Source organism: Populus alba, chromosome 14 (assembly GCF_005239225.2).
Source record: "Populus alba chromosome 14, ASM523922v2, whole genome shotgun sequence".
In the NCBI taxonomy this organism is placed as follows: Eukaryota; Viridiplantae; Streptophyta; class Magnoliopsida; order Malpighiales; family Salicaceae; genus Populus; species Populus alba.
The window spans coordinates 1133828-1204258 of NC_133297.1; the positions used below are offsets into that span (position 1 = coordinate 1133828).

Genomic DNA, 70431 nt, shown 5'->3' on the forward strand with positions numbered 1-70431 from the left:
CCTATAAAAATACAACATAAACTATATTCATAAACATTCTTATAAGTTGTGTTTAGAAGTGTGTTTTTTAACAAAATTTGATTTTTATTATTAATTTTATAATTTTAGATTATTTTGATGTGCTAAAGTAAAAAATAAATTTAAAAACAATTAAAATATATTATTTCAAAATGTTTCTGAATAAAAATACTTTAGAAATAAAATTATCCATTCTGACAAATAAATCATTATTAGGTTTCACCAACGAGTTCAATATGTTAATTCATAAATTATTAGATTTAATTTCACTTTAAAATTAACCTGATTACGTAAAACTTGAACTCTTCATCAAGTGGTTTGGTATAACACAATTTTGTTACTCGATATATATATATATTAAAGCATTTTATTTTAAAGTATTTTGTAAAAATATTTTTTAACTAAATATATATTAAAATAATACCTTTTTATCTTTAATATCAAAACATTAAAATTATAAAAAATACACGAAAATATTAACTTAATAACTGTTTAAGTAAAAAACAATTTAAAACGTATTATAAAAAGTGAACCGCGTTACCGGATGTAGCAAAAGAAAAATTTGGAAGATAGGTTTTAGCAGGAGACAAAAGTGACCATTATAGACTCTAAAAGACAATAACACCCTTGGTTTTTTTCGTTATGCCATGTCAATTACACCCCTCCTCCAGGGGTTTCTCTGTAATATTATTGAACAGAGGTTCTTGTGAGTTTGTCTGAAATATATAAGAGTAGTTAATACCAGCTTTGTCTGGTCAGTTTCCACACCACCGCTGTCTCTCTCCAATTATTTTTCATCTTTCCAAAAAACAAAATCAGGACTTGAACAAAAACCAGTCTGGTTTTTTCAGTTTCAGCTTTTGTAGCTTTAACTAATATCTATCATCTATTCTCTCATATGAAGCTCTTAAGATGAACCTGTCCCTAACACCTAAAAGTCCTGTCTTTTTACCGAACGCGCTAATGCTTCTTCAGTATTGTTTCTTTAGCGTAGAGGTTTTGTAGTTTTTGTTGGGATTTTCTATATGGATTTTGGGGTTCAGGTGGGTTTGGATGGGTTGGTGGGTTCAGACACAAGTAATAGTGGTTTTGCTTCTCTTGCTAGCTCAGATCCTGAAGCAAAGCAGAAGTTGTACGGATCTGGGTTCTTGAAGCAAGAGAGACCTGGCAACATCGATGGTGATTGGAGGAGCTCTAAATTGTCCAAAACTGAGTCAATGCTGCTTGAGCAGAGTAACACTTCACTTCTGAAATCTAACTCCAACTTTCTCTTCGCTGATGGACAGCAGCAGCAGCAGCAGATGCTCAGCTTCTCCTATCCCAGATCAGCTCCTTCAGCGGAAAGAAGCTCCCAAAATGGCACATTGCCGTACTTTCACCTCACCTCTTCTGCTCATAATAGAAATACAGGTACCATATTGAACACCATTAAGGATTCGCCTATAAGTGGGATATGCTTCATTATTTGAGGATATGATAGTGTTATCCTTGGTTTCCTTTGAGGAAGCAAGTGGCTTCTACAGCCATTATGGCTTTATGGGGGCGCATTGCATGAACCTATGGTTTTTTTTATTGAACTCATAGGTGACGGGGTTGTGGTTTTTTTTTTTTCTTAACGTCTATTTGATCAATAGCTTGTTATTTGGGGTACGATTCGCGGTGCTAGTGGTGTCGAGAGGTCCTTTCGGTGAAATCTAGGAGTGGTCTTGTTTAAAAAGTCTTGTCAAGATAAAGTAGAAATTGTTATCATCTGTGTCTTCCTTCCTGTTTTGGGGTGATGGGTTCTGGTAATTAATCAAGCACAGGGAACCAGTGTGCTCAAAAGGAGAAAATTTTGTTTTGGATTTCGTCTGTTTCTCCCTTCCGCTTTACTTTCTACCTTTATGGTTTGTTTTCATGGTCTCTCACAGACAGAAACTCATTAATGTTTCAGCCTCTTCAAGTTTTGTAGGCAAAACAAAACTCGATTTTTAGTGACCTTCTAGACACTTTCATGCCTTCCTTCTCCTTTCTACGTCAGGAGATCATGACCTTTTCTATTTTATATTCTCTGCGGACGAAGGGATTTTGGATTTATGTGTCTAAAGTTTCTACAAAGTTTGACATGATTTTTTTTGGTGTTTGTTTTTTCAGGCTACAGCTCTGGTATCTACAACGCTGCCAGCATGCATGGGGTTTTGACCGAGACCAGATGGCCATTCACTCAATCACAATGGATGGAGCTTGAACATCAGGCCTTGATCTACAAGTATATAGCAGCAAATGTGCCTATACCATCTAATCTGCTCATTCCCATTAGAAAAGCTCTTGATTCTGCTGGGTTTCCTAGCTTTTCTGCTGGATTTTTCAGACCCAATACAAGTAAGTTTTGTCTCCCCCATAAAGAACTGAGTTCTAAGTTCTTTTTGCTTTTTGTCCACCAGATTTGCTTCTCTCCCTCGAATTGATTCTGTCTATTTTGATGTACAAAGTAGCCATACATGCCTTTGTGCCTGTCTAGGTGTGCGTCAGTGTTTGTATTTTGTATGTGAAGAAGGGGTCGTTTGTGCAAGATGGGTTTTCTTTCCTTTTCCGTGGAGTATTAATCCTGTGGTTAAATGGTTAATGTTTGAACGCATGGCCACAGATCGTTTCCGTTGGAATCTCTAGCATCTTAGTGCAAAGAAATTCAATCGAGCTCTAGTTATTAGTCCTTGCGAATAAGTAATCACCAAAGCAGTAGTCCTTTGAAAAGAACTAAAATTTCAGCTATAATTCCTGTACTCCATTTAGTTTCACTCAATCTAAGTTTACACCGAAGTTCTATTCTTAGCTGCTTCGAATTTTTATCCAGCAGATTAGTCAGGATTCGAAATATCATTTCTTTATCTGACATTTGTATCTGTGTTCCATTTGTCTTGTGAAATGTGCAAATACAGTGCCATGGGGTGCTTTCCATATGGGTTTCTCCAGCAACACTGATCCGGAGCCAGGACGGTGTCGAAGGACAGATGGGAAGAAATGGCGGTGCTCAAGAGATGCAGTTGCCGATCAGAAGTATTGTGAGCGGCATATGAACAGGGGCCGCCATCGTTCAAGAAAGCCTGTGGAAGGCCAATCAGGCCATTCCGCTGCAGCCGCCACCACTGTAAAGCCAGCCAATGGCACTTCGTCTTCTACATCATCATCAGTGGTGGGGCTTCGCAGCACTGTGTCCGACAGCCTCACTATTGCTCATAATCAGCAGCAAGCAACGAGTCCATCTAATCTTTCTGCCTCTAATACGCTCAGCAGGTAAAAGCAAGATGAATTTAAACCTTGACTTTCGTGGAATCCAATCTATCCTTTTAAATTAAGGTTTTATTTATATTTATTTATTGTGACATAAGATTTTTATGTAATAGGGAATCGAATTCTACTAGAAAGGAATTCGTTGATGTCTCAAATCAAGTAGCTTATTCTTTTTTATACCCATAATTGGCTTGTTTGAAGTTAATTAATGGTTTGTATTCATGGATAACTTGCAGGATGTTCCTTACTAAAGAGAATGTAGGTGAGAGAACGCAGGATGCGACAGCCTTGTCCATGCTTCGATCCACCATGGACCTTAAATCGAAAGAAACTCCATTCGTCATATCAAAACAGCAGAACTCATATGGGGAATCCTTACGAAAAGAGTTTGGACTTGTCACCTCCGATTCCCTCCTCAATCACTCACAGAAAAGCTCATCCTTAATGAGTTGCAGAAATTTTGGATCGTCTCAGGACCTCACTAACCAGGAATCTGTTTCACAGCACTCCCTCCGCCAATTCATGGATGATTGGCCTAAAAGTCAGTCTGATCGTTCTGCTGTTTCTTGGCCTGAACTTGATCAGCAATCTGAGAGAACCCAGCTATCGATTTCAATCCCCATGGCTCCTGCAGACTTCATGTCATCTACTTCCTCCCCAAACAATGAAAAAGTCACTCTCTCCCCATTGAGATTATCACGAGAATTTGATCCAATACAGATGGGACTGGGAGTGGGAGGTGGAGGTGGTAGTATTGCCAACGAACCAAACCAGAGGCAAGCCAACTGGATTCCCATTTCTTGGGGAACTTCAATGGGTGGTCCGCTCGGGGAGGTCTTGCACAACACCAATAACAATGCAGCAGCAGAGTGCAAGACCACGTCATCGCTGAACCTGATGACCTATAGATGGGACAACAGTCCTCGTATAGGTTCATCTCCAACTGGGGTTTTACAAAAGTCAGCGTTTGCTTCCCTTTCAAATAGCAGTGCGGGAAGCAGCCCAAGAGCAGAGAACAGGACCAATGAAGGTGGCAGTCTCTGCAATGACCTCCTTGGATCAACTATTGTGCATTCTTCTTCATTGCCTGCCATGTAACTCTGTTGATCTGCCATCTAAGAAGTCTCCTGTCATCGTAGCTGACAAAACATGGAGCACTTTGTTTTTGAAGTTGTTAATCTGTCTGGTATATTGTTATTTTTCGAATTTTATTATATGTATTTCTTTGGTTATTGGTGTGTTCAGAAGAAATGGAGAACAGTTAAGGTCTTTTAAAGGCTTGTAATTTGTATCATGGAATTATGCTTGTCTGGTATAATTTTGACTCTCAGTCCCTATGCGGTGTTATATAGCCTGTGATTGTTCTATTATTGTTTTTCAGATATTGTTGAGCCAGAGGCTTTGTTGCTGTAAATGTGCTTGACGCAGTTGTTACAAATTGAGAATGCATGGCGCGGATTATATTTTTTATATGATCCATCGGATTTGGATTTTATTTATTTTATTCTTTTTAGGACCGACAAGACTTGGATGGAAGAATTCAGATACACTTGCTAAATCACTCGATGAATATTTCGATATGCTAAAATGTCAAATGTGAGGTATTTTTTGTGTGGACACTTTAGAACATAGCTGTGATGTGAAATCCGACTTCATCAGGCAATATCTAATTTGATTGAATAAACCAAACTCTATTTAAATTAATTTAGTAAGGTCAGTTTTAAATTAAGAAAATAATTTGATTGAGTTAACCAAACTCTATTTTAATTAATTTTGTCAGCTTTGAATAAAAAAAAAAAAGGGAAAAGGATGAATCTACGTTGTTTTTATAAACATTATATATTTTTTAATAATTGTTTTTATAAAACAATTAATCCAGATGACATAATGAGCAACCATTTTAATGAAAGTAATTAATTGATGATGAGGGAAGCAATGAGTTGACATAATAATGTTTAGAAATAAGTTGTATAGTGTTTTTGTAAAATAAAATATCATTTGAGATAATATAATTAAAAACTTTTTATTTGATTTTTATATGATTGTATTAAAATAATTGAGAAAACACTTCAATTTAATATATATTTTATGCGAAAAAAAATCTAATCTTTTTGTTAGAAAAAAGCAAGTTAAACTACGAAGAAACACTTTTCTAGGGCAATCTTCAAATCGAACCAGGCAAATGTAAAATTATATATATGCAAGTATCCAGCTGATTTTGGTGCTGCGAGGGTGACAAACGTGAGCTGGCTGCATAAACAGCATAACTAGTGGTTACGATTGGGCTTCTTTTGACTATTTCATATTGGGCTTATTTTGTTCATGGGCTTTAAACTCCAGAGTATTTATGGCGTCCAACCCTGGGACTTGACATTAGGCTTTCGGCTTTTACAGGGGAAAACTAAGCGGCTCTAGCATCTCTGTACAAAAAGAATTCCGTGATACTTTTTGTTGCCAATTTGAAGTGAATTGATTAGAGCCAATCATGGTGAGGCTCTTTGTGGACTTAAGTTGGGCTTCCGTATTGAGAATCACAATGCCTAAATAATCCACTCATTCCCATCCCTCCGGAATTTCTCAAGAAAATTTCAAGCCTTGATAGTTTGGAAGGGTAAAAACTATATATTTCTTAAGATGGAAACAAATTATGATTGAAAAATCATACTTGCTGTAATAATAATAATAGAAGCGGTAATATATATATATATATATATATATATATATATATATATATGTTTTTGAAAAGAAACACACAGTAGATATACTATGAATTATAATAATATATTATTTATTTAAAGCAATATTCTCATCACATTTTTTTTCAACTCCCACCTTATCTATTAAAAACAATAAAATTTAATCATCATCTTCTACTATATCTAATCAAACACCCATTTCCATTCTCACAGTTTGAGAAATATTACATACGTTTCTAACTCTCATTCTGTTCTGCTCATTGTTTTCAACTCCTCTATGTATTGAATGGGAGTCCAATTAGGTTGCCCTGGACCAGATTGAACTTTGTAGAACGTCCGGTGTGCCTTGAAATAGGCCTAAAGAATCCATTGGTATGGCAACTCGTGGCACAAAATCCTTGCACAGCACGTTTATTTTAACTTGGAAAGGATTGGGATATTGTACAACATACAAAGGAAATCGCCCAAGACAATCGTTTGAACTTTAAACAAGAACGGCAATGCGGAGACTGCATGCTTGACTAGAGTAGAGACACAATAAGATGAAGCAAAGAACAGAGCTCATCATTTCTCTTCTAGTGAACTGACAAATTCGATAAATTTACGTTTTTGGTCCGTCAGCAAGAAACCAAGGCCATCAAATTACTAGCTAATCAGTGCCACACGAAAATCAAGCCATTAAGTATTTTGTTTTAGAGTGGAAATTTTGAACCGTTTGACCACCACCCCAAGGTTCCAACTTCAACAAACCAATGTAATTTGTTTCCTCTACTCTTATCAATTCCTCTGCTTTTTTATTCTTTTTCTACCATAATTACATCAGAGTTCTTGAAACCAGCTCTCAAGCCTTCACTTTTGCTTTCATCTGGTTTCATGGCGCACGGTTTCTGTCCGTTACTGCTCTTGCTCTTCCCTTCTTAATTCCAAGTCACAGACCACAAAACATGTAGCTGAAGAATGTTTGAAGATAGCAATCAAATTCCACGGATGAACTCCCAGTAAGAGAAGTAAAAAGGTTGAGCGAAATTCCACATGACAACTATAAATTGAAGGTAAGTTCTGCGTCAAGATATCATAAAATGCTAGTAAAATCGCATCTTTAACAAGTTTAAGGACCCAACCACCCTTCCCACAATTATCTAGTGACCACCCAGCAGACATAGACAACTGCAACAGAGATATTTTCGGTACTGTCAACAACAAACCCGCAGGACACCCATTCCACTCCAATTTCAAACTCGTTTAGTTTCTCTTGACTCGTCTATGTTCAATAGATGGATGCTCATGCAGCAGGTTCTGACCAATACACCTAACAAGGCACCCCAACCATGCCTGGGCACTCAACAAGCATCAACACCAATCCTCTGCATACAGGTTCCAGTTGTAAGGCTGGTAAAACCCATAACCATGCAAGTATAATAGAAAACAAAGCACCAAATATTGAATCAGAAACAGTATATAAACTCCAGTTCCCCTGTTTTACAGCACATTCAAATAAAGTTTCCCTAAATTCATTCAATGCGAGAACAATTAACTATAAAAATCCTATAACGCTTATGATGCAACAATCAAGAAATATGAATCTGTAATAACAATTTAGAGCACATGCAAACAAAATCTCCCTAAACTCCCACGATGCGAAACCAATTTACTAGAAAGATTCTACGATGCTTAAGCTGTAACTATCAATAAATCCGGATCGGTTAGAAATAACAGTTTATTGAAGAAACATCTTATGCTAAAAAAAATAAGAAATAAAATTTAACAAAAAACGAGTTAAGATAGAGTCAAGTGATATGGAGGCGTGCGTAACCCTAATCCACAGAATTTCAAATTCCATCAAATTAGGGCTTTAAACACCACCAGATTTAATTTAAGGAGCTGACAAAACACAAAGCATTTAAAGCAAATGCATTGCAAATCATGGTCCAGCTCCTTCAAACCCTTTAATTAATTCACCATAAAAAAACTAAATTTAACATGGAAATGATTTAAGCTGGACAACTCAAATCAAATCAGATAAATAATTTTTAATCCAATTAAAAATAAAATAAAGCATAGAAATTCAATAAAATAGAATCTGAAATTAAAGACAAAAGAGAGGGTCGGTGCTCATATTCTATGGGTGTAAATGAGTCTGTCAAGCCATGGATATAGCATTCAGAACGATGAATTTTTTATAATCATCACAGCCAACCCTCTTTTTAATCTCCTTTTCTATCCGTAGATGGAGCAATTGATCAATAAAATTGTACAAACATAAAGAAAATAGAGGAAAACATGTTAAGAAGATGAGCAGCGGGCTGTGCAGGCGTCATGTTCATGGAGTGTTTAGTCCTCCTTTAAGCGGCATCGGTTATATAGAGAGGAAAGCCAGATGCGAAAAAAACCCTAGCCCTGAGTGCACAGTTATTAGTACCGATTGTTTCGTATGGAAGTGACGCCGTATTACTTACTTGATATTGAGATTTTTATTGGGCTGTGCCGCCTGGGTTCTATCCGGGCTTGGAGTAGCTATAAACTGCATTTTCGAACAGAAATTGCGGGCTGTGTCCAAAGTTAGAAACCCACATAGTAATTTTAAAAATACTATGTGGGTTTTCCAATCCTAATCGGCAATGTGATTTAAAAATAAAACATTGTTAATATCTATTATTAAAAAAATTCCCAGTCAAGAAAACTATGGTCATTTATGACCAGACGTGATTGAGCGGCCGCCTACGGCATTCCTAGGTATGCAGTTTTCAATGAACAAGTTGTATATATCCTGAAAATTTTCCTCGACATTTTTCAGTCTCCAGGATGCAAGACAGTAAATTTCCCTACTGATTCCTTTCATTTTATACGTTTTCCTATGGTTTGCCGAATTCCAAGTCTTGTAATTAAAAAAAGGAACCTGTCGTTCATGCAATATAATTAAAATCCAGCAATAAAACTAAAAAGGTTATTGTTTAGTGTATTATTGCTGTCTCGAAATAAAAATAAATAAAAACAATAGAAATAGATAATATATCCATGTCCTCCTACCTTCTACTTTATAAAGATGAAAATTCATTTCATTTCATAAAAATAAAAATATATTTTCTTTGTTTTCATTTTCTTTCACTGAGCATATTTTTATTTTTTGAACCAATAACTAATCACAATTAATATTGCTTCCGATTTGCGTTTGGTCGAGAACTTTGAAGAGGGGTGTTGTTGGTGATGACCCTCCACCGATGTTTCGCATGTGGAATAGCAAATATTTGACATGGGAATCTCAAAGAGATCCCACCCCATTTCCGAGCATTTATAGCATTTTTGTTATTGTTATAATGATTATTTTTAAAAATTTATTTTTGATATTAATACATTAAAATAATTTAAAATTATAAAAAATTTATTATAAAATACTTTTAAAATACAAAAATAAAAAATAAAAAAATTCTTATATTTAAGTTTAATAGGTGATCCTAATTTAGAAAATTTTATTTATTGATATGATTGTCAAGAGCTCTATAAGTTTATAACCCTTAACCCTGGCTCGTATTAAATTGTGCAGTATATTTATGGGTGGGTCGGTCCGGCCTGTCGAAGCTCGGGTTGGTAGGTATGTTCTTGTCCTGGTTTATTGGGACTCGAGTGGTAGGTACTTGTTTTAGATTTTTTAAGTTCGCAGGGTTGGTAGTGAGATAGTCTCAGCTACCTTGTTTCTTTATCGACTTCTACTCACAATATCAGATCATGATTTTTTAAAGCTTGAACCAATAGGTATTTGCTTTCGATTTCTTGGATTAGTGGATCTTAGCCTATCAACATTCATATCGGTAAGTTTCAGTTTTTTAAGAGTTGGATCGATAGGTATTTGAATTTAATTTTCATGGGTCAGTAGTTGACACTAAGATCGGTAGATATTTATTTACCTTGAATTTCTAGGTTATTACCTCCCAATAGTCAATACACCAGTGCCATAGATTAAGAAAACAAAATCTCTACATTTAATAAAATATTGTAAAAAAAGTCATGTCTAGTTCTTGATATTTTTCAGGCCACCACCCCTTAACCTTAATAGTAATAAAATTTTAAAACTAAACATATTTTGGATTTTAAAAAAAATGAGTTTTGTAATATTATGAAGCTTACCTCGCAGAGGTTATTTGGACATTTGAAGTATAAAATTCAAGACACTTATTCTATATAAAATAAATAAATAAACAACAACTGTGTCATTTTTAAAAAATAAAATACAAGCGTTTGACAATCCTAACTACCTTAAATCATATATTGATTCGTATATATAAACACATTTCCGAATAAAGCCAAGCCAAGCCAAGGAAAACCAGGAGCCCAAAAAATAAAAAAATTAAAGGAAGAAAAACTACTACCAGCGTGGTGTCTTCACAAGAAACGACAAATATCCAGCAAGAGATTTCAAGATCCAGCGTTTAATTAAGTATTGATGAAAAATCATTTTCTGTAAACAGTAAGGTTTGGCATGAAAAATATTACTCGTTAAATCCAAGATGTAACAGACAATTAGAAAAGTAAATGCAACCGCAAGTACCTGACTAGAATTTTCTCATCGTTTTTAATAAAGATTATAATCGTATTCTAGGGTTTGTCTATTTCTACAATTTTCAAATGCTGACTAGGGAGTGGTTGTAACGTGATCTATAGATGTTCAAAGGAGATGAATAAATCACTAAGCACTGCCATCATTGCCATAAAAAAATGGAATCTTGCTGACTTCGAAAGCAAAACTCAGATTTGAGAGGGCATTGTTTTGCCCACAAATCTATTATCAAAGCAGGGACATATCAAAGCAGGGACATAGTATTAGACAATCCTTAAATCTTTATCGGAATCCTTTTGTTACATAATAGATATATCTATTGCATGATTGTTTATTGACGTGGTAGGTGTTTTGCTGTGGTTGTTTTTTAAAATATTTTTTATTTAAAAATTTATTAAAATAATATTTTTAAAAATTTTAAATTTTTTATCATCATTTTAAAATAAAAAAAACATAAAAAATAATTTTAAATAAACAAAACTTGAAATTTAGCCAACTTCTGTCTGGGGCGCAATCCCAAACAAGAATGTAGTGCATAGCCATAAATACAAGATTAAGACCTAGGTTACAATCCTGAATTGTAAATGAAATTTGTTTAGTATGTTTTGAAATTAAATCATTTATAAAATTGACTTGAAAAACAATATGGCTATATATATAAATTGAAACTAATTAGAAAAAATAAATAAAATTCAAAACAACACTAAAATAATTAAAAATTAAAAAAATCTTTTGGGTCTATTCAAAAGTCTTTTAATCCGACTTGTTATAAAAAGCTGACTCTTTATAAAACTTGATGTATAAAATTTTCTGATAAAATTTAAGTTTAATTTAACAATTATATTTATATTTATAATTATTTTTATTAGACTGGTTATTTAACGCTTACAAGTTTCTTCACAAATATTACCTCTTGTCCATGTGGTAAAACACATCCACAGGAGTAACTAATCCATCAATATAAAAAATTCACATGATATAAGCCGGTCAATGGTTAGCAAATGCAATTGTTCAACTATATACGCAGAAGCCAAGCGATCAAGTAAACAAAGCTGAAAATTAGAATTTACTACCCTTTACAATTAAGATTGCTGGCCCCTTGCAACTGGCACAAGCTAACCACTGGGTATTTTCTCCCTGATCTACATGACACTGACTCCCTTGACCATTCAATTTCCAAGTTGTTGAAGTGTAGTGCTTCAACTTTCTTGACAACTTTGCTACGTTTCTTACGAATCATGTTATGACATAAAATCCTTAACAAACTGGACAGCAGTTTTTCCTGCTGTATGTTTTAATTGTGTACTCCTTTTCGTTACCTAAATAACTGTTTGCCTTCTTTTCTAAGGAAAATAAGTGAGCCGTAAAAGGCATCAAGCACACGAGCATCTTCCTTTATAAAAGCCTAACCAGCCATATCTCTATCCGGTACCACCCCAGAAGAACAGGAAAAATGAGCCACAATGATGCAGTCCAGTCAAAAGTAAACGTGCCCTTTTCGTGGGAGCAGAAGCCTGGAGTGTCCAAGGTTACACGCCAAGAAGTACGCCCCGAGGACAGACGGCATTTCAGACTGAAATTGCCTCCTCCTCCTCCTCCTCCATGCGCGACGTCAAAGAGCGCTAAGTTTCCTCCTGACTCTTCCAAGAAGGGTATCGGGATTCAAGAAGACCCCTTTTTGAGAGCTTACAAGAAGTGTACCGGGTCCCCTATAAATGGCAAGTTGACCAGTGATGGAAAGACTAATCGTGGAAGGCCTAAGATCGTGAGGAAGAACGCTGGTAGTCGCAGTAGCTCTCTCTCGTGTAAGTACTCCTGTTCTGTTGCCGGTTATCATTTGGCAAGAATGTCTCAGTTCTCTACACCGATTTCCAAAAGCGAAGGAGCTGGAAACGGACACTTACCGGGCAGTCGGTTTGCTAGCCGATGATCATATATATCAGTTTTGAGCTGTACTCGAGATCAGCTTTGTTCATGATTTTCAATAATAAAAAAAAATGATTCATTGTGTGGAGTTGAGTTCAAATTGTGATCAATACCAAGGCACCAATAGTTAAAGGCTTAATGCCAGGAGAGTTTCCATTTTAGGTTGCATACGGCTCTACAGGATAATTCAATTTTACCGTTTAAAATTTGTCATTTTACCTCTAAAAATTCCTGACATCAAGAGATCAACCGAATGATTTAAAAATATATTAAAATAATTTTTATTTTATTTTTTTTTACACACATTAAAATTAATCATTAAAAAATAATAAAAATAATAATTTAATATTTTTTCAAGACAAGTATATTTTGAAAATACATTTAAAAATACAATACCAAACAATCATCAATAACATTCAATAAAGACACTTCATTTCAGTGAACGCGTAAACCAGTTGTTGTAAAAAAAAAACATTTTTTCAATTACTTCGCCATTAAGTTAAACACTAAGAACTCTCAATGCTTCCGTCATAACTAATTAGAGTATGCTTGTCTAAATTTTTGTTTTTATGTTTATTGTGGAATACAGTCCTTCACAACACAAACCGTGTAAGAATAAAAACATACTATATTTAATTCTTTATTTTTAATAATAAACACCACCACTAAAAACAAAAACAAAAAAACTTAGATAAACACACTGTATCTCGGTCACCCCCATGGTAAACGCATTGAATGAGTATCTCTAGATAAAGGTAGAACATTCAACGAATTTAGTAGAACGGTAACGGGGGGAGTTTGACAAGCAGCGTCGCTATATGTTCAAGGGATTGACCACGGATTTTTGAAATTTAGACGGCTGTCCAAGAATACAACTCATGAATATTTATATTCAATTAATGACTATAGGTAAATTCCTCATATAAATTTTTAAATAATCTTTTGTCATTATTTAATTATATAAATTTGGCTAAAACAATAGAAATCCCCGTGTTAAAAAATTATCTCATTCCAATAATTTAAGCTGTATTAAATGAGATTTTAAGATATGATTTATATTATTTTCTAACACATTTTCTCAAGTAAAAGTTCTTTAGGCTTAAAACTTTCACATGTTTACATTACCTTATACTTAATTTTTATCAAATAAATGAGGATGGTGAGATTCAAACTTGTGACCGCTTAGTCATTAAGGCTCTGATACTATATTAAAGAATCATCTCAACTCAATAGTTTAAACTATTAGGTGAGATTATAGCATATGATTTATTTTATTCTCTAACACACCTCCTCAAGTAAAAGCTCTTTGAGCTTGAAACTTACATATGTTAACATTACCTTATACTTAATTTTAATGGAGATTATGAGATTTAAACTCGTAACCACTTGGTCATCAAGATTTTGATACCATATCAAAAAACTATGCATCTTAACCCAATAACTTAAGTTATTTTAAATGAGATTTCAAGATATAGTTTATATTATTCTCGAACACCCTGAATTGTTTTCTATTGACACGTCAATTTCTCTCTCTCTTTTATTTTAATAAATTATGGTGAGTAGCCAATTAATTTTATTGAGTAGCTAATGAATTGTAATTCAACCCTGATATTAGTGTTTTTAATTGCTTAAAAGATTTAAGTTTGAATCTATATAAAAAAAAGTTTTTAATCTCTCTTATATGATAATATATAAAAAAAGTATTCATAATTCAGGGAGTTTTTATGAGGTTTCCGTTAAAAATTTATGTGTAAGGTTTATATTTATATCACCAGGGGTCCAAAAAGGAATGAAGTGCATGGATGCCATTAGATTGTGTTGCAAAGTTTGGGAAATTTCAATTTATAAATACGTGTTTATTTCTAATGGTACGTGGACGTGGACGAGTTTTAGCTTGTAGATTTGTCATGTTATTCGTGTTTTGTCAGGGGCTAGGTTGTTTTATTTTTTTTATAAATAATTATATATAATTTTTTTCAATATATTTTTATAATTTAAATAATTTTTTATACATACATACAAATAATAAATAAATAAATAATCATTACTGACATCTAAAAATAAAACTTGAAAAATTATGAGACAAATATAGATCGATATATTTAATTTGAAAATATGAGACATTCACCCGGTTGTATTTGTTAAATTTATTTATTTAAATAAGTTTTTTTTATTTAAGCAAATGATAATATAAATAGAGATATAAATTAAATTAATTGAATAAAATAAAAGGGGAATAAACACATCTTGCAATGCTACACATATTAAAAATATTTTTTGAAAATATTTTTTTATTTAAAAAAATAAAGTCCATCCATACAAAAGATAAAAAAAATATATATATAGATGAATAAAAAAAACTCTTCAAATTTAAATGCATAACTAAAAAAATAATTATCATTTAAAAGAAGCTTTCTAAATAAAATGAAAAAAAGAATGTGTACTAATTTAAACATAAATTTTTAGAAGATAAATAAATGACCATAAAAAAAGAATTAGAAAAAAGAAGAAGCAAAAGTTAGGCACTGCAAGGCCTAGTAAACTAGCTCAACCTGTCTAACCCATTTTCTCAGGGTCCAAGCATGGGTTTGCCTTAGCAGAGCCGCATGATTGGGCCCTTAATTTTATTTTTTTTTGTAACTGGAAAGGACAACATGCTGTCCACCTTTTAAAAAAAATAATCAAATAACGCTTTGTCTGATTTGCTCAGATTCAATAGCCGGAAAACTAGGGCTTAAGTTATTTTCACCCAAAAATTCATTTCTCAACCCATTTTTTTTTTACCTAAAACACCGTATGAATTATGATAATTCTATTTATGGCATCAAAAAACCTAAAAAATTGCCCAAAAATCAAAATCGATCCTAATTAAAAAATAAACTAGAGATCATATATGTTTTTTCATGAACTTTAAAAATAAAAAAATACTTACTATGAACTTTCCTCATTAAATAAAACTATTTGACATAAATTAGTTTTGGTAGCCTAAATCAATGTTAATGACACTTTTCTCTCTTTACCATCGAAATCCAATAACCTTTTTCTTTCCCCTCTCAGCCAAAGACTAAAAAGTAACCAAAAAAAAACTTTTATATCAAGATTGAATTGAAAAAATATTGAAGTACTGAAATTATATAATTTGCATGATTTTTTTAAAGTTCAAAAATCAAAGTATATTTTACAAAACTAATGACATGCCATCTATTTTTTACATCATTTTTTATTTTGGCCTTTTTTCTTTTAATTTTATCTTTTCATAAAAAATCAAAATCAATTGGAACTAAATCATCGAAAAAAAATTTGAGGATTGAATTGAAAAAAATATAAGATTTTGAACAACCTATCCACAATATTGTGTGAGAAGATGGACAATATTGAAATCTTGTACAATAAAAAATCCACACATTTTAAATTAATACTTAATTAATGGTTTCATACAAATGGAGTCAGCCAACCACTTATTTCTCAATAGAAAATTAGAAAAAATTTAAGCATCGAGTAAGGTTAATGTATCAGAAATAAAAAGCATAAATATAAAAATAATAATAAAAATGTTAATTTAGTTGAAGAAACGAAACACTGACATAAATTTATTTAAAATAAATTTTTATATTTTCAAAACTTGAAATACATAAAGATATATCTTTATTGTTTCCGTTATTTATATTCCAAGACTTTAACCAATTGCTACCGGTTTGTTTTTAAGAATTTAAAATAAAAAATAAAAATAATATCAGATAACTGATAAGATTACGTATTTAATTAAACTAGAGATGTTTGAGAATTGGACGGCAAGGAAAATTTATAAATCTCGAGTATCTGTGCTTGTAGTTTCTTAGTAATTCTGATTTGTCTCTTTGCCTTGAACCATTTTTCCAAGCTCTCAACAAACTCTTATGATGCAGACCCCTAACGACTAATTAGTCATTTTTAGCCTACTTCATTTGTCTCTACTCTTACAATTTGTTTAAAAGGTACTAACCATGGCCTTATACCTCCACGTATATATATAGACGCCTCCTTTGGCTCCTCGTATCTCTTCCTTCTTCACGTTTTATTCGCGTGGCATCAACCTTGATCGGCCTCTGTAAGCGTACAAGGACTAGATCAACTCCAAAATCTCGAGATTAGGTGCCATAGCATTAGGTATGAGCGTGAAGCAAAGCAAGATTCACTCAAAAGGAAACGTGCCCTTCTCATGGGAGAAAAAGCCCGGAGAGTCCAAGGTAACTAACCATCACGACTATCTTAGCAGAGAAACATCCGTGGTAAAGCTACAACCCCCTCCATGTCCGGTTGAAAGCTCCAGGATTTCAACTCACGATATCATAATCCCTCTTCCTCCGTGCACGTTCCAGGCTCCGGGTGCTCCTTTGAGAAGTTCTTCAAGAAGAGGCCTCAAGAAGGATTTTGATGACGACCCATTCTTGGCAGCTTATAAAGAGTGCACCAAGAAAGATAAGCCTGTTGGAAAAGATTTTGGGTCTGGACGGAGAAAAAGAGCAATATTTGACTTCTCATCATGCAAGCAATCGTGTAGTGTCCGTGACGATAACTTGGTTAGGGTTTCTCAGGTTCCCTACGAGAGAGAGAAATGGCACCATTCGTGAATCTTGACGGGTTCCATGTGCTTGGTCAGCTATTTTGACGAGTTACTCTGTTTTTTGGGAGAAGAACTAGTCGATCGGCGGCTTGGTTTTTGCTATTTGTCCGTGTTTTCCATGTAATAATATGGTGACAATGGTGAAGATGGCCATTTCAAGAAGATTATGATTTGCAATTTTCATTTTAATGTTATAACTTATAACTCTTGGTTTGTCTGTGCTAATTGGGATCGATGTGTATTTAATAGTAAATTTGATATACCGAAGGTTAGGTGAGTATTTGTTTTTACGTTATAAAAGTTTTTATAAGATGTTTTAATTTAAATTGATTTTATTTTTAGGTTTTTTAATAATTTTAATATGTTGGTATTAAAAAAAAAAAAAATTATTTTAATTTATTTTCAATTAAAAATTAGTATGTATAATAATGTCAAACACTCGTATAATCAGAGAATATCCTTCAGCAGGATTGTTTATTCGGTCTAAATTGATCATATGTCCAGTCATCATATTTCTCCAGCAATGTTTCATCTGCAGATTTAATTATAATGATTAATTAGTAATTAACTGCATGAGACATTATTATGAATCAAAATTTGTACATTATTTCTATTGTCAATTATTTTTGTTAGGATAAAAAAAAAGATTGTGTTGTAGACTTTCATTTAAGATGTGTATTTGTATCGACCCATTTCAAGATCTCTCAAGGGTTATTTAAAAGTTTATTTTAATATATAGAGATTGGATTATATTTCATTTATATTTTTATTATTTTTTAATTAAGTCATTTCTAAATAAAAATATAAAATCATGTGATACATTTTTGTAGTGTTTTTAAATAAAAATTCAAGTGTAATTAAGAATTTCAAAATGAATATGCATTTGGTTGGTATATATATAGAATAATCCACATGTATAATAAATTGTTTTATGATCTTTCTGTACATTTTGAACATAAATAATGTTATATATTAAAATTGATTAAAGATTTATGAAGTGGATTAAGAAGAATATGTCAAACTTGATTGGAGACCAAATTTAATAAAGTCCATACTTGTACATGCATGGTGAATGAATGGTATAAAAAGTCTACATTGTACAATATTCTTAAAACCATAAATAAAGGGGTAATTACCTTGAATATGATGGTGAGTGAGTAGTTACCATAAGTTATATTGAATAAAATGGATAGGTAATTAATGGAAGTTATTTTAAATAAGATGATTGAGTAGTTACTAAAAATTATTTTATATAAGATGAGCGCGTAATTACTAAAAATTACCTTGAACTTGCCTAAATAAATAATGAAGCAAGTCAACCAAGAATAACACAACTCAACAAAATAATAATAATTGTATTGCAATTTAATCAAGTTCATAAGATTTTCAAAACTTATTTATCAAATAAGCATGTAATTGTAGACTGAAAATCAATAGATGATAATTTATAGACAACAATGAAATAGCAAATGATAATCAATTAGACTTGTAAATTCCTTTATTATCAACATGTTGTATTTTCAATTCCATAAAATAAAAGTATCAAAAAGATATTTCATAGTTTTAATTTATATATGTAATTAAAGTATGAACCACTCTATGAATCTAAATATTGATTTCTTATGCTATTAAGTATACTTTACATTTAAATTATTTGATTATTTATTAAAATGATGACACTTGTGTAATTACATAATATAATTTTAAAAGTACAAGAGTAAATCTATAACTAAATCTAGAATTCAAATTAATTAACTTAAAACTCTAATATTAAGTTGTAAATTCTTCTTAAACTGAGACAAATACAAAGAAACCGAGTCATTCATGAAACATGTTACAAGAAACTCTTACATGAAAGCATTTGGCATGAATAAAATAATTTACAAAAATTGTCTAATAATAGTATTGATCACGTTTGATTTCTAATAACAGTTTCTTCAAGTGCTGTGTATGTTTCCGATGCGTGTTCATTAACTCGAAATTATTGATTTTTAAAGATTATACTAGTTTTCGTCAATGATCTACTTGGGGGCACAGGCAGGAGCTGACATGGGCCCTTGAAAAAAATTAAATTAAACCACCATAAATTTTTTTTTTAAATTTTATAGCCAAAACTAAGTATAATTTAAGTTTTGACTCCCTTTTTAAAAAAATCTGCTCTTCTGTCTGAATTTACTCCACAATCTTTTTAGTTTCTGCTTAGAAACATGGCTGAAATGGAGATCCATTAGAATTTAATTAAAAATATATTAAAATAATTTTATTTATATTTTTTATTTTATTTTTTTTATATCAATACATTAAAACCAATAATTATAAACATAAATTTAGTATTTCTTAAAAAAAAAAATAATTTTAAAAACATTTTAAAAATTATGCTCTAAAAATTTGTTAAACCCCCGTGGCGGTTGATGATTGCAAAATCAGCCAAATGCAGGGGTAGATCAGGGAAACAAGAACTACCACCGGAAAAAAAACACATGCCTACTTGATTTTAACCATCTCAACCAAATCAAAATCCTCTGCGCTCCTATTTTCCTCTTAAACCCTAGCACTGAGACTCGCGCGTTGAGAGATCTGCCATTTTTGACTCTCTTGAATTCTTCCCTGCCAACTACAAGTAATGCTTCTTTCTCTTCTTTCTTCTCCACTTCGTGCGATTTCCTTCTTGTACTTGCTTACTCTGTTTGCTTACTTGGAAAACTGACAACGAAAATTGAAAAACTCGAAATAATGTACGTAATCACCTCTTGTTTGGTTACTCGAATAATAATTTTTCCTTCGCATTTCCAAGTGGTTCATGATTAACATTCTCTTACGTAACAAAAATTATGCTCTCGAAATTATCAAGGTTTTGATTTCTTAGGGTGAAGACAGTTAATTGGTATTATTAATTTTTTTTTTGGAACGTTAGCTTAATTATTATTCGGCGCTGTCTGTCTGTCTGTTTAATTATTTTGCTTTGTTTGTGGCTGCAAGTTTTTAGCTAATGATTCCTGTCTCTAATGAGTGGTTATTGATTATATCATTATAATTTACGCAGCCGTTGATAAGGTTCGTGTATGTGCTGGAATGGCCAGTAATCCTCAATCTTCTGGTGGACAGGTAGCTGTAAAAAATCTCATTCAACTTTTTTTCTTTTTTAATAGATGGCTCAGCTTTAATAGGCTGCTTGTTTTTGTGTGATTGTGTCTGCCATATTGCAATAATACATATTGTGCAAGATTTTGAAAAATTTAAGCTGGGTTTGGTTTTGGCCGACTCTAAAGGTCATTTGTTTAGCGGTGGACTATCACTAGAGTTTGCTTATATAATTGGAAACGGTTAATGTTTGGATATTTTTCGCAAGTGGCCCTTGGCTGCTAAGTTGTATGGGAAACAAGATATTCAAGTTTTTTCCCTCTCTCCACCTGTGGATGCGTGTCTTGGTGGATTCGCTGCTCCAGCCTCCTATAGCTGGATCTTTTAGTTCACCCTTTTCTGTGCAATTAATTTTTTTTTCTCCTTGTGTTTGGTGAGTTTTATTGTTGGTAGTATTATCTGATTTTTATGGATGTTATGGATAAATCCTTGTAGTTTCGACCAATGGTTCCGACACAGCAAGGACAGCCATTCATTCAGGTGGCTTCCCAACAGTTTCGGCCAGTTGGACAAGGTATGCCTTCTCCACATGTTGGGATGCCAGCTGCTCAAAGTCAGCACCTGCAGTTTTCTCAACCAATCCAGCAGTTACCGCCATGGCCAAATCAGCCTGGGGCACCTTCGGCACAGGCTTTATCAATGCCTTATGGTCAACTAAACAGGCCTCTGACATCATCGCAGCCCCAGCAAACTGCCCCTCCATTAAATAATCATATGCATGTGGTTGGCACCTCTGGAGTTCCTAATTCCTCACCATATGCCGTAAGAACTCATCAACAGATTTCTTCTCTTTGTTTATTGGCTTATTTCATGGGATGTCTTTTGGACTTACTTCTGAAGTTTTGCATCGTTTCAGTTTGCACCATCTTCTTTTGGCCTGACACAAAACAGTGCCAGTGCATTGCCCCAGTTCCCACCAATGTCTCAAATGCATGGACATGTTGTACCTATGGGGGGACAACCTTGGTTGTCCTCTGGAAGTCATGGTGCTTCACTTGTTCCCCCAGTCCAGCCTGCTGTTGCCCAGCCTTCTATATCTTCTTCCTCAGATTCAGTAAGCTTCCTCTCTCCCTCTCTCCCTCTCATATTTATTTCATTATTCATGTTTCATCTTCTAAAAACTCTTTATGAAGTGGTGCTGTTGATGATTCCTCAAAGATTCTTATTCATGTAACTGGATGCATATTTAAGAACCTTGTTTTTAATAAATTGCATGGTCAAATAAATTTGGATAAGATGACAGTTTGTTGTTAATCATGGTAGAAATGTTTGAGAATGACATTACTTTGAATTTGTTCAAAATTTTATGAGCTTCCCTGGATGTTAATCTTTTCAACATAATGACATGCATGCTCCTCAGGTATAGTATCATAGGTATGATCAAAATGCTATGTGCTCTGATTTTGAATGCGGAAATTTTATAGAAGTAGAGTAAGCTGATTTTAATTGTATCTCAGCAAGTAAACTTTTGTAAGAACTTATTCCGCCAGTGGATGTTGTGTTGGTTTTTCCTTATATTGAGAAATATATATATTTTTTTCAATGGAAAAATGCATCTATATAGTCTACAGATCCATGCTAAGTTATTTGCTCCATAAATTATCTTTTACCCACGCAGCTACTGTTTGTCAGGATTTGGTTAGCCATGCTTAACTGTTTATATGGAATTTCAGACAGTAGCTGTTCCTAGCAATAGTCAACAGTCTTTGAGTGATTGGCAGGAACATACAGCGTCTGATGGGAGGAGGTATGTTTGTGTTTTTACCACATCATCACTTCTTATCTCCTGCTCTGGTATTCAAAATGCTGGCCTCTAAAAATGCTTTCTTCTTAATAGATTATGGTTTCTTACAATATTTCAGATGTTTGGTATATGCCACTTGCATACAAGTTAAAACAACCCAAATAATTATTATGGTCCAACAAATCCTTCCCTTGCAATAGGATGTTCCTGTTCCTTGTAGTACAATTCGATAACTAATAACTAATGAGTATATTTTGCCAGGTATTATTACAACAGGAGAACAAAACAATCTAGTTGGGATAAGCCCTTTGAATTGATGACGCCAATTGAGGTGAGCTGTATTCCTGAGCAGCTATAATCTGAATAACTTAAAAATGTTGTCTCTGTTATCTACTGTACAGGCCTTTGATATCGTTTGATATACATACAAACGGTGTTCCTTGGATAGATGTTGCAATTGTAGCTGTCCCTAAGTTGATCAAAATTATTTTATTCGAGATCTCCTTTTCTTTGCATGTTTCTTTACTTGTCTGTAGATTTCATGGCAAGTCTGGAGAAATTTAATGACTGCCCTATATGCTTACTTTCAAGACTGGATTTCACTTTCTCAATGCAGGAAACATTTTGTTATTTCCATTCTACTTGTCATTGGGCAAAATTTTATGCAGAAGCTATGGTTGGTGGTGTGCATAACCAACTTTGGGCTTTACCAGTTCATTTTACTCAAAAGTTTAGAATGAGAATGGTTGCTCATCTCAAATAGCATCTATCTATTTCTTTATTCATGAATCTCATTTGTTGTAGTTTCATGCTCCTACTGGTTAATGATCTGTGTAAGATAATTATAGTCTACTTAGCTGGCTGTTTTGCCATTATTCTCGCGCTACCTTTTGTTTCTCTTTAGTCATTATGCTGTTTACTTTAGGTCCTAGTGTTTTTTGTTGTTTTTGGTTTTCAAAACTTGTATGCATTGTTTTTTCTTGTACGACTTTCAATGGCTTTGATTTCTGAATAGTTCTCTCCTCTTTCAGAGGTATAAAATGCTTGGCTCAACAGTGTTTCCTCTTAATTCTGTATTTCACTTCTTTAGATAATTTAAAGGTTAATTTGTGTTTTAAGTAGGGTTTTTACAGGCACCAATATTTTATGCATTAAAAGGGATGCCTAGTTTAGTCTACCCCCGTCCTAAAGAAGGCCCTTGTGAATAGTGAAAAAGTGTTGATCTAATTACAAGGGAAATTGGAGTATGATTATTGCTTTTCCAAAGATGTAGCTTTATGATACCTAAGAAGTCTGATTGCGCCTATGAGAAATAAAAGTGTTCACACAAAGGTGTTGAAGGAACAGCCTGTTTGTGATTTTGTATGTTGGGCATGTTTGCATCTCTGGTTGTAGTTGCTGACCTGGTATATACTGCTTGGTGCCTTTCTTAACAGAGTTTAGAGTCCTGGTTGGCCTGGATACTGTGGAAAAAATATTGTTCTTGGTTGGACCCTTTTTGTTGTGATTCTACAACAACCTCAGTTTCCTTTGTTGTAATGATAATGGATACTAGTTTCTGAACATTGGATTGTATCTCGTACCCAAAAAATGATGTTGCATCTAGAAGCTTGTGAAATTGATAACTAAGAAGTATTAAGGGAGGGTTTAATTTGACTTAATCTGGATGCGCTGAAGTTCTACTTTATGGCTTCATGAGACTTTTCCTCTTTTTATCTAATATCAGAATACTCACTGTTTTTACATGTAGATGCAATCACTTAACTTTATCACATTTTCCTCTTCACAAAGGCGAGGTCTTTCAATCAAGACATGTTACTATGAATGAATGAAGTAATAACTTTTTTTAATTGATTTTCGTTTTTTCCTTTTGCCAAACCTATGTAATTCTTCTTAGAGAGGGTCAAGTCTTTCAATCAAGACATGTTACTATGAATGACTTAATAACTTTTTTAATTGATTTTCGTTTTCTTCCTTTTGCCAAACCTATATAATTCTTCCAAGTGAGGGTTTGAATCAAAGATCCTCACTTAAGAGGAAGTTTTACATTTCCACACTTCTAGAAACTGTTGTTACTGGGTTAAACCATCTGGATTGTACTAGAAATGGGCCCCATTTGGTCATGTCATGTGAAATTTCTAAGATCTGGTTGGTTTTATAGCTAGTGAGTCCTTATGCAACTGTAGATATGTGCAAGCAAATGTTGCACATGGGGAGTTATAATTTCACATTGTGGTGATTATTTATTAAAAATCAGGAACTGAATATCGGCTGGATACAATTTTGAGTGAGTTTTGAATGAAAAAAATACACAAACTATCACTGAAGGTGGTGGCATGGTAAGCTTTCCTTGAGCAACATAATTCAGAAAATGTTACTTTTCATTGTTTACATTGAATCACAGGGTTTTTTTTTTCCATTGCACATTTCTTTGTCCATGGTATGCTTAATTTTATTCTTGATGTTTATGATTTTGTTGCTTTCACTTACTGCTGTATTATTGCTTTTCTTGTAGAGTTATAGTTTATCTTTAAGCCATAAGAACATGTTATTTTTCCCTTTTTTATCCTCAGTTTCATCATTCTTATGCATAGTTACCTTTCTTTGTAGCTGTTGAAGGTTTTTTATATTTGTGATATCAACTGTTCTTTCCTTTTATTTTCTGAAACTGATCTTGCTTCTTCATCTGATAATTGCTGTCATTTTAACAGAGGGCTGATGCATCGACTGTTTGGAAGGAATTCACAACTCAAGAGGGGAAGAAGTATGTTTCGATTCCATTATTATTTTATTTTTGTACACCTAAGAGTTTTTAGGAGTGCTTTCTAGTATTTCTTCTTTCTTTTTCAACAAGATCACTTTTTAATCTGGGGGTGGTGTTTACAGGTATTACTACAACAAGGTTACAAAGCAATCTAAGTGGTCAATTCCTGAGGAATTGAAGGTATGCTTGTGTAATTTTTATTATTTGTTTCCCTGCTGTGGCATTTCCGATTTTCTCCTCCTAAACGCTTGCTTCCAGATGGCTCGTGAACAGGCGCAACAAACAGTTGGCCAGGGGAATCAATCAGAAACCGACACAGCTTCAAATGTCCCAACTGCTGTTGCTGTTACCTCAAGTGAAACATCCACCACAGCTATTTCGGCTAGCTCTAGCTCTGTGATGCTACCAGGGGTCTCTTCAAGCCCAATTTCAGTCGCTGCTGTTGCTAATCCACCCCCAGTGGTAGTTTCTGGATCACCAGCTCTTCCTGTTGCACATTCTACCACAGCTAGTGCTGTAGGTGTCCAACCCTCTGTGACTCCTTTACCCACTGCTGTTTCAGTAGGTACTGGAGCTCCTGCTGCAGCAGTTGATGCAAAGACGACATCACTGTATGGACCTCTTTTTAGTTTTTGATGATGTGTTTTGTAATAAGAACCCCCCCCCCCCCCACACACACACAAAAAAAAAAAAATTAAAATCAAACCCTGTTAATACATACTTGAACAATTGCAGGAGTAGCATTGATAATCTATTATCTCAAAGTGCTGCAAATTCTGTAGATGGAGCAGCTATGATGGATACTGCGGTATGGCTAATTCTTTACAGGCTATTTATGAATTTTACAAGCTGGATTTGCATGTTTTAACCACACTGCCAATTGTATGTTGTGGAAAAAAGAGCATCACAAAACCTGTTGTATGTCTGTAATATATATTCATGCTTAAATCCTTTAAAAGTCATTGTTTTGAAAGAAAAAAAGGCATTGAAAATCCATGGACCTGTGTCCTGGTTTTCATATTAAAACAAGGCTGCTGAGTAAACATACTCCTGTGGCAAACACACTAATTTTCAAGAGTTGGCATGCACAATGAAATCTGAATGTTAGATTGTTGTTTTTTGACTTCTGTATTACATCACCACAGGAATTCAATAAAGTATCGGTGGATTTGGGAAAAACTAATGCCAGTCCTTTGGAGGAGAAGACCCCAGATGAGGAACCTTTAGTATTCGCCAACAAGCTGGTATCAACTTAAAATTTACTTGTTGCCCCCATCCCTACTTTTCTTGACAAGTAAATCTTGAATAATGTATCACACTTAACTATTTTCATATATGGGAAACTATGTTGATTCTGTGTGGGAATATGCTTCTGAAAGGAAAATAATGCAACAAAACTGCAATGCTCAATATGTAATGCTTCTTTTAGTCATCATTATAACCATCTTCTCTCCCTTGTGGGGTAGAGTATTTTATTATTTAATATTCATTATCATCATGTTAATTTATTTTCACTTACATGTTTGATATGTTCAGGAGGCAAAAAATGCATTCAAAGCTCTTCTAGAATCCGCAAATGTCCAGTCTGACTGGACTTGGGAGCAGGTATCGTTGTTATTTATTATTCTTACCATCTATTTTCTTCATTAAATGAATGTCATTAATGTGGGAATTTGATGTTAGACGATGAGAGAGATCATTAATGACAAAAGATATGCTGCTTTAAAAACTCTTGGTGAGCGAAAGCAAGCATTTAATGAGGTAAGCCTCATATCAATCTTATATGCAACTTTTGGCATAAATTAATGAGAATCTGTTGTGATTGAACTGGATTTGAGTGGTTCTGATTGCATATACTTTTCTATATGTGCATTGATGTTTCAATTCATGCCATTCTGATGTCAATTTGATTATTTATTTGCTTTAGTACTTAGGTCAAAGGAAAAAACTAGAAGCTGAGGAGAGGCGCATAAGACAGAAAAAGGCTCGGGAAGAGTTCGCCAAGATGTTGGAAGTATGTCGCATATAATTAAATTGTCTTCTTGTTTTCTCTCTCATATCTGATTTTATAATGCTTTTTGATGGTTTAATCTGTTTCAGGAGTCTAAGGAATTGACTTCATCCATGAAGTGGAGGTTGAAGTTTCAGTCTATTCAAAGAAAAGTTTGATATCTAGTTTATTTTGCTGTAGAGTGTAGTTTACTATTGTTTTAACTTACACCCTGTTATTTCAGCAAAGCTATAAGTCTGTTTGAAAATGATGAACGGTACAAAGCTCTTGAGAGAGCTAGAGACCGAGAGGATCTTTTTGACAGCTACATTGTGGAACTTGAGAGGAAGGTAAATATTTGCACACCTATATACATATAGGTGAAGTGTAAATGTGAATCTTTTTCTATATTATATAGACATGAAATTGCCTCAAGGTGACATGAGACATATAGGTGATATTATATACATATCTTTTTTCTTGGATAAAAAGTCTTTACTCTACATGGCTTACAAACAGTAAAAGTTTTGAAACTTGAAGTTTGGCAGTTCCAATCCTGACTTAATAGGTTTCTAGAACTTCCAATCAAAACTTGTACGCTTCTTTATTTTAATTGAAAGCTAGAATTCACAAGTTTTATTACTGGTTAAAAGATAGCTGGGTTTCTTGGAGCAAAACTTTGATTAATTTACATTGATTTTGGAAGAACATTGCGCATGCTCATTTCACGTGCAGTGAAAGAAAAAATGGAGAAAATGAATTTCATTAGGGTTTCTATGTGGAATTTTATTCTAGCACCCAAGCTCTGTTGTATCAAATTGCTATTGAATGTATGTTCATAACAGAAACTCCATTTGTTTCTCTTCATGTAGAAATCCAATAATGTCTTTACATTTAGATCTTGTATTTCTCAGTCAATGCTTATAAGATTCAATCAGTGCATCACTTATTCTGTTATAGCGGCACACCCTAAGAGGCATTTGTATTTCTGGATGGTGTTAATCTTTTTTCACTGGGAGAAACATCAGTCATGCTGCTATGTTCTTGGTGTTTAATCTGTCATTCTCATTTCAGATGCAAGCTTGGATGGCTAATTGTACTATGAATACCGTCCTTTTCTTACATGTTTATGTTTTGACTTGTGATGCAGGAAAAGGAGAAGGCTGCTGAGGACCGTAGGAGGAATGTAGCAGAATATAGAAAATTTCTAGAGTCCTGTGATTTCATCAAGGTATTTCTCAAGGGACATAAACAAAATATAGCAATGTTTTTTTACTTCTGGACCTTGGCATGATTAGTCTTCCATTTTCAGGCCAACAGCCAATGGCGGAAAATTCAAGATCGCTTAGAGGATGATGAGCGGTGCTTGTGTCTTGAAAAACTTGACCGTTTACTCATTTTCCAGGTATGTTCTCACTTGTAATTCAATTTATCGTTGTGAACTAGGTGCTGATATTGGTATTGGCAGGACTATATTCGTGACTTGGAGAAAGAGGAAGAGGAACAAAAGAAGATACAGAAGGTACCGTTTATTTATGTTGTAATTTTTTCTCTTCAGTTGTATTTTCTTACCTCATTGTTTTTTTTTCTAAATAAAAGGAACAATTGAGACGGGCTGAAAGGAAAAATCGTGATGAATTTCGCAAATTGTTGGAAGAACATGTTGCTTCTGGCTCCCTTACAGCTAAAACTCACTGGCTTGACTATTGTTTGAAGGTGCCATTTTCATTTGTTTTTGTGAAATACACGAAGAAGAATTAAATGAAAGATGGGAGGAAAATTGTACCTGATATCTGGATCTGAACTTGTTAGTTCATTATTTTCTCTTTTGGTTGTAGGTTAAGGATTTGCCTCAATATCAGGCCATTGCAACAAACACTTCTGGCTCAAAACCAAAAGATCTGTTTGAGGATGTTTCTGAGGAACTAGAGAAACAAGTAACTTGTCTCATTTCTGACTCCTGCTGTCTATGATGAATTGTTTTTTTCAATCTTTTAAGATTGGGACTTGCATATATTAGTTTTAGTAAGAGGATTTATGGTTTCATTACTCTTGCCAAATCAGACAACATCAATCTTTTGTGTCAACATGTGTGGTTTTGTTCTAATATAATCATGACACCAGACAGTCAGTTTACATCTTTTCTTCTTTTGGATTTAGAATTTTTTTTCTGGCATAGCTGGTCCACATGTCCCTCCAACTCATGGCTTCTTGTTTCTAGTTGATTATATGTTGGGATAGAAAGTAATATAGTATATGCTCCTTGTGCATTGCTTAGGTGGGAAGCATCGGCATGGGTTAAATTTGAATCTTGACCTGCAATATAACAAAAAGTACAGAAATGTAGATTGTATAACTTATGTTAGTATTTTTTTCATGTGATAGTTTTGATTGATGACCTTGATTTTGCAACCCTCTTGCATCAAATTTTCATGTTTTTTACCAGTTTCAGTTGCAAAATACCAGTCTTAGCACTGCTTTAAGCTTGTTATTTGTGCTATTATATAGTTCCAAGTTCATCAGTTCTCAGTGGTATATAATTTAACTAGTAAACACAATCTTTTGTTGCCCTCACTCCATCAATATATATATTTTATTGATGTGAAATTTTGTTTCTGTTATAACCCATATATTCAAATTATTCACTGTATATTTAATCTACTTTCTTTATATTCACATAACTGGTTTTGTCTATATTTTCTGCCTGAAACAGTTGAAACCTGCTACACACATGTCTAACCTTTCCTTTTTTGTATTGACAGTATCATGATGATAAAACTCGAATAAAGGATGCAATGAAGCTGGGCAAGGTAAGATAATAAATGCTTCTTCTTCTCACAGCCCCCTTCTAAATCTGGAACCCTTACATGTGCAGATTACCATGGTGTCAACATGGACATTTGAAGACTTCAAGGGTGCTGTTGCTGATGATATTGGTTCTCCACCAATATCAGATATCAACCTAAAGGTATTACATTTTATGTTTTCCTCCTGGTTTTCTCAAAAAGGTATTGCGAGCTGGAAATTGAAGGTTTATGGTCAATGAGAAAAATGTCTTGTTTTCCAAAGGAGCAATCACATTAAACCTGTAGAATTCATCCTCTTCTATATGAAACCAGAAGTCTGCCTGCACAGCCTTCAAACTGTTATTGAACTTTTTAATATTGGTGATAGTCCTGTGAGAATCTAAGATTGTTGAGATGGCAATGGTGGTTTGCCATGATGAAAAGTTATATAGTAAGCTTTTGATGCATGGATGCATGCAAGTTTTGAGGAAATTATTTCTAATGCACCTCATCTCTTATGCTATCTGATGAAGTTCTATTATAACTTGAGAGTGAATCACTGCTCCATTATTAGCACGATTCTGCTTAACGAGCATGAATGTGGCCTAACATTGCCCTGGACCTCATCTTGTTTTTCTTTTGGTTAACACTTTGTCCTGCCTTTTGGGGCCACAAAAACACACATGCAGGTCATGAATATGTTGTTCATATGCCTTACATGGGTATTTCACTAATGCTTCATTTACTATGAAGTGTCACTTTCTACTAGTCACTTGTAGTAAATGGCTAGATTTGAGCACCCCAATTACTGTTTCATTAATGAGGTGATCTCATATTGAAGCTTTACTGCAATGATCAAGTAAGACTGCACACAGTGGTTAATCTTACTTAAGATTTTGTTTGCACTCTACTTTGAAGCTTTTATACGAGGAGCTAGTTGAAAGAGCCAAGGAGAAGGAGGAGAAAGAAGCTAAAAAACAGCAACGTCTTGCTGATGATTTCACTAAATTACTGTATACTCTTAAGGTATATCAAAAATATTTTGAAAATGTTGTGATCTCAGTTCTGTTTTACAATCTTTGGATCATCTTCTATTGGCAAAAAAGAACAGTAAAGAAAGAAACATTGATATATTTTCTTCGTTATCCAATCTGACCTGTTAATATTATGCTCTCTTATAGGAAGTAACTCCTTCTTCTAACTGGGAGGATTGCAAACCGCTTTTTGAGGAGAGCCAGGAATACAGGTATTGCAGCTTACTCCCACCTCCCTCTTTGAAGATGACCTGCTAATCATTTATCTTTGAGAACCTGTTTACACCCACCTCCCTGTGCATTTCATCGTGTTGATTTTTCTTTTATAGGTCAATTGGGGAAGAGAGTTTGAGTAAGGAAATTTTTGAAGAATATGTCACACACTTACAGGAAAAGGCCAAAGAGAAGGAACGCAAGCGTGAGGAAGAAAAGGTACTTATATTTTGTTAGTATATCTAGCTAAGCTGGTGTGATTCTGTCATTTCATATGGCTGTTAACTGTTTCTTCTGGTTCTTTTTGTGGCGTTTTGTGCATGACTTGTCAAACAAATTTGAAGTGCTTAGCTCATGTAGGGCTAATAATTACCTCCATACTTCAAATTTATTCTTTTGATTGACCTTTCAGCATATTTGATAAGAGAAGGGTTTCCTGTACAAGGAACCACTTTCTATCTGAATGCACTGCCATTAGAAATAAAAATATCACATCCTTGTCATGGTATGGAAATTCAGCCCCCGTTTGGTATTGCATTCCAAATGGGGCCGGGCAAATTATGAATTTTTTTTTCCTTAAAATTTTTTTTTTTTTTTATGTTTTCAGATTGTTTTGATGTGCTGATATTAAAAATATTTTTTTAAAAAATAAAAAAAATATTATTTTGATGCATTTCCGAGAAAAAAATACTTTGAAAAGAAACTGCTTCCATACTTCCCAACACCCCCTCAGTTTGCCTTGTAGATAAGAGTGCACAGGAACCTGAGCTTAGATGAGAGTGCACAAGAACCTGAATGTGGAAGCTGCTACCCTAGATAATCTGTCTGAGCTTTCCCCCCTGTAAATAATGCCAGTTATGCTATTTAATTTCTTGATTTGTTTGTTTTTTCTCTCACTTTTGACAGGCCAGGAAGGAGAAAGAGAGAGAGGAAAAAGACAAGAGAAAAGAGAAGGAGAGGAAGGAGAAGGAGAAGGAGAAAGAGAAAGAGAAAGAACGTGAAAGGGAAAAAGGAAAGCAACGGACAAAAAAGAATGAAACAGATGGTGAAAATGTCGATGCAAGTGATGGTTATGGCCACAAGGATGACAAAAAGAGGGAAAAGGACAAAGATAGGAAACACCGGAAACGGCATCAAAGTGCCATTGATGATGTAAATTCTGATAAGGATGAGAAAGAGGAGTCTAAAAAATCACGCAAGCATAGCAGTGACCGTAAAAAATCTAGAAAGGTAAAATTCTAGTGGCCCATTTGTTGTTTAACTTCTGAGAAAAATGTTCTGATTTTCTTGGTGATATTTCTGTGCAGCACACATACACACCTGAATCAGATGGTGAAAGCCAGCATAAAAGGCACAAGAGAGATCACCGTGATGGATCCCGCAGAAATGGCAGCAATGACGAGCTTGAAGATGGGGAGCTTGGCGATGATGTGGAAATCCGGTAGTTCCTTATTTCCTTTTGTTTTACAGATTGTTACTCCAAATGCACCAACTACAAATGAGCATTTCATAGCTTGTCCTTGGTATATGCTGGATATATTTTTCTGTGTTTTCCTTGTGCGTTTGATTTGTTGCAACAAATTACTGTGCATAGTACTGTTTTGGAAATGATATGAACTTCATAGATTCTGAAATTTGGCTGGCCTTAAGAACTGCTGATTTGATAGGACGAGTAAAGTGTTGCTTTTGACTTTGGTATCAGGAACCATGATTATGACTTTGGCTTGAAAAGGTTAGGGGATAAATTTTACTTTGGCTGGAATAATTCAACAAGAAATTGGAATTAGAAGAACATAAATGGAAGCTAAAAGGTTTCCAAGGGAAATGGATAGTCCTAATTTTGTTCTTGTTTCAAGAATAATGATTAATTCAACTCGGCTATAATCAAAACTTCAGGACTGGATCATTCAAAAGCCCTCTATTAAAAAAAGAGAGAGATAAGATAAAACCTAACTCATAAGAAATGATGAAGAACAAATGGGAAGTGAAAGATGAGGAACCAAAAGTGAATATTGTCATATTTCTACAACAGATTGTTAGTGTGGTTGTGGAACAAGCTGCAACTTTCACACATAATCAGAGATACCCACAATATGTCTTAGCTTTCAATTATTTGTTTTACTTTTGGTGGGTGAAACATCAGTATCCACTAGTCAATCACTTTGTGAACACTCCTTTTGCTTCCTTTTCCTATGACTGGAACTAGAGTAATCTAGGGTCGGCTCATGGAAGTGTGGTACCCATACAGCCATATGATGGCTTGGCAGCCCTTCTGATTGACCTTATGTGCTGTGTGAGTGGGTTTTTGTGATTTACAGTGAAAGATACATGGTTAATGCTAGAAGTTCTAGACTCATGGATGGTGATTACTGCTTGAAAGTGTCCTTATTTTATTATATTGAATAAAATGGATGTGAAAGTAACCATTAAATGGAATGCCTACCATTTTTTTTTTGTTTTGTTTTTATCAGCAAACAACATATGGCAGCGGAGTTTGATATCTGAATTCAGGGAGATGGAAAGTGGTGCAGAAAGTCAAAAGTGTTGGGAATTAATTAATTTTTGAAGCTAGCTTAAGCTTAACATCTGGTAATTGGCGATGAGAAATCTATCATGTTTCTTACAATGTCATTCACAAGCTCTTCCAAAATAGTATCTCCAATCTCTGATCCAGTTTCCCTCCTCTGTAGCCCATACTCATTCCAGTCTTGTTCTGAATCCAGTAAATCCAAAACAGTATCTTCAATTGCTAACCCATTATCCCTTCTCTCTGGCTTATAATTACTCCAGCCTTGTGAACTCAGTAAATCCAAATTCAGCAATTTTGTCAGGTTTGACTCATTGCCAGATTGTTTATCCCATGGCTTCATTTTCTCACCAATTATCTTTCCAAGCTCTTCTGGCCCCAAGAATTGCTGGTGATGACATTGTGGCGTCCCCTCCCTTTCTTGGGTCTCAACAATCTCCTTTACATAATCAAACAGAAGTTGCTTTGTTTGCTGCAGAACCATTTTGGATTTCAAGTACTGTGGAGAAAAATAAGACAGGACAAATTCTTGTATCTCTGTGGCTTCTCCACAAACTGGTTTCTCATTTGGTGAGTAAAAAAGGACTTCCCAGAGAGATGCTGATAAAATGCAGCCTTCTGTAAATTTTTTGGGTAAAATAACTCTAGTTTTTGAAGCACTCTCTTCGTCTGTTGTACTGGAATCCTCTGTTTTATCTGTAAGAACAAGAATTTATTTTCAAGAAAAGTTTAAAAGGCTGACAGTAAAAGTACAAGTGTACGCCGTGTTCATGGCAGATAAAGAGACTAACTGCTGTGAATTGGGGAATTTCCATGAGAAGGAATCCGTTCTAGTACTGATGCCGGGCTGATTTGCCTGCTTTCTTCTATACACTGCTGTTGGAGCTTTCTATCTGCAGTAGCCTGTTAGCTTTGTGAGTAAGTGAATCAAGTCTGTGATTCCTTGGAAAGAAACGAATGAAAAATGTAACTTTTGTCTAATAATTAAAGGTTTTCTACCTCCTGTGGATTGTGGAGGTTGGGAAGTTGTGAAGTGTTTGTTGTGAACAAGATATCCTTTTGCGATGAAGTTGACGTTTCTTCAACTTCACTCTCAGAACATGAATTAAACACTGTTGCACTGCTAGCCGACGAAAATTTATCTAATTCTGGAACTTGCTGGTTATTCCTGCCCTTCTCACTGACATTTAGTTTGCCATCTTCATGATTAGAACCATTGATTCTTAGCCTCTTCTTTGTGGAAATGACCTGGTTTAAGACAGCTCTTAATACCTTTGAAAGTTGTGGCTTTTTGGTCGTGTTTAGACCACAACTGATCGATCTCGTCGGGGACTTGCTTGAATTTCCATAGCAGCAACTGAAGGTATGTTCTGAATTCGAGCTTTTTCTTGAATATCCTCTTTCTAGAAGGTGAATATTTAGGGTGAAAGATTCCTGTTGCTCTTGAAGGATCTCTCGAAGTTGCTTGGGTGGTTTTGTTTCTGTGATAGCCATTAGAGAAAGTTTCCAAGTGCCCGGGGCTGGAGAGGTGGTAAGATGGAGATGTGGGGTGCTTGTGTAATCTGTTTGGAAAGATGATGAGATTTATAGTGGTGTTGTATTGCATTAAATGGTATAGACAGCGCATATCAGTTGGTTTGGGACCTGACTAGAGTAGAAATAGTAGGGGGAACGGATATTTGAGTATTGGATACTGGATAGTGAGGGATAGAGACATCGTGTAATTCATCTCCAGGCTATATACGGCCTTAACTGTTGGCGGCACCCTCCTGTGTTCGAGATCACCTTTAATCGTAAGTTGAGGACGTGTGCGGTTTCTATCATAACTGTTGCACCTGGCCCGGGACTGGTTCACAAAAGAACTTGGACTGTTGAGTTATCAATTTGCGAGTCATCAGGTGAATTTAGAATAATGAGTTTTTTTAAATCAGTAGCATTTTGTTTTATATTTTTTGAAGGCACCCATCCAACCGGGTTTTTACGAGGTTTGGTTGGTCATTAAAAACCTGGCTAGGTCAAATAGCTCTGATTGGGTAAATAGTTTGTCTAATTCAACTGAAAACCTAAAAATTGGTTAGATTTGAAATTTTAAATTTTCCAAATCAACCTGTAAAACCGAGTGTTGTTTTGGCGGTGTCATTTTTTGTTCTTATTGGCAGGCTTCGGACCTTGTGCAATCCCACCCTTCCTCTGTGATAGACATGCATTTATGAGAGTAGGTATGCTTAGGGTCCCTACAAAATTGTGTCCATTTGGAGAGGGTGTTCAATGGATTGCCGACTTATGTGCTTGTGTTACTGTTATTATTTTTAATGTTCTTAGTTTAATACAGCAATGAAAGCATATTTTCTGATTAACACCATTTGACCAATCAGTCCAATTATCATGAGTGCCTATCTTTGGAGTATTTATGCACAATTAGACTAGGGGGGACAAATTTTCTCCCATGTCCCAAATCTAATCCATAGACTGGACATTTTCAATAACTTTGCTTTATTTTCAGAGGAAATGAAAAGTAAAGGCACCTTTTTTCCTTTTCTTTTTGTTTCATTTTAGGGCGGCTTCTTTTGAGATTCTTGTTCTTTTTTAAAAAATTTACTGAATTGTTTGGCATGTTTGGACATGTGGAACGACCTGCATTTCTAAAATTAAAAGCATCGTTTCCAAACGGGTTGTGTCATGTGCGACCGTGTTTCCAAACGGGTTTTTAAATCCAGGATTTAGAAGCTGAAAAGATATAAATGTGCTATGATTTTCACGGCATCATCATCAACTTTCAATCGTTGGCTCATTGGGGCCCAAACCGTGGAAATACTAATAAAGTTAATCCCGGATTTAGAAGCTGGTAAGATATAAATGTGTAATAATTTTCTCGGCATCATCATCAACTTTCAATCATGGGCTCATTGGGGCCCAAACTGTGGAAATACAATTAAAGTCGATGGGAATTGCGGGCCTTACACCCATCACAATCTATTCAATAATCCAAAAAGCAAACTGCTCATGGACTCTCTCTCATGCTTTGGAGCCTAGTATCTTTGCTTTTTTAACCAAGGCATTTAACGTGACTGGGACTTTTTAGTGGAGAATTTGCTCTCATTTTCTTTTGCCACCTAACGAGGTTAATTTTTGGCGTGTCTGCTTGACATTTACACGCGTGAGACGTGGATTCAATGAAGACATGAAGCTCGATAAAACGATTGAGCATCTTGGTAGAAATCTTCAACCTTCAATTTTTTTCCAAGAAAATAAATACAGAAGGGCTTCGGGATGAACATGAGCAATGAGGGCAACCTCATTGAAAGAGACTGAGGGTGACCAAAAAGCTGAAAGACTGAATGGCCATGCAATGCACTCATTTTCTGTGCCGACATATAATGATTTCGAATTGAGTTGCTCCTGTCGCATCATACAGGTAGTGAACAAGCATTTCGCAATGTATCGAATCCCCACTTCTTTAGTATGTATAAATAGTGTTCTTACAGAATAGAAGCAATTCAGGTGCATGTTTGGATCAAGAATTCGCTCACCACTTTGGAACCACCGGCTCATCTGCGCATGAGCTGCATGCTCAAAGGAGCAACATCTTCAAAGTATTTTCACGCATTCATTGTTTTCATAGAATATTTATGCACAAATAATTTGATTTCAAATTATCTATTGATACAAGGCATTCATTTTCAGAATATTACCGGGAATTCATCAGAAGGCAGTCTAGGCTAGTTCCTTTAAATTAGGTGAATGAAATTTCTGAATGCAGGGATGGACCTGTATCAATTAACCTACAATATATATATATATAAAATTTGAAAATTGCTTTTCTATCCTAGGCTAGTCTTGTTAACCATATAATTATATAACTCGATACAGAAGTTGACTTAGTCCAAAACCTAAGTCCTAGGTCAAATATTTTATTTATGACAAGAACTAAATAAGTTGATAAACAAGTTAATTCCCCAATCCAAGCTTAACTTCGTTTTAAAAAAAAAAAAAAAAAACCCAAACAATGATATCTCATGGTTTTCTCAGCTAGGACCCAGCCAAGTCTCGGGATGGTGAGTCACCGGGTTGACTCGCCATGCTAAGCTAGGCCTTGTAATAACAAGGGTTAACTGACTAAATGTCTCTCATAAGTGCATGATTTAGTTCCTAAGGACATCCAAACTCAAAGGATCATGTGTAGAATTACAGACAGAAATCTACGCAAGTAAATGGGAAGCAACATGAACAGAACCATGTGAAATACAGAATAAACTAACAAGCAGTCGAAACTGAATTTTCAACACCCAAGAGATTCGGATGCTGCAATTGGACTTTGGGCTCTCAATTTCTCAACTTTAGATAGAAATTCACCTTGGAAAGACATGAAGGATCTCTGCCGACTGGCAAAAGCAACACTGAATTGTTTGATCTCTTTCTCGAGATATTTCCTTCTCTCTGCTTCAATGTTCAAATCCTTCAAAATGTTTTCCTTTTGAAGGGCAACCGTGGCTAGGTTTTGAGATGACTCGGAGACTTTCTCAAGCAAAGAATCCCTTTCTTCTTTCAAAAGCCAATAATCTCTTTCCATGGTATCGTGTCTTTCTCTTGAATCCTTCAGAAGCTGGTTATTATGTTCTAACTCTTTCTCCAAGGCTTGGAGTTTTTCCTTGATAGCACCAAGTTCATTTCCCAGTTTCTCCTTCCAAGAAGCAGGTTCTTCTCCCAGAGTGCATTCCTTTATCACATTTCAAAACTAAACCTTCAAACAATGTAATGTGACCTGAATGATGTATGATTTGATACACAAGCAGTTCTTTCATTGTAAAGTAGCATACACTAAACATTGTTTAAGGATCGTTATTGCGCCACACTTTGGAACTTGACAACATGCATCATTTGGACTTCGCAGAAAAAACAGAACTGATTCACTGTACAAGTAAGAATTACATATAAGATCTATGGAACATAACTCTCTACATGTATAAACTCCCCACGAGTATATATATCTTAAAATGCAGGCAGCACCTAGGATATCGTCGGAAGAGTAAAAGACAGGCTTAGAGGCAAGATAAACGAATACACCAGATTTAGTTATGACTCTTCTTCTTTTGGTATGAGACTGGCAAGCTTACACTTAGCATTCAAATGCACATCGAAAGAATTTTCAGAACTAGAAAAGGACAAGTTTTGAGTTATTTAAATGGTTTATTAGAATGTTTCAAATATCATCCATACTGCCATGACATGAAGATCAACTCAGATACAATTCTATGTTTATTTTGGCTTGTATTGTCATATAATTAAATAGCTAAACAAGCAACAGTTTAAATGATAGAAATCCTGAAAGAGGGAACAATATATCCAAACATCAGGATGAAAAATAAAATCATGATTGATAAATGATATCTTGATGATTGTAACCAGGCAGCTACCTTATAAGTGGAGCCGCATATAGGATTCTTCTCTTCTTTATTCTGAACAGCTAGTTTTTCTGCGAATGCCAGGGATGTAATTGTGTTTTTCAATCTTTCAGAAAGCACTTCGCAGTTTTCTTGGACCAAAGAATCATTCTCATTAAAAGATTTGTGATCATCCATTGCCATAAAGAAACGCTTTTCCAAATTTGAGAAAAGGGTTAAGCCGATTTCACTTGTGGTAGATAGGAATTTTCCAATTGAAGAGTCTCCATCAGGTACAAAACTCTGTTTGGATGTCAAAGTAGAAATTACATTTTACTAATCTAATGCTATCAGTAAATATTAACCGACAGAGGCATATAAATGCAAAGCGTCACCTGCAACGTTAACAGAACATCTTTGTAAGTGTCTCTGCAACAAGCCATAGATTCACATAGTCTTTGAGGTATTTCTCGAATTACCACTGCTTCATGTTTGAGCTCTGATATCTCCCCCATTAAATGATCATTCAACTGTAATTGTTCTAAGTGCTTCTTCTGCAAACATATGCATGCAATACATTAAGATTAAATGCTTGCACCGGAAGAATAAAATAGACAGAACTGAATAGCATGATCAGCAAAAAACACTTTGTTACGTTACATCAATTCACAGAGATATCAAGAGTTCTCCTATTTGGAGTAAGACATATACCTAGAAAGAGCAATTACTTAGAGGTCTCAGATTGAAAAGAAAGCTTTCTACCGGTATCAATGCATAGCTAACACCAGTAATAGATGGAAGCTTTGTATGTGGACGGGGATTTAGAAGTGTTATTCTTCTAATTTTCAAATGAGCTAAAAATGAAAAACAAGCACACTAAAGAGTCGTCACTGCACGTTCCTGTGTCATAAATTGCACATTGGATGCATTTCTACATCATAGTTACCAATAGTAGTGGTGCGTACTGTATGAAAAAGTGCCCAATGAAATGGAACTATTTGAGGAGAACAAACAACAGCAACTGAATGCAGTCATCAAGAACATGCCACTTTCAAATATCAAGCTAACTCACTGAATTATCACCGATGTATGAAATCGAAAATTGAGAAATGGCAAGAGCAAAAGGCAAACCTCGAGTTCATTCTTCTCTTCAAGGACAAGTTCTAGTTGCCTTTTGAGATTCTGGACCTCTACTTTGTAATCCTCAGTTGAGTAACCCTGGCAGCGATGCGGATGAGACTAATTAAAAAAATTATGTGGCTGGATAGTACTACTAGTATTATCTAAACATTGAAAAATAAAAAGGTATCACTATCATAGCTATTTATCACATTTAACGAGCAATATCAAAGTTTGAAAATGCTAGAACACTAGAAGACTGATTTAATACAGGTCATGCCAGTATGTATGCTTTATTTATTTATTTCTGTTTAGTTACCAAAGATGGAAACCCTTAGCTTCTAATTCAACATTGTTTTTTTATATGGTTTATGAATGCGATGGAGAGACAAAACAACCACATGCACACAAGAAAACTTCGAACACTTGAAACAAAAAATGAATTAGACCAAAATATAGAAGAATTAGAAAAGGTGAACATCAGTTCTCAAGAGGACATCCTTGATATTCTCATCTCAGGCTTTTTCCTTAGTGTAACACATAGGAAAGGGACCAGTAGCAATTGCAGATAACACGACTGAGCATATGAAAAACTTAACATAAACTTACTGGAGCCACATCACCAAAAGGAAAGGATTGAACTTTTCTTGCAGGAGTCATTTGAATTGAATCAAGGTCAGCGATGAATCCTTTGTTCATTTTCAACCATGTGTCTTCATCGGCCACATTGCTATAGTTATCTGGTAGAGGACTGAAATCTGGCAGCCTGGAGTAATTGGACCGTTTGCCAACAAAGGCATTGGAATCTGCCTTGAATGTAGGGGTTCCGAAAACATCATTTTTGAAGACACTGTTGCTGCCACTGAATTCTTCCTTGAGGATTTGTCTCCCAGCATCCTTTTCCTACCACCAGTAGTTATTTTATTATAAGAATATCAGTAACCTAAGAGATGAGTAGAAGTTTTTGTTAATGCATAAGAAATCACAGAAAGAATAGTAATGATTACATGAAATATATTAAATGAATACAAATAGAATAAATATATATTCTTTGCCATGACTGTTGTGACGCAAAGCTTGACTATAGAAGACCAGAAGGGAACAAATTTGAGGTTACATATCTTGCTTACATCTGTACATGATCAGTTTGCACCAGGTATGTGCTTTATATCACTCTATTCTTTGGCATCCTTCAGATGCTTCATTAAAAATCATGCTAACAGTCATATAAATTTGTCTTTGAGAAAATTTTGAAATGCTGCATTACTAATATAGGCATAAATGATGGAGAAATCCAAGAACCAGGGCAAGTTACTCTTGTTTACAGCAAGAAGATATGGACCAATAGTGGATGATGGTAAAACCAGTATCTGCTGCCAATTTGCCATTATCAAAGTACTAGAAAGAAGGTTATGCTATCCGTGTAGTGACCTCTGCTGGACAAAAGTGCCGAGAAATTATGGCGTTTTACTTTGCTTGAAATATACCTGGATAGAGTTCCTATCACTATCTGAAAAGGAGGCACCGGTACTGAGATTGTCAATTTTCATCTGCTGCTCTTTGATGCTTTGATCACGTTCCTTGTGTGATTTCCTCTCCTCTTTCAGTTCCATCTCAAGCTTTTCTCTCTCCAATTCGTACTGGAAATTGGAAATTGGAGCTCAATTAACACAAGTTATGAGCGGTGTTCATGATAATGGTCAGATCATGTTAGAGGTAGAATCTACCTTCAGCATGTCATTTCTCAACTTCAAAATTTCTTGCTCCAGTACTTCAGCCCGGGATCCCTGAAGAAGTATTTAACTTAATCAAATAATATCTAAATCTTTACCATGTAGAAATTACAATGAACATGGCATGATCATAACCTGAAGTTTCTTACGCAGCTCCTCTATCTCTAACTTCTGGCGCTTCAGCAAGGCTGCATCTGACAAAATCTACAAAGAAGACCACGAGGAATGAATATATTAGAACCCAGTTACCTACTCTAGTTAAGGTGATAAAATGGTTAATGCTCTGTACAAAACAACAGACATACCTCATTCACTTGGGCACAATTGGTGATGCGCTTAGCTCGACTAGCAAACTGGAGAGTTCCCTTTGTTTCCTCAATGTGAAGCTAAAAAACAACAAAAACTAAATACAGTTAACCTAGAAGGCTCAACTTGACGCTGGGTCAATTGGAACCGTTGGCGATGAATAGAATGTAAACACTCCAATGGAAACAAATAAATGACTACCTCTTCTGGGGCTACAGTGCATATAATTGAAGTCTTGGCATTTCCACCAAGAGCAGGTTGGAGTATACGAGTAAGCTTGCTATCACGATATGGAATATGCCCCCTGTATTTAATAAACTAAAACATTAACAAAAACAGCTCTAATAAAACCTAATTAAAGAGATAAATTTCCAGCGCAGCAATTACCTCTGCTTGGCACCTTCACTTAGTTTGTTTATTACATTACCAAGAATCATCAAACTCTTGTTAATATACTTCCCTTCTTTTAAACGTACACCACCAGCTCCAGTTTTAGCTATCCTTTCTGATCCAGCTAAATCTACCAAGTTCTACTTCCACACAGCACAAAATGGCATGTAAAAATTAGAAAAACCAGGTCCTGTATAATTCAAAGTGTTATCCTCAATACAGCAAAATGTGAGAGATTACACACCAACACAGAAACTCGGACAGCATCACTACTCGAATAATCACCAGAAGAATTGGCATCCTTCCTCTTACTTTCAATCACCTGACACACACAGCCTCAAGATTGATAGTAAATCTGATCAAAGAAATTGTATCTCACTACATCTTTAATCATGTCAATGACTTCTTACCATTCTAAAAATCGTGTGAGACCTACTGCTTCGAGCATTCATGTTCGTCTCTCCAAAGTGTCGATTAACTGCAGTGCACAAATTTCAAATTACATGTAACCACACATACATTATCACCAAAACAAAGTTTTAAAAACAAGGGCTATGAGTGAATTATGCTTCAAACCTTCTCCTCCTTCGATTAACTTCAACACTTGTTCACCATCACTCACAATTTCCTCCTTTAGTCCTGCAACAAACACGCCGCGCTAGAACCAAAAACAAAAACAAAATAAAAAAATTAAAATCAGTGAATTATACAAGCAAGGAAACTAGTAAAAGAGTAAGAGAATTCCCAAAGACTCTATCCAACCTCCAAGCTCTCATGTATTGACAATTTCTGATTCTCAACAGCAAAAAGATCATTAATCTCCTCATTATAAATTTCCATATACGAAACTCTTATGAGAAACTCTCTCTCGGAAATCTGCTTCAAAAAAAATATATCATCAATCAATTCAAATTTTGCTCAACACAGCAGCAACGGCGTGCTTGCGGTAATTACCATGTGAATTTTTTCAAAAATATCTTTAACCGCTCGATGAATAATTCCTCCATCGTTTTGAGAACCGTTCATCGTAAACGTCTTTCCACTGCTAGTCTGTCCATAAGCGAACACCGTTCCTGCATTAAAATTTTTTTAAAAAAATCAAATTAAATAACTATTGAAACTACACAAGCTCTAATAAATCATACCGTTAAAACCGTCAACTGCAGCAAGAATGAGATCCTTGGTAAGGAGCTCGTAAACTCTAGAGTTTGTGCAGCTCTCATCGAACACGTGATCTACCAAAAATTGAAAGAAAAAAAAATCAGTGAGTAAAATACAGAAATCAAAGAGGAAATGGAGAGAAATTGGAGAGAATAATGAGGTACCAAAGGCATAAGAGACACCGGAGATAGGAGAGCCGTGAGATTTGTGAAGAGAGATGCGATTTTCTTCCACTTTCCAGTAGGTTCCATTGATGGTAGTGTCTTCAGATACAGTGACAGGTGGTCTCACTCTAATTGCTACACAGATCTTCTCCATTTTCTATCTCTCTTTGATTTGATTTTTGTTTACGGGCGGGATGAGAGGCTGCTTTTGACGACTGTCGGGATTTGAAAATTATTTGTAATTACGAAAATGTCCCTAGAGGCGACTGTACGTTTGTCTTGGGCTAGTAACTTTGGATCTAGACGTGTAGGCCCATCTTACTAATTGGGCCATTATTAATGGAGCTTCTTATGAATACGATGTTATGTGAGCCCCGGCATATTACTCATACCCGCTTATTGGCCATATATATATAATAGATTGAGTTTGGATCGGATTTTTATTGAATTTAATAATATTTATATTATAATTATTACATATATATAAAAAAAATAACTATAGTTGGTTCGGATTATTAATTATACATAGAGTTTGGGTAAAATTATCATCATTGGTTTTACCATTTAAATAGTAAATATACTTGGTCCAAACGAGGAAGAATAATCTCTCACACTTAAATTAAATATAGTATGTGAAACATTCATCCTAAATTAGTTTTTATATATAGGATCCATTATAAATTGGAATGGCTCCATAATTAAATAGTTGATATATACATTTGAAAAACTATTTCAAAATACTAGATAGATCGAGCACGTAGTCTTCTTTTTGCTACCAAAATCGATCGATCTTGGAGAGCCTCTCAGAGGAAAAAGCAAGAGCCTTTTGCCATTTTGTTTCGTCTTCTTTTTTGTTTGATTACCACATCTTCAACTCATCCAAGTCTTCACGGAATATCTTAAATAGGAAAAAAAGTTGCCGATATTCATAGGAAAACAGTAGGAAATGAGTCACATGACATGACAGATCCTACACTAATTCTGATCCCTCGAGCCCCCTCTCGATCCCCCTTCTCTTTTCTCCTTTCGGGCAGTTCATTCCTGACTATATGCCATGCTTCTCGTCAAAAGGAATTTCAGCAAGCTCTGTAGCCCTTTTAAATCAGTGATCGATGAAGTTCAACAAGCTTGTTAAGAAAAGAAGAAGATGCTTTGTAGCCCTTTAAGACAGTGATTGGAACGCGGTTTGCACCGCGTTTCCATAAAATGTCAATTTTTTTTTAGTAAAATTTAATATAATTTGTATGTTTTGAATCGTTTTGGTATGTTAATATTAAAAATAATTTTTAAAAAATTAAAAAATATTATTAATATAATTTCAGCATGAAAAATTATTTAAAAAATAACTGTTATTACACTACCAAACACACTATAAATTAAAAATTCAACGATGATCACTAATCACCCCTCCCCTCTCTTGGCAGCTCGAGGAACCTTGCAAGAGAAGAAAGAGGCAGGAGGGAGAGAAGATATCGGTGACAAGTCTTTTTTTTATTGTTATTATTTTTTTTCCCTTCGAACTCGAGTGAACAATCGCAAGTAAATAGGAATCAACCACGGGACGACACGTACGCCAAAGATTGATCTCATGATTGGCCAGGCTAAGAAAAACGTAACCTTCATCTTTTTCAGTTTTTCTTTGAGCAGTTGAGAGTACTTGATATGTATAATCAAATTTGCTTTTTTCAATGTCTTTTTTTATCCATAATGACACTTGCTTTGATGATTTCATGGGGACTACAAATCTTATGATCCGAGCCCCTTCCCTGCACCTAGAACAAGAAGGGCCCATTTTTGTGAGACACTTTTTGACGGCATGCATGTATTTATTGCAAATGCATTAATAAAGTTCTTAATAGCACAATATGATGCATTGATTCAGTTTGCGGGGAGCATGGATTTTTTATCCATTGTTTTCTGAGGAATGAATCATTTCAAATCAGGAAACAACTTAGTTGGCAGGCAAAGATCCATCTTACAAACAAAAGCGGGGTACGAGAAGATCCATATTATTATTAAAAACGACAAGTTTGGTTGTATTTGGTTAGTGTAGTAACATAATAAAAATAATATACAAAAGAAACATAAATATGTTTAATATAAGGGATATAAATTGAATAAATCTATTTATATGTTTTCATTATAGTTTTAGAGAAAAAAAATTATTTTAAAATAGAAAGATCGAACAAAGAAACGTACGTGTCCATCTATTTTTCATTGTCTTTCTCGATGTTTTTAGTTCCACAAAAATTGGATCTATACAATACATTTCATGGACAATGGTAATTAAATCATTCCCTCTGATTTATATGCGCGCTTGTGCGTGCAAATGCTTAACTATATATACTAGTAAAAGTCTGACAATATTATGATAATTGAGTCGATTAAAATTCCAAGTTCAGAAATTTAATAAATTCCCTTGATTAATAACAAAATCATGCTAATATTCCCCTTCTTTATTTACAGCCCATCCTGCCCTGTTGAGAGACTCTTGCTATATAATGCTATAGCTCCTTGCAGGCATTTATATTTATGCCACTGATTAAAAGCAGGGTCACAGGCTTTTCATGGTGATGATTTTTAGCTTGGAAAACCTCACACGTAGAATGTTTTATTATATGAAGGGGATGGTGCAGGCCAAAATTAAGGAAGGTTATTATAAAGGCTATTCATGGCGATGATTTTTAGCTTGGAAAATCTTCATTGAAGAATGGTTTAGTATATAAAGGGGATCGATGTTGCAGGAGTCATTATTACATGATTTAGATTATATGTTTCATATAAATTTTATAAGTTGATTTAAGTTTTTGTGTTTTACTCAAAAAAAGTTGCAAGTATATTTAATTAAAAATAACTTTTGACTTAATTAATCAAGAGTTTGTTATATACTTCAGTCGAATTTTTTTATTTAAACGAAAGTTAAAAATTTTAATTTATGAATTATAACTTGCACCACATTCATTCTTTAAAAAACTACTTTGAATTATTTTTATTAAACTTATTGTAATTTATTTATGAAAAAAACTTTTAAAACTATGGCTTAAAATATCAAAAAAAATATATAATTCAAAAGTTAAACGTACCAAACACATTCTTTAATAAAAGCTTAGTCAATATATATGATATGTGCTTTTCATTATTTTTTTAGATAATTAAGTTAGTGGCTTCTGGAGTGTCACTTGTAACGTAATGAACCATTCTCATGAAACGTAGGAATTTGGAATCTAATACTTTTCTTTTTTCCAAACACATGCATGGAATTAGAATCATGTACGTTGCCTTTTAAACGAGCCACACAGCAATTGCTGCGTGCTTTAGCTAGTAGCCTAGCAGCACCCTTCATTTCGTTTGCCTAGAGCTTAGCTGGATGATTCACCGAATCTTACGTCCTCATGAACAGTGTCATTAAAACACCGGGCGTGTTATTAAAATCAAATCAAAATCTAGATTTATGTTTTTAAAAATATATTCAAAATAATTTTTGATCGGGAAAAAACTAAATTAATCCATTCAATTAATAATTTAGATTTGGGGTAAAGTTATTAGCCAAATTGGATTTAAGATAAATAAAAACTCTGGGGTATATTTAAAGCTTTGAACTCGAAACTTACACAAAATCATTTCACCTTGTACTTAATGTTTATTAAATAAATAAAAATGGTGAGATTCGAACTCATGACCACTTAGTCATTAAGGCTCTGATACTATATAAAAAACCATTTCAACTTAAAAACTTAAGTTTTTAGATGAAGTTCAGAATATTATTTATATTATTTTCAAATAATTATTTACTTTTAGAATCAATTGTTAAGTTGACCATTGTCTAAGTAGTCTTATAGCTTAAACTGAATTGATTTTAATAACTTTGATAATAAAAGTAATATTTACAAAGAGAGGGATGAGGGGAGCTAAAGTTACGTTGTGATATGATCACTTTATCTTCTCCATTTGTGTTCTAAAGTTTGGTTGATGAAAGGAGAAGACAGCTTTTCCAAGACCCTGCACGATGAAGTTCCTTTTCATTTGTAGTAGAACACGTTTTCTCGTCAGCTAATCTAACACCAATGACTTTGTATACTGTAAAGGGTTAAGAACACCTTCTTTTCTTTTTTTTACTTTCGAAGCCTATGATATAGTGAAGTCACGATGAATGGTGACCATATATGATCGATCATGGCGTTTTCCTCGGTTTCTTTAGGTGTAATTAATTAATATCGGTACGTTATCCATCAATCAAGTCCTTTTTATTTTTTACTATATATTTAAAGTGTAAGTTTTGGATGTTTTTAATTAAAGATGAGTTAAAATAATATTTTTTTATTTTAAATTATTAAAATTATTCAAAAATTTAAAAATATTAATTTAATATTTTTTTAAAGCAAAAAACAAGTTTTAAGATAACAACAAACACTAACAAATTAGGTGGATGGACATATATATCTCACTTTGTACAAGGTTGATATTCTTACGAACTAAAAGAATTAAAAAAAAAATATTGGGTAGAATATATATTTATAAGAATGTTTTTATACTAGCTTCGAAAAACTATTTAGACTTCGGAATTGTTCAAATTCATTATTACATTATGCTGAAGTACATTATTTATCTAATTAAAAAAACATAAACAATAAAATTTAAACTTGATTAAAACTCTATAGTATTTTAAAAAAAATACCATAATTCATCCTACCATTTGACCAAAAGGCAAATCCTCACACAGTTACACACAATCGTTGAAATATATGTCATTTACTGTTTCCTCGTGTGGATTGGCAACCCTTCAAAGATAGAGAAACATCAATATGTTCTTTCTATAACCTTCCATCCAATTTTACTATTGAAATTCACTTGCAACTAACTTATCCATTTAATAAACAGTATAAACCCTATAGGCATTAATCAAATAACCCTATTTTGCAATTTTCGATAATTTTCTCTCTCTTTCCTTCTCTGTCTTACCCTCCATATTTCATTTCTTTATTTCCTTCTCAAATGAAAGCACCCCCAAGTCATGGTCTCGTCTTCTCATCCAATCCTTGAAAAAACATAAAAAAACCTATCATGCCTTGATTTTTTTGTCCCCTTTTATCCAAACTCTTATAATAAGACGGTGATTGAATGACAATTTTAACTCTATTTTAGTCTTGATCAAGTTTAATTACAAGTAAGGATCTTTTTTTTTTTGTTTGTTTAAGAGTGAAATTTCGATAGAAAGTATTAATAGAGTATTATTAAATCTGATATGACTAGAAAGGTTAACTCTATATTTTAGTTTAGTATTAAATTAAATTGAATGAAAATTGATTCGAAGAATTTGATTGATTCTAGCAGGTTAACCTTGATATGGTTATCTATTTAAAATATAGTTTGAGTTAAAAAAAAATTCTAAAACATTATTATTATTTTAACTTTTAAAAAAAAAATTAAAACAACATTTTTTTGTATTGATGCATAACCGAGTTTAATAACTTTTGATTAATAGTATCGCATCTGGAGGTGAATTATACGTGGAATAACAGTAGGAAATCGCAATGAAAATGTTATATAAGAATATATGAGCACTGCTGTCACTTCAATGAAAATGTTGATTAGCATTGGATGTCCAAACAAAGTTAGCATCCCACTGATCATGCACGTAATTCTGCATTTGTTTTTCTCTTTGGCAAAAGCTAATGGCTTCTCTTATTTAGAAACGTGGTGTAAATATATTTATCGAACTTTTTTCGTTGTTGGATTAGGTTTAGAAAAGGAATTATTAACTATTTTGTACAGTAATTATACATTAAAGATTTCAGATAAAGCATCGCAATCCATATGAGTAGTTTCCAAAAAACATCTATTTACACAAGTCATGCCCTAGTTGAATATGATAGCAATGCTACCATTTCATGAAGCTGGAGCACAGTCTACTGGAACTAACATCACTAGCCAAACACATATAGCTAAAAAAGCTTAAAAAAAGGGAGGGTGACGAAAAGAAAAGGGCTATCCTGCTAAAAGGAAGTCCTGGACAAGACCAAAAGGCAGGCCTCAGATCTTCACATGGTATATCAACGTGGGCTTTGTCTCCAACAAAATCTCAAGAATAGCCACATTAAGCTAGTTAATTAACACCCACCTGCACTTGGAGAGGGAGGGACGATGGAATCAGGGCTCTAATATTTTCACGAGTTTATTAGAGCTTTATTAGGCCTAATTATCCTGGTTAAAGTACGTTTAAGCCTTAATAAGGACCAGATTATTGTGCTTGTTGCATGGCGTTCATTGCAGCTAAAACGAGGCGTAAATCCGAAAGTCTGGCCTTGAGAGCCACAGATTCAGACATTAAGCGGCCATTCTCTCTCCATAATACGTGAGACTGGTTTATAATTGAGCCTAACCGGTTCTGGAGCTCCCGGTTCTGGATTTTCAACCGGTTTAACTGTTGTGTGAGGTCCTCTAAATGCTTCTTCTTTCTCCAACGGGACCTTCTGGCTGACTCTCGGTTCGATACCATGCGCCTGCGCTTCCTCTCATCGATTGAGTAAACCGCCTGGTTCGATCCCCTAGAACCGGAGTTCTCGGTAGGAGAGGGGGATTGGAGGAGAGATAAGAGTTCTTGAATCTCAATGGCCGTGAACCCGGGGCCATGAACAGGGTGCTCGAGCTGGACCGCTTCCTGGGCAAAGAACATGATGGGTGAACCGATACTAAATTAATGAAACCGGTTTTTCGAATTTAGCCGCGAGGGAGGAAAGGAAGGGAAAAGGGAAGGATGAAGTGCTGGGGATGGCTATTTATGCACCAAGGGAAAAGACACCCGGGGCCCACATGAAGAAAGGATTTTGGAAGAGCTAGGGCATTTTCGTCCAGAGGGCATGTATTTATTTTCATGTAGACCCAGCTTTAGTAGATGGTGCCGTGGTGGTGGGAGTGCTTTTATTTTACTTTGGTCTGCCTTTTGAATTTCCTGTGGAGAACTGGGTGTGGGTCAGGGAGAAAGGATAGGTTAGCTTAGGTTAGCTTAATCACGAAGAATCAAACGAAAACAACTTAACAGTTAACGCAGCCACTCAGGGATCGGCTTGGCTTGTTTACACGGTATGCGGTGTCTCAAACTGCGGTTTGAATAAAAAAACAGCTAACTTTTATTACCTTTAATTTTGAACCGCAGTTTAAAATACAACGGTATGGTTTAGTCCGAAATGGTGGGTTAATTACCAAAGTTTAATTAATGCTTAACATGTTATTCTTCTATCAATTCGATTACGCATTGAGTGGATAAGATCTCTAATCTCTTATGCTCGTGCAAATACATTAAACGAAAAGAAAAGAAAACTAGCAGGAAAGCAAAAACCCAAGACAGAACTGCTTTAAAAGGAAAAAGAAGTTATTTTTTCTCCAAAGCAAAACTTTCAAGCGTTCACATTTCCCAAATCAAGATTTTATTTTGTTGGGTGAATAGCTCTTCTCCCAAAAGCAAATTGGTCTGCTTTCAAGCAGAAATGTCCAAGACTTTGTTGCAGACACTGCTGCTGCTTCTTAGGATCATGGCATGCACATTGTATTGGACCATGTAAATATTAACCCACACCATTACATGACCAATGAATATTCCAAGTTCAACCATCTAAGTGGTAGCCCAGTGGTAAAAGCTTGGGACCAAGAGGTTTACTCTCTTTATGGTCTCATGTTCAAACCCTAGAGTTGCTCATATGATGGCCACTGGAAGCTTACATGGTCGTTAATTTCAGAGCTCGTAGGATTAGTTGAGTGCGCGCAAGCTGGCCCGGACACCCACGTTAATAAAAAAAATATATATATATATATATATATATATATATATATATATATATTCCAAGTTCGTTTGTTTGGTAGTTTTCTTAGTTGGCAGTTAGTTCTGGTTATACAGAACGTTAGAAATATCAAAAGCAGCCATAGCTAGTGGAGGCCAACATGCACAGCTGCACACCTTCCGTTGTTATTTCAGCCTTTTTTTTGTTTCATGAACTAAAGTGAATCTAAGCGTCCTGCGACCCTTTGTGTTTTCAACAGTGCCAAAGTAGCCTTCATGTGCTGCAGACATGCATGGCTACTAAATAAATTAATGAGCCCGATACCAACTTTTCAAATGTTTTCAACTGCCTTTCATATGCTAAGCAAATTAGAGGCTCTTTGTTGCTGTTTGGTTCTAATTAGATGACATATAGGACAGCGTAATCGTTATATTATAATATTGTTATCTGGGTACTTGATGAACACAGCACCAGCATTCTACTTCTTGCAGAGATAGATCGAAGAACGCATCCACGGGATGGTAAAGGTGGAGCCCGAACAGATCAATTGTTGGCCTGTGGCGTGCTAAAGACTTGTTAATTACTCATCATGGGATTGAGATCGTTGATAGTGTTATAAAATACAATGCAAGAGGTTTCGTTGTAAGTTGTAATGTGAAAATAAATAGATTCGGATGTTTATGGGAATATTTAGAGGGGATGCCAAAATTTTATATTATGAAATTGGCATTATATAAAATAAATATTTTTGTTTTTTATTTTTAAAACTAATTAATTAATTAGTTATGCATGACATCTCTTGCTAAATTATTCAATTAATTTATCCATGTTTTTTTAAATTATATAGATAAATTGATCCATAAGTATGAAGATGTGCTATTAAATTCTACAAACACACTTGTTGGAAAAAATATTAGTTTCCTGATAGATACCATATTGATAATTGTGTAAATAAATTAAAAAATAATTTTTTTCTTTTCCTATTCTTCTCTACACACTTTTTATTTATATTTATAAAAAATAAAACAAAAATTCTTAAAATACTTATAAAAAACATTGTCTATAAATTTCAAGGTTTTATTATATCCTGAAAGCTTATTACTTTAATTCTACATTAAATATAATAATAGTAATTAATATCTTAAAAACAATAATCTCCACGGGTCGAACTTGCTTGATATACCTCCCATTGACTTGGTAGTGTAATATCCCACCATGGCGGATGACTGGGGTGCTGAAATTAGTAGAGGTTACTAGAGACAATGATAATCTATTGGGAATGAAACAAATGAAGTATGATGATTAGATTCCACAGTTAATCATTAAAGTCTTTGGATGCTTTCACATCAATTTCTAATTCATATAGCTAATCCACAGTTAATCATTAAAGTCCTTGTGATGCTTTCACATCAATTTCCAATTCAAATAGCTAATCACAGTTAATCTCGTTGATAATTTTATGTGTCCCTCTTGTTCTCGTTCTCGTGTACTTCTCAGACACCAGAGACGCAAGCAGGATCGAAGGGTGCAAATGGTAAAACATCCTATTTAAATGACAGACATCGTAGCTTCAAAACCATTGCAATATAAACGTCATAGTGACCTGACCCATCAGGGAGGGCGCAGCCAAGAGCACGAATTTGTGTTGTATTTTGGTGATTTCATAGTTGAATTCGTTTCGCAAGAAGAGTATTCGAGATCACTCAATGGAAGGGACGAGGCTTATAGAACAAGGAGGTAGAATAAAGCACGATAATTACCTGCTGAGCTTTTCTTTCTTTAATTTCCTGCCTAGAAGAAAGCAGGTCAGAAATTTTTCTCAGCCACGGCTGCAGGCAAAAGGGGTGTGGGGATGGAAACTGGTTTAAAATCAAGCTTACTGGACTGTCAATTGTAAGTTTGTAACCAGGCCGGCGGGAACGAATTTGAATATGTAAACAATTAGTACAATACTAAAACTAAAACCCTCACGCCGCACGACAATTCTTTTTTTGTAATGTAAGAAAAGAATGGTTAAACAATGATATCGTTTTTAAAGAAGTATTTGAGTCATTAGCTTGAAGATCTGCTAATTTAAAAATAATTTAAACCGAGGATTACAATAGCAAGTGAACCATAAATAAATAAAACACTGGGCAATAATTAACTAAAAAAATGAGTCATTAATATCATGTTTGCAAGGAGATAAAAAAAAAATTATTGGAAACTAATCGTCACTCCACTGTAGACATCGTTCACAACTAAAATAATTTGTTGAGATAGTTAAAACTCCATTATAAAATCATACAAGACGATATAAAAAAAAGTCGCATGGTTCTCTAGAGCAATGCCCTGGAAAAATAAACCGAACAAAACGCAATGAAGTGAGTGTTTATCTATATTCAATCAATCAATTCTATTTAATTAAATAAAAAAATTATTTTGAGAAAATATATTTAACAAAAAATAAAAGGAACAAATAAGAAAATTTTAAAAAAAATCAAACGAGGATAAAATTAAAACAAATTTTGATTTTCATAAGTTATTTCAAATAAAAAAAAATATTAACTAAAAAACCAAGGACTAAATTGAAAATAAAAATAAGTAAAAGAATCAAATGAAGATAAAATTGAAATAAAAATCGAGGGAAAAAGAAAAGAAAAAAGAAAAAACTACCAAAGCCAAATCAAAAATATGTGTCACACGTAGGTGTCCGGGCTAGCTTGCGCGCACCTCGACTAATCTCACGGGCTATGAAGTTAACGACTATGTAAGCCTCCAATCATATGAGTAACTCCAGAACTCAAATGAGACCACAGAGAGAACAAACCTACGTGTCACTTTTATATAAAAGAGATATTGAGATGAGTCTAAAAACATCTCGAAAATAATATTTTTTATTACCAGAATCAGTTGAACATGCTTTTCCAAAAATGATGAAGCAACTGACATGCAAACACATGTCCAATCACGCATCAATAATTTTTTTAAAATCTCTTTAATTTATTAAAATCAAAACTAACCTCCACTTTACTACTTTACCTTATAAAAAAAAAAATCAATAGCGAAACAATAAAAATGATGCCTTGGAATCTAGGTCATGAAAAAATTTAACTACGGAAATAAGGAAGTATTTTAACAGTATAAATAAAAAGGATAAGACCAAAACACCCCTCTTAACCAATCAAAGTATTTTTGTATACAAGGACAAATCAATTATTTTATTGCATATTTTATAATTAAAAATACAAATCTACTTTTCAATAACACCCAACAATATTAATCTTAAAAATATTTATAATAATTTATTATGTAATTTAAAAGACAAATACTCACCCTAACCACGATCAATTAAAAAATATCAAAATACCTAATTCCCTCAAGGGCCTCAACCATTAACTTAAAGCTTTTTTTTTTGTTTTTTCAAGGCAAGAAGGAAAATTCACCATTCTTCAGTTTTTTTAATGCAATATCATGATTATGATATCAAATTTCATCTAACAAAAGAAATTCTTTGAAGTTATTGGACCACTTACCCAAGTTGAGTTGGTCATTGAACCAACCTGGTAATAGACCCAGATGAACTTAAACAATCCAGCCAAGTCTAGAGTGACTTGGACCAAACCAAACTCAGGTTATTTCAGTTTTTTTTTTTTTTTAATATATATATATATATATAAAACGACGTTTCAAGATTGGATCACGACCAGGCCAGACCCTGGCAAGGGCTGATAAAAGGCCTGTTGAATTTTGAAAGTGGAAACCATAACTGACACTTACGTTTGTCAAGGTTATTAATTATTACAATATTACAACATTCCAAATTCAGCCCTGTAACACTACTTAACAGAAAAAATGCGAAGAAAGAATTTTCACGTACAACTACAATTATAAGGTTCCGTCAAAGTTCAGGCAGGAGCGCTAACTCCGACTAACATCCGAAAGTTGTTTTATCCCACACTTCCTCTAGCCGGCGACATCTTTGGGCTGTTTCGCGATAACCATGGTGTATATTTACATGTTCACAGGAGGACTTCCCTGAGATTGCAGTAAGTGAAAAAATTAGCACTCTTTTGCAAACGTAAGGAAATCAATATCAACTCCCACCAAAAGGACAACGGAAAATTAATGTCCACATCCTCAAATACCAAAACAGAGTTTAACCCTACCAATTGGCACGCTAGTTGCAACACAGGAGGAAAGATGGTAGAAACAAAGAAGCTTCTAGTATCTACCTAAAGACGAATCCAATACCACTATCCAAATTCCGAAAACAAACTCATCTTTCATTGAGGAACAAATAGCAAAAACATTGATTTTACCTTGAACAAAAGATCATAAGCGATATATTCCCAGGGCAATGATATGGACATTAAGCAGCATTTGAGGGGTAACATCTCGTCATCTGAAGATACGGAGGAAGAAGCAGCTGCAAAGGCATGCTTTGCTGCCAAAGATGCAATAGATGCTGCTTTTAGAAAAACTGAGCCAATCCCGAACCCTTTCTTTGAAGTAACAGGTGAAAAAGGGCCAACATCCTGCTGGCTTTGATCTGATAACATGAAAACTCAATTCAGTAGAATGGAAATCATTGTGCATACTATTCACATATCTAATCAACTAATAAAGAACAGTGGCACTTTTGCAAAACAATTAGGAGTCTTAAACCCAAAACCACAAAAAGTGGGGGAGGTGGGAAACGAATAGAACCCTGCCCCCCAAAAGCCAAAAAAAATACACTGAAAGAGATCAAGAAATTAGGAAGAAAAGGATTCCGCTTTTACCTGCAACACCAGAAACAGCTACTTCAACTTCCCCACGTCCTCCTGGACCTTTCATGTAAAGTCTGTCTGTTTTTCCAGGGGATTGACCAAGAAGACTCCCAAATCGAGACTTGCCAGCTGTTGAACAGGGGGATAGAGAGATAAGAGAGCTAAATGAGTAAAGAAAATTGTTGACATTTCAGTTTCTGATATCTCTGCAAGCTGCATCGAAGTTCAGAAACTGGTAACAATAAAATTCTTTTTGCAAATAAAAACAAACAAACAAAAAAAACTCATTTTTACCACAGGACAGAGATCATAGTTGCAATAGTTTGATAATAACCAGAAACCAGAACAATTGAGTAACAAAGTCAACTCCGTTAAGTTGCCAAGTCAGAACTTCAGAATGAGAGAAACCACAAGTGTAACAAGAACATGTGAGAACACTTACTCCCAAAGAATTTAACCCCGGGCACCCAAACAAACAATTGTACTAGGAAACAGCTGAAAGCTAAAGACATTACCAACAAAATAGAAAAACGTGTGTAAGGCATCAAGAGCTGGATAGAAAAGATAGTTTGCTAACATCACAGTGCCTATTTGAAATATTTGGGATGAATGCACCCTCTTTGTTGATTCTGATAAACCATTAGTACAAGTGTTCATCTGCTGTGGAAGCAGCAAAATTAATTTAGTTAGAAGCAGATAAAGAATGAATTACGGTTAAGTGTTTAGAATTTATGCCCATAGTCCCCATAAGAAAATTGTTATTCAGTCTAGGAAAATTAAAACAAGGTTTGCATATTGCAAATCAGAAAATCTTCAATGGCTATAATGATTATTCAGCATGCTTGCCTCCATATGAGACTAAAGGATATTTTTGGCTCAAAATAATAAAAGCACAGATAAACTACAAGTTACATATGTCAGGCTAAAGACAACAAAAGCAAATTCAATGTCAAAGTAAGTCATGACTTCATGTGCTTCACACAAAAGCTTTCCTGCAGAAATAACAAGTGAAACTAATAATCCAGATAGAGAAGACCCAACTTCATATCACTCTAACTGAAAGTCACCTAAGATTTACTTCTGATTAAACAACAGAAAGAAAGCAGAACCATTTTTGAGTAATTTATTGAAGATATACCATCATATGCTTCTCGAACCATTTGATAGCTTACAAATCCGGAGAAAAGTGTGAGCTGAAATCATAATAATTGCTCCAATTAGACAAGGAACTGAATGAATTGTAGATAGAAATAAGAATAGTTACTTTTCATGTTCATCTCTATCTCAGCATATAAAACTAAGTAGAGACAACACAGGAGGGTGAAAAAAGAAATCATAATACCCTACAATAAATCAGCAACGCATTTGTGCATTTAGAGATATTGCAATTTGGAAAATGTATGCTCGCGGTCAACTAAACTGGCAAGTTTAACATGGATTTTCCATAGCCACCCATGGCATCTACAGCAGTTCATTCCTAGCTGTTGGAATCTAAGGTTCTGTAAAAGTTTTCTAATAAAATTCCAAAGCTCTCCATGTAAGGAGAGTATGATATATGACACCAGAAACCACTTTGATCTAAGGCAAGCTTGTCCAAGAGATGTATCAAAGTGTCAGAGAATTTCATGCAACTTAAAGCCTCTTCAAATCAGAATAGCTCAGCAAGTGGGAGTTCATGGTAGATCAAAGAGCTCAAACAAGCAAGTTTCATGTGTTGGGTGGAACAAGCACAAACCTTAGAATTCTTTTCCTTCCCAGAACTAGTATCATTTTTCTGACAAAAATTACTGCTAGAACTGCCATCTTGCAACTCTTTGTCACTAGGAAATGCTGCCCCATCATGTGCATTGAGAAGTACACAATAGCAGTGGTCTCTTTCTGTCAACACCTGATGATAGCAAAATTATAAGAAAAATAACAACGAATTGAAAAAGTTTAAAGATGTAAAAGATTGTGAATGTGTCCTAGATATGAAGCATTTTATATCATTTATTTTCCTCAATGCATCGTGCTCAATAATTTATGCTCTTCATATGGAAAATTCATTCTTAGTAAGGGTATAACTCGATCTAATTTAAGGGATACAGATCAAATTTTATTCCACTCCCCTTTGTTTAAAAATTTCCATCTGACATCCATGCATATTGACATACACAGCACACCTTGTCATGAGAAAAACATCAATAAAATAAAAAAAAGTAAATTGTTGACCTCGCAAAATAAAGCATTAAAAAGTACAACAGTCATAAGATAAGCACAGTACCACTGCATCAAAAGTGGAGTCAAAATCATCAACTGCAAAACAGATATCTGGATATGCAGGCGTTGTCTCTACTTCCTATATATGCATCAGAGATAATGTCAGGTGAGAATTGAAGACAAAGCATGAATTAAGAGGATGACTTATTAACAGCAAATGAGCATACCTTTTTTGAGTCCAAATGAAAATATACCCGACTTGGAGATGCATAAACAGTCTTTACAACCTGCAGAGAGAAAGTTAAATTCTCCCTATGGATAAGAAGCTCACAAACTAACAAAAAGAAACAACCATGCGATATAAAAACTGGAAGTGCCTTATATATAGGAGACAACTCTGTATCTTGCCCAGCTTGATGATTCCGAAGGACTTGTTGACTGCAAACAAAAAAAAAAACAAGAACTCACAATCACAAAGTTCTTTCATGGCTAAAAAAAATAAACCTTTCCAGTTTAGGATTAATACAATATCCTATTTTTATCAGTCATGGGCCTTTTTAAGAAGGTGAAAAACCATGAATTTCAAAAAATTTCTTCAGTTCCAGAGCAATTTTCAGCAGTATGGCAAGTAGTATACGTAATATATTAAGGTAAAGATATGACATGAGAAACAAAATACCTGCAAATTGCCACAGTTACTGTGTATGATGTATGTGCAATCAAATTCAAGTAAAACGAGCGCCTCCAATCCACCTCCGCTGAACTTTCACCAACTAAATTATCCAACTAGTAGACAAAACTGAAGATAATGAGCACCTTAGCAAAATCAATTCCATGTACAAAAAGGCCACATCTAACTACCATAGGCGTAATCAAAATTAAAAAATAAAAGACCAAACCACAGCCTAGCCCAAGTTTCTTCAACTATAACCACATTCAGAGTTTTATATTCACAATAGCATAAACTCCCACATTATCTTTCCATCATGCTGTGGGAAGAAAGCCACAAGCATGCCGGCTTTCCCTCAAGCAAATATTATCACAAAATCAATCCAAAGCACAAATTTACGCCGCTCTTTACCTTAGGTGCCCACCTGCGTACAAAGTAAGGAGCAGCACTCTCTACACTATCATTGAAACCATATCCTTGCGTGCTCTACGAAAACATAATCAAACAAAATTAGTACGAAATCGCAAATCAACATTAAAGCGAAACTAGATAATTGCCACTACAAATAAACAATGCTTCACCCTTTTTCTAACGAAAAAGACGAGATCATCATCCTGCTTTCTCCTTGATTCTTTACCACGAATAAAATACAAATCCAACACATCATGCCAAAACCGCGAGTCCATTTCAACATCTGCTGCATCTTCCTCTTCCACTGTAGTTTTCCCTAACAAGTTAGAGTGTTTCTTCACCATAGACAACAACTCAAACCTATCAATTAAACAACAATTTCCATAATCAAATATCACACACAGATTAAACCTAAAATTTTAACCTGATTACGTAACAGAATCTGCAGTACCTGGAAGGAGTCTCTCCGCCATCCCCTAGCATTTCTGTTTCTCAAATTTGAAAGGAATTCGTAAACAGCAAAACACTTCGCGTCGTGGTTAATGATATCGATTGACTTTTAGCAGCGACCTGGCTAGGTTTTTAGAATTTCCTCACCAGCAAACATTTCGTTAAACTGAAAAAACTGGCGCCGGTGCGCGGGTCTATGATCCGAGTCTCTTTTATTGAGGTCTTCGAGACTGAAAGGAGAGAGAACGATATTTAGAGGGATTATTTGGTGTGTCTCGGTAGATGAGAATCTTTGTGAGTTTGCTTCTGATACACAACAGGTGTCAATATAAGGGTGTTTTCTGCAGCTTAAGACTGCCGACATCGTGTGTTTTTGGCCTGCCATCAAAATGAACGGTGAATGATTGTTGATTGGTTGTGCGGCGTTGTGATCATGATAATAATAATAGTAATGAGTGAGGCCTGGCCTGGTGCTTGTGGCTGGCCCAACTTGAGCTGGCGTTTTCAGTTAGCCGTATTTCGTGAAGGGCAGTGCATGAGCGACACGTGCTCTTCTAAGACACGTGGTTTTAAATTTGGTTTTGGATATGATAGTGTAAATGGGACGTTTTGTCCCTATACTTTTGAATTTTAATGAGTTATACCCCTCTATTATCTTAGCAGTGAGAACTGTCAGGGTCCTTACCGTTCTTCAAAATTACATCTGCAATTGTAAAATTCATAAGAAATGAAGAAACCTAAGTTTTAAAGATTGCATCAAATTAAAATATAGATAAAAGGAAAATAAATGAAAAAAATCAAATAATTGGATTCTTAAAAAAATTATTTTTTTATTATATTTATGTAAATATTTAATTTAATAATTATAGTTTAAACATTGTGAAATTTATTAGTATACTTGCAAAAAAAAATCAAAGAAGTGGGTTCTTGAAAAATATTATTTTTCTTTCTTATTGTTTTTATCTTTTTTATACTATAGATATTTAATAAATAAAATTCAAACATTATAAAAATTATATTATTCTTTAATACATACTTTAGGTGAAAGCACTTTAGATTTAAAATTTGCACAAACTCAAATTTTTTTGTGATGTTAATTTTATCAATTAAAATCAAGATGGTGAAATTCAAACTTATAATCATTGTATTATCAAATTTTTGATATAATATCAAATAATCATCTTAATATAAAACTTAAATTCTTAAATAAAATCTTAAATTTATATTATTCACTAGAAATTACCCACCATATTCTTTTTAAACATTCATAAAATTACCATATCATGTTTTTAGACCAAACAACGATCATACATTCATTCTGGTAGATCTAAGCATCCCTTGTGACTTGCTAGTCTAATAACTCGTCTCATGTTTTTCTTTACTTGAAAAATGAATTTGAGGCTTCTAAGAATGCAACAATTGAAACATTTTAAACTTTAGCCATCGTCCGTTTGCTAGAAAGAAAAATTGAAAGTTGAAATCACTGATCTATGTCGAGATTTTCAATGAAGGTGTGTTGGGTAATATGGTTTATATAAAAATATATATTGATATTTTTATGTGTTTTTTTATGATATATATATATATATATATATATATATATATATATATATATATAAAAGCAAGTCTCCTTGATTGATTATACATGACTACTCCATGAAAAGCTTATAAAACACGAAGGAGGTAAGAGGAATACAAGAAAATTCAGGCAACTGGTCCCTGATCCTACCCTTCTCTCTGGCCCCTTCTATTGGATCGGGCCATTAAGGGTTTCTCCCCTCTCGCTATATATATTTTTAAGTGAGCTTGGCCAGCAAAGATCATCGACCAGGCAGAAAGTTTAAAAGACGAAGATCTCCTCCATTTTCAGGAAATACAATCCATTGGATAGCGTCGATGGAGCCAATATCATATGGACAAACACTCCAAATATTTCCGGTTTGTCCTCGTTACTCCTTGAAAAATCATTACTGGTCAGATTTGGTTCATCTTTTTTTTTTTTTTTTGCTAAATAGAGGATTTGGTTGTTCCATGGTTCTTGATTTTGTTGTTCTATGAACAAACCGTGAAGGAGAGTAGAATTTGAGAGGCGCAAGGGACCCCGCTAGCAAATTAGCATGTTGAATAAAGTTCTTAGATTTAGCATAACAGCGTTGATACCATAGACGATGAAAATCTTTGTACTCTTGCAGGTTCCATACTTCCACAAGTGAAAAGAAAAAATGATATGAAATCTTTGTACGTTTGTAACCCCCGTGGTGCCTTACATGCTCACTGGGTTTGCAGGATGCTCAGTGAGCCGGGGGATTAGTCGTGGTGCATGCAAGCTGGCCCGGACACCCACGTAAATAAATAAAAAAATGACATGAAATCTAATTTCAGGACCATAGAATTAGTTGAAATTGATCAAGAAAGACATACACGCCAATCTATAAAAATACAATATAAAAATGAATATACTATTGAGATTTTACAGCAAGATGAAAACAATAAAAGTTGCTGTTGCAACCGGGAAAAAAGAATTCAAGCTAGATATTAAAATTATATTTATTAAACTTAGTTGAGGGCCTGATTCAATTCAAAAGATGTATTTAGTTAATATATGGGTTTACCGATTAATCCAGGTCCATTCTAAAATATTAAATAACACTTCATTTTGAATAAAATTAAAAAAAAATGACATTATTTTTTATAAAAAAAATTAAAAAAAGTTGAAATTAACCTTTCAAGTTCTTACGTGGGTTTTATCAAGTTACCAAAATTTTGATGATTTTTAAAAATGACATGAAAATCTAATTTTAAAATCCAAATACAATTAATTAAAGTATATGTAAATTGATTCGAACATGCATATTAATCTATAAAAAAAAACAAGAAAATCAATATGCTAGGGAATTCTACAGCGAGATGAAAACAATAAAAATTACAGCTACAACCGAGGAAAAAGAATTCAAGCTAAATATTAAAATTATAGCTATTAAACTTAGTTGAGGGCTTGATCCAATTCAAAAGGTGTACTAAATTAATATATGGGTTTACCGACTAATCCAATTCCATTCTAAAATAGTAAATAATGACTTTATTTTGAATAAAATTTAAAAAGAAATTGAAATAAAATTATTTTTTTATAAAGAAAATAATAAAAAAAAACATTGAAATTAACCTTTCAAGGTCTCACGTGGGTTTTATCAAGTTACCAAAGATTTGATGAATTAATTTTTAAAATAATTCAAAAAAAATTGAGCTATGCTAAGCTCCAAATTAGTAAGTCACCAACTCCAACTACTCCACCATTAATGGTTTAATAACTACGATTAAAAGATGAGCAGTTATATTTGTGGGGTTAAAAACTTGAGTCTCACTTGACCTATCACCTCAAAAAAGGTGGTGGTGATGTGATATTATTTAGAGGATTAATTACGAAATCACATTTAATAAAACGAGAAAAAATAGGAGCACAACCAGTCATTTTAAAGCTAGATATCATTGGATTCCTAGACATGGAGTGCCAAGATACAGTAAAAAGAAAGCAGCCAACAACAAAAAAAACATTATGATGAAGAAAGACATCATCATTCAAAATTATGGGGAAAAAAACATTTTTGAACATTTAAAGCACTTTTAGGCGTTAGTGCCGTGTTTACCTTTTATTTTATTCAATATTGTAAGGCGAAATATCATGGCTCCCAAAAGAAGGAATATGCAAAGATGAGATAATGAAAAGAAAACGAATTTATTCAAGTTGGTGACTCGTCTAAAATTACATTTCAAATAACATTTCATTTAAATTTGAATTTTTATTTATTTTATTTTTTATAATTTTCAAATCATTTTTATTTGTTAATATCAAAAATAATTTTTAAAAAATAAAAAAAATATATTATTTTAATATATTTCTAAGTAAAAAATATTTTGAAAAACAATTATTACAACACTCTTGATCACCTAAGCAAGTGCTTAAACATAACAAATCAATGCATTAATTATCTACTTAAAATGACTTATTTGTTAATGGTTCATGATTAACTTAATCGATATTCTAAAACACTCTTATATGATTGATGGTTTCGGTTTAATTTGTTAAATATGTTTGATATTATGGTAATAGTTGTTTTTTAAAGTGATTTTGCTTGGAAATGCATTAAAATAATTTTATTTATTTTTAAAAATTCATGTGTGACATCAGCATATCAAAAATAAAAAAAATATATTTTTAAACCAAAAAATTATTTAAATTTTTTTGAGAACATCATTTTTGCTGCAAAAATAAACATGTACTAAAGGCCCTTTGTCTTAAAGCATGTTGAAAAGTTTATAAATATATTAATTATGTATTTGATATTATAGTACATGATATTTTTTCAAAAGTTCTGTTACAATTGAAATATATTAAAATAATATACACACACTTTAAAATTATAAAAAAACATATAAAAATATTAATTTATTATTTTTAATTGAAAATTATTAAAAAAAATCTATCAAAATACCAAATACATATTAAATAATAGAATCAAAATCTAATCAATCAAAATTCGGTAGAATTTCGTGTTATCATCTTCATAATAAGAACCAAACTTGATTTCCTCCATAGGGTACAAAATTGAAAGCAAACACTCTGATGGCTAGTAATTAAGCACTTATGTGATGGATCAGGCGACTTCCTAAATTATTGAATAGCGGTGTAGCATCATATTTTAGCAAGCATTTTCTTCCTTACAAGAAAAGGGTTTTTTTTTTTTGAGATTTTATGAGTAGAAATTTATATACGAAACTGAGATAATTAATTTTCCAAAACTTATAATGATAATAAAACACCGACGATTTTAATTAGTCAAGACTATGAACGTGTATATAATTTGAATTCTCTTATTGAATTGTTTCCACATATATTATAATTGATCAAAGTATCACAACTCATAAGAGATCAGACCATCAAACACAACTGTCCTTAACTTTACCATTTCCCAACCTTTCCAAGAACAAAAAGAAGAAGCAAACCAACCTCACACATCCTAAAACCCCATGACTTACCAAAATGAACGTTCTTTGCAAGTTTGCTCAAGCAAACCCATGCAGAAATTCAGTCCTCATCAAATGCCCTAGCACTCCTCTTGCCTTTCCCTGTCCTTCTCCGGCTAATAGCGCCACCTTCAAGGTGCCTCATGTTTCCATCATTGAGAATCAAGGGTGCATCGTTAGCTTCATCACCATCATCTTCAGTGGCAATACGGATGCAGGAACATCTCTCCAGGGATGCAAAAAAGGCACTTGCCACACCATTGATGAACCACATAGCTACCCCATCAAGCTTTCCACACCCCGGTGACGAGCCATGACTGGATGTGGTACGGACCCTTGGCTCAACAGAATTTGAACGCAGACTGAAGAAGCTAGAGCAATTCGTGGAGGTAGTGGCAGCCATGAATTGAAAGATCTGGTAGCCTCAGGGAGAGAGGGGAGATAAATTAAGAAGTCTCAGGCTTTACCTTAAGGACTCCAGGGGCATGGTATTAATGTTGTTAATTATTACAAGGCAATTTCCGAAAATTGCCCCTGTTTATTTGTGAAATTACGAAGTATGTCCTCGTAAATAATAGTATGAGAGTCTTCATCATGATTCTCATTCATGTCCTCTAGTGATAATTAGATGGACCACATAGTTTGCAGACAAGTTTGTTAGATATTTAATTTAAAGGGTTTAATTTAACTAGTTAAGTTTTAGATTTGCTTTTAAAAATTTACCAGTTTGAATCTCACAAATATCATGATTAAAGTTTATATAATCATTAATTTCAAGATCCGTGAAATTAGTTGAAGTAGGCACAAACTGCCCAAACACCCATGTTCATTAAAAAAAAAAATTTATTATTTTAGAAATAGTTTTTTTTTTTCACTTGTGAAGTCTCAAAATATTAATATAAGAAAAATAGGGATTTTATTAAATTATTAAATTCAAATAAAATAAAAAACCAGTATACTTAAAATCCAATATTCATCCTCATTTGCTAATATGGACATTGTAACTATCATTTAAATTGATGCCTATTAGCATAGTTATTCAACCCACTCCCATTCAACATATTAATTTATAAAGTTCATGATTTCAAAACTAATTAGAAACAAATTTTAATTTTATTCGTAAAAGATATTAACTTTACCGAACTCTATTGACAGAGCAATAGACTCCAAGTGCAAGATTAAAAAAAAAGAAAAAAGAACAAATTAACTTGGGGTAGATGAACTTTGATGACCAGCTTCCAAATGTCAATACCTAGCCACCTAAGAATGTAACAAACCTAGCAAGTTAAAGCTAGAAACAATATTTGCTGTCCCAGCATATCTGCATTGAAAGGCACAGCACAGAAGGGACCAGCCTCTGCCTGTGGCATTGTCCTTTATGTTGTTTAAAGGGGTTATTTAGAAGGGTTGCAGTAATTACTTTTGAAAATAGTTGATTGAAAATATATAAAAGTAATAATATTTTTTTAATTTTTAAAAATTATTTTTAATATTAGTATTCAAAAAAATTTTAAAGTATAATTTTTTTAAATAAAAACATAATTAAATTTTCATTAAATTATATTTGCATCGTAATTTCAAAGTATTTCTAATTTTCTAATATGACTCTCAAAATTCATTCCATGTGAATAAAATATATATATAAAAAAAGGCCATACTTTTTCTTTATAGCATAAGTTTGAATAATAAAGCAGTATAATAAAAAAAAATTATTTTTCTCTATTATAATAGAATTAATATTTCAAAAGTGTTAAAAAAATAATCTCAATTAAAAAAAAAAAAAAAAATCCCATCAGCATTTTTAAATGGTTATATTTTACCTATGGTAAAAGAGATTCCCAAATATAACGAGAGATAGTGTTTTTTTTTCGTATTTTACAATTTATAATTTTTTATTGTTTTTTTTATCTCCACACATGTTCAAAACACTCGAATTTCTAGTCTTGATATTTTTAAGCAGATAGTGAATTCCAATTTGATTTAGCTTGTTTTAAATTTCTAGTCGAATAATTACTTAAGTGAAATACAATCCGAAAAACTCTAAGACATTTTAAAAAAAATTGAAATAACATTGATTTAAATATAATAATTGATGTGATAATTTAATAATTAAAATCATAAATCAAATCAAATTAAATCAAACTCGACAAATCTAACAACTAACCAAGAGCAGCCGATATCAACCCGACCTTGCATGTGTAGTACATTTACATATGTTTTACAGGTAGTAAATTATGGAAGCGGTCAAGGATAAGACTGAGACTATAATATTGAAATTAAGAACAAAAAAAAGATAATAATGATGGCACCCAATGAGAGGAGGTGCATCTCATCATAGGCTGTGACCCCATCCATGACATGTCTAACAAACCTACTATTCTAGATAGAAAAGCAGATAGCTTTTATTTGCTAGCAAAATGTTTTGCCTCGTCAAATCAGTGCGCATGAGATTATGAGAATGTACGCGTGCATAAAAAAAAGAGAAGAGAGGAGCTTTTTATTGATTACTTTACAGTTTGAGAAAAAGTTTGATTGGAGGGCTGGGGAGTACGAGAGGGTGAAAATTAAGGTTCGTGGCATCTTAATTTTACATGAGAAGAAACTTTTTAATAAAGGTGAAGGGAAATGGAGGTTAATTTTTACCCTTCTTTCTCCTCTAAAGTTTCCCCTCTAAATTGGGGTAATAGTTTTATAATTGCTTTTTTATTTTACATTAACTTTCTATTTTCTTTATGGTTGTAAAACTTGATCTAGAAAATAATTTGAGATAAGATTCGGGTTATGAATTGAAAAAATTAATACAAATCAATTTGGTTTGATCTTTCATTTTTATTTTTAAAAAATCAAAATAACATTATTTTAACAAAAAATTATAAAAAACCCAACAAGTTGAAGCCCGAGTTTTAATTAGGTTAATGAGTCAATTTAACATAGTATCAAAACTTTGATAACTAGATAATTATAAATTTGAATCTTACCATTTCATTTTAATTAATAAAATCAAGCATAAGATACTATATATATATATATATATATATATATATATATACGCATCAAAATTTTAAGTTTAAATGATTTTTACTTAAAGATATATGTTAAAAAGTAATATTAAACTATTGTTGAAGTTTCATTTAAAAATTTAAAATTTTAGGTTTTGATGAGTTTTTTTTTAACATATTTTAACTTTATTTAATAAAAAATACTCAACTTTATTCTTTTTAAAAATAAATGGTTTCAATCTTATTTGTCGCTTCATCCCCTTAGAATGGACATTAATGATATTTAACATTTATTATCTTTGATTCACTTTTTTTATTCAAACAAAGAGAAATTTCCCCCTCCCTTCCCATCACATTTTTTATTATCTTTCATTCACTTTTTTTATTCAAACAAAGAGAAATTTCCCCCTCCCTTCCCGTCACATTTTTTATTATCTTTCATTCACTTTTTTTATTCAAACAAAGAGAAATTTCCCCCTCCCTTCCCGTCACATTTTTTTCCAAGGATAAACAGTAATATTTGAGATTACGTATCTATTTATCCTTGTATATTTGAAGTGTTCATTTATATATTTTTTAAGAATTTTTCTTTCTTATATTCTTTTGTCAATTTGTATGCAAAAACACCACTTAGACAACCCCCCCCCCAAAAAAAAAAAAATATTTATTTATTTTTCAAGACATGAAATTATTTTCAAAAACTTAACAAAATTTGAAGAACTCAGCAAATGGAAAAAAAAAAAAAGTGAAGTAAAATAAATGAAAAAACATTGAAAAACAGAAACTTGGAGCATCCTGAAAATTTGAACATAACCCATAGCAAATATACAAAAAAAAATTGGAAACTAAATTTTTATTTTAAAAAATAACAATTTGTGCACTACCAAGTTTACTAAGGTAATTAGTATGCCTTTCTACGATGCTAGTGAAAGAATCACTTTGTTTATGCAGATTGTTTTGGTTGCGAACTCCCTCCCAGCACTAGATGATGCCCCCCTGCTATGGAGCTTCCTGGCATTGCTGCTGAGGCTGACCCTGTGATAGTATTTCTTCTGACATTCTAAAATGTTGAGAGAATGGCATTCAAGACGCCAACTCTAACATCTATTGGTTTATTTACTATCTCAAGACATAAAAAAACAAAGATAATGGAACAGAGCAGATATGTGTGAAATGATAAAAATTTACTACAAAACTATCCAAAGATTTGGTCTTTCCTGTAATAATAGCTTACGAGTATTTCTTTTGACATCATCTAGTATGTGTACAAATCTCATTTATGCAGCTCGTGATGGTGAAGAAAAAGAGGCTGGCTGAAAAACCGATCAAAGGAAATATAAACGACTGTGTCTGCAGATATGAAGCAGCCAGTTGAAATCTTCTCAAGTTCTTATCAGTCAGGAGTAAATAAAGAAAGAGAAGGTGCAAAAATCCAAGTGTTCATGTTATGTGGTGGATGATCATCCGGTGTTGATGTTGCAGTGGAGCACGTTGGCCTTGAGCTACTCTGGCTCCACTCTTTTCTTGATGCTGAGAGAGCAATTTTACAGTATTCGAAACAGCAGGCACACCTAATCTCGGCCCAGCGATGGCAAAAAGAAACCCATCAAATCTCATTGAACATGAATGACTTAGATCCAATATTGTTCATGAATTAAATGATTAACATTAATGACTTAGATTCAAAATAAAATATTGAATTATGACAAACAATATTTTTCTTCTGGGTTATTCCCCATAATTGTATCTCATTATGCCCAAAAAAAAAGAAACAATGCAAATTCAAAATCAAATTAAATGATTATTGAACGAATCTACATAAAAATTAAATTAAGAGTATAATTAAATTTTTAATAGGTCAAATTTGATTTAATAATGGATCAAATTAAATTTTAATTATATTTAAGAATTAATTTGGATTCAATTAAAAGATTTAATTAGGTGCAAGAACTTAATTATACTTTAAATTGATCAAATTAATTTTACTAGGGGCTTAATTAGTAAAATATTAAGTTTGAGAGCTCAATTTGGGTTTAATTAAGAAGATTAAAATTTTAAGAGATGAAATTTAATTTTCACCAAGTTAATTGATTGAAATCAAGAGCAACATTACAAGAAAATAAAAATTTTAGGATCAATTAGAACTTAAATTGAAAGAAATTCATAGCCAAGAACTAATATGAAAAAGACACGAAACTATAGAAGTTTCATTGACAAAAAACTGGGGATGAAATTGATGGGAATTAAAAACTACACGATAGAATATATACTCATATATAATTCTTGTTAATAATTTTATTTATTTATTTATATAAATATTTTTTGATTTATTTAATTAAATGTGTGCATAAATTTTTTAATTTATATTAAAAAATATATATATAAAAATACATTGAAAAGATTTGTATATGTTTTTTTTGGTAAAAAAAATCTCTTACTTGCCGAGTGAAATAACTATTGCAAATTCTACATCCCTAGCTAGAAATTAAAACAACTAAGTTCCTTTCTATCCAATACCCGATCTTGAGAGGAACGAACAATTCAACTTATAATAATCAAGCAATTATTCAATCAATTGTTACAAGTATATCTTATTGAAAAACATAAAAAAAACACTCATAGATTATAGTACGAGA

General features: G+C 33.6%; 8 protein-coding genes and 1 non-coding gene across 14 annotated transcripts in view; 2 read left to right on the forward strand and 7 right to left on the reverse strand.

Moving 5' to 3' along the window:
• The first annotated feature begins 764 nt into the window (after positions 1–764).
• On the forward strand, positions 765–4655 carry LOC118037076 (growth-regulating factor 1). The gene is made up of 4 exons (XM_035042961.2): positions 765–1428; positions 2152–2379; positions 2937–3291; positions 3525–4655. Exons 1-4 carry the CDS (start codon positions 1044–1046, stop codon positions 4384–4386), a joined length of 1830 nt encoding a protein of 609 aa, XP_034898852.1. The 5' UTR covers positions 765–1043; the 3' UTR covers positions 4387–4655.
• A 3436-nt stretch (positions 4656–8091) lies between these two features.
• On the reverse strand, positions 8092–8180 carry LOC118037684 (small nucleolar RNA snoR8a). Its single transcript, XR_004685649.1, has one exon. It is a non-coding gene; the product is annotated as a small nucleolar RNA snoR8a (small nucleolar RNA).
• Positions 8181–19536: 11356 nt separating this feature from the next.
• On the forward strand, positions 19537–34297 carry LOC118037055 (pre-mRNA-processing protein 40A). Of its 2 annotated transcripts, none has more exons than XM_035042941.2 (29): positions 19537–19685; positions 20109–20170; positions 20642–20968; positions 21063–21260; positions 21880–21953; positions 22212–22281; positions 24662–24714; positions 24837–24894; positions 24973–25325; positions 25450–25522; positions 25860–25958; positions 26251–26319; positions 26398–26475; positions 26642–26728; positions 26815–26849; positions 26949–27054; positions 27855–27935; positions 28017–28109; positions 28173–28226; positions 28304–28420; positions 28543–28641; positions 29467–29514; positions 29580–29672; positions 30409–30516; positions 30672–30736; positions 30854–30956; positions 31644–31967; positions 32045–32178; positions 33209–34297. In XM_035042941.2, exons 2-29 carry the CDS (start codon positions 20138–20140, stop codon positions 33240–33242), a joined length of 3066 nt encoding a protein of 1021 aa, XP_034898832.1. In that variant the 5' UTR covers positions 19537–19685; positions 20109–20137; the 3' UTR covers positions 33243–34297. The 2 variants fall into 2 exon arrangements, with proteins under 2 accessions (XP_034898832.1, XP_073260567.1); XM_073404466.1 differs by lacking the exon at positions 19537–19685 and adding an exon at positions 19782–19800.
• On the reverse strand, positions 33261–35111 carry LOC118037068 (uncharacterized). The gene is made up of 3 exons (XM_035042956.2): positions 34264–35111; positions 34056–34167; positions 33261–33960 (listed from the first exon to the last, which is right to left on the reverse strand). The coding sequence occupies exons 1-3, from the start codon at positions 34756–34758 to the stop codon at positions 33317–33319; spliced, it is 1251 nt and encodes a 416-aa protein (XP_034898847.1). The 5' UTR covers positions 34759–35111; the 3' UTR covers positions 33261–33316.
• Positions 35112–37251: 2140 nt separating this feature from the next.
• LOC118037034 (kinesin-like protein KIN-7N) lies at positions 37252–43706 on the reverse strand. Of its 2 annotated transcripts, none has more exons than XM_035042927.2 (18): positions 43519–43706; positions 43339–43428; positions 43148–43266; positions 42956–43069; positions 42770–42851; positions 42604–42671; positions 42438–42515; positions 42191–42333; positions 42005–42107; positions 41803–41883; positions 41633–41701; positions 41492–41551; positions 41252–41404; positions 40374–40661; positions 39777–39863; positions 39041–39199; positions 38679–38948; positions 37252–37981 (listed from the first exon to the last, which is right to left on the reverse strand). In XM_035042927.2, exons 1-18 carry the CDS (start codon positions 43670–43672, stop codon positions 37544–37546), a joined length of 2556 nt encoding a protein of 851 aa, XP_034898818.1. In that variant the 5' UTR covers positions 43673–43706; the 3' UTR covers positions 37252–37543. The 2 variants fall into 2 exon arrangements, with proteins under 2 accessions (XP_034898818.1, XP_034898811.1); XM_035042920.2 differs by having other exon boundaries at positions 40374–40667.
• A 6050-nt stretch (positions 43707–49756) lies between these two features.
• LOC118037024 (basic leucine zipper 4) lies at positions 49757–50191 on the reverse strand. Its single transcript, XM_035042909.2, has one exon. The coding sequence runs from the start codon at positions 50189–50191 to the stop codon at positions 49757–49759; it is 435 nt and encodes a 144-aa protein (XP_034898800.1).
• Positions 50192–54967: 4776 nt separating this feature from the next.
• Positions 54968–60077, reverse strand: LOC118037010 (uncharacterized). 4 transcript variants are annotated; one of them, XM_073404665.1, is made up of 13 exons: positions 59975–60008; positions 59776–59914; positions 59495–59628; positions 59325–59399; positions 58923–59029; positions 58621–58681; positions 58471–58530; positions 58308–58382; positions 57780–57932; positions 57183–57237; positions 56057–56173; positions 55595–55824; positions 54968–55310 (listed from the first exon to the last, which is right to left on the reverse strand). In XM_073404665.1, exons 2-13 carry the CDS (start codon positions 59795–59797, stop codon positions 55287–55289), a joined length of 1113 nt encoding a protein of 370 aa, XP_073260766.1. In that variant the 5' UTR covers positions 59798–59914; positions 59975–60008; the 3' UTR covers positions 54968–55286. The 4 variants fall into 4 exon arrangements, with proteins under 4 accessions (XP_073260766.1, XP_073260765.1, XP_034898780.1 ...); XM_073404664.1 differs by having other exon boundaries at positions 59495–59684; positions 59975–60007; XM_035042889.2 differs by having other exon boundaries at positions 59495–59684; positions 59776–60077.
• A 4546-nt stretch (positions 60078–64623) lies between these two features.
• LOC118037001 (uncharacterized) lies at positions 64624–65273 on the reverse strand. The gene has a single exon (XM_035042881.2). It carries the CDS (start codon positions 65197–65199, stop codon positions 64858–64860), a length of 342 nt encoding a protein of 113 aa, XP_034898772.1. The 5' UTR covers positions 65200–65273; the 3' UTR covers positions 64624–64857.
• Positions 65274–70318: 5045 nt separating this feature from the next.
• The window catches only part of LOC118036993 (uncharacterized), a 3767-nt gene continuing 3654 nt past the window's right edge, over positions 70319–70431 (reverse strand). The window contains exon 7 of the mRNA XM_035042871.2: positions 70319–70431. This exon is cut by the window's right edge and continues 188 nt beyond it. The gene's annotated coding sequence lies outside the window, so the exon portion shown is untranslated.

What these genes read in the sequence shown, in the direction of transcription:
- LOC118037076 (XM_035042961.2), top strand. Translation starts at nt 1,044, where the DNA reads ATGGATTTTGGGGTTCAGGTGGGTTTGGATGGGTTGGTGGGTTCAGAC. An exon ending in TGCTCATAATAGAAATACAG is followed by an intron (nt 1,429 to 2,151) that starts GTACCATATTGA and finishes TTGTTTTTTCAG; the next exon opens with GCTACAGCTCTGGTATCTAC. An exon ending in GCCTCTAATACGCTCAGCAG is followed by an intron (nt 3,292 to 3,524) that starts GTAAAAGCAAGA and finishes GATAACTTGCAG; the next exon opens with GATGTTCCTTACTAAAGAGA.
- LOC118037055 (XM_035042941.2), top strand. Translation starts at nt 20,138, where the DNA reads ATGGCCAGTAATCCTCAATCTTCTGGTGGACAG. An exon ending in TATCTTCTTCCTCAGATTCA is followed by an intron (nt 21,261 to 21,879) that starts GTAAGCTTCCTC and finishes ATGGAATTTCAG; the next exon opens with ACAGTAGCTGTTCCTAGCAA. An exon ending in GCAAGCGTGAGGAAGAAAAG is followed by an intron (nt 30,957 to 31,643) that starts GTACTTATATTT and finishes CACTTTTGACAG; the next exon opens with GCCAGGAAGGAGAAAGAGAG.
- LOC118037068 (XM_035042956.2), bottom strand. Translation starts at nt 34,758, where the DNA reads ATGGCTATCACAGAAACAAAACCACCCAAGCAACTTCGAGAGATCCTT. An exon ending in ACCTCCACAATCCACAGGAG is followed by an intron (nt 34,168 to 34,263) that starts GTAGAAAACCTT and finishes CAAAGCTAACAG; the next exon opens with GCTACTGCAGATAGAAAGCT. An exon ending in AAATTCCCCAATTCACAGCA is followed by an intron (nt 33,961 to 34,055) that starts GTTAGTCTCTTT and finishes TTGTTCTTACAG; the next exon opens with ATAAAACAGAGGATTCCAGT.
- LOC118037034 (XM_035042920.2), bottom strand. Translation starts at nt 43,672, where the DNA reads ATGGAGAAGATCTGTGTAGCAATTAGAGTGAGACCACCTGTCACTGTA. An exon ending in TGCAGTTGACGGTTTTAACG is followed by an intron (nt 43,267 to 43,338) that starts GTATGATTTATT and finishes ATTTTAATGCAG; the next exon opens with GAACGGTGTTCGCTTATGGA. An exon ending in TGAGAAATGACATGCTGAAG is followed by an intron (nt 41,405 to 41,491) that starts GTAGATTCTACC and finishes TCCAATTTCCAG; the next exon opens with TACGAATTGGAGAGAGAAAA.
- LOC118037024 (XM_035042909.2), bottom strand. Translation starts at nt 50,191, where the DNA reads ATGTTCTTTGCCCAGGAAGCGGTCCAGCTCGAGCACCCTGTTCATGGC.
- LOC118037010 (XM_035042889.2), bottom strand. Translation starts at nt 59,807, where the DNA reads ATGCTAGGGGATGGCGGAGAGACTCCTTCCAG. An exon ending in GGAAGGAAAAGAATTCTAAG is followed by an intron (nt 57,238 to 57,779) that starts GTTTGTGCTTGT and finishes TTATGATTTCAG; the next exon opens with CTCACACTTTTCTCCGGATT. An exon ending in AGCTGTTTCTGGTGTTGCAG is followed by an intron (nt 55,825 to 56,056) that starts GTAAAAGCGGAA and finishes TCATGTTATCAG; the next exon opens with ATCAAAGCCAGCAGGATGTT.
- LOC118037001 (XM_035042881.2), bottom strand. Translation starts at nt 65,199, where the DNA reads ATGGCTGCCACTACCTCCACGAATTGCTCTAGCTTCTTCAGTCTGCGT.